Source organism: Silene latifolia, unplaced genomic scaffold (genome assembly GCF_048544455.1).
Source record: "Silene latifolia isolate original U9 population unplaced genomic scaffold, ASM4854445v1 scaffold_311, whole genome shotgun sequence".
In the NCBI taxonomy this organism is placed as follows: domain Eukaryota; kingdom Viridiplantae; phylum Streptophyta; class Magnoliopsida; order Caryophyllales; family Caryophyllaceae; genus Silene; species Silene latifolia.
In genome coordinates this window covers 9,452-81,540 of record NW_027413247.1, presented here as the reverse complement: position 1 = coordinate 81,540, position 72,089 = coordinate 9,452, and the positions used below count along the sequence as shown (strand labels likewise).

The window sequence follows — 72,089 nt, the reverse complement described above, 5'->3', positions numbered from 1 at the left end:
GGGAAAGTACATACCATGTGTAGGTGAAAGCAGCTCTTGCCAATATGTATGATTAGATCACTTGGAACTTTTGTTCTTACAAACCTGTACATGAAAGAAACACTTCAGAACTAGCATATTATCAAAGCATTAAATAAAAAACGAATGCAAAGATAACCTGAAATATACCAGTTGGTATCTTTTTTTTCTATAGCTTCGGCGATCATATCAACTTCAGAAGGAACTATCATACATCTGTTAGGCCGTTCCATAAGTACAGACCCTGAATTTGCGCTTCTTTTATCGTAACTTCGTCTCCCTGATATACCAGCTTTCTCATGTCCGAAGAAAGCCAACTTATTCATTGTAACTTGACTGAGTATGACCAAGGTAACCAGACTATAAGTTCTCGATAGCTAGCTAGTTCCAAACTAAGGTGCGAGATTTGATGACCAGAACTTATATGTATGTTGTTAGACAGGGGTGCGTGAAATTATATGCAAAACGGGTTTTGTACACACAGTTTCATGAGGTCAAAAGAAGTTTCACCCGAAAATCATTTGGCAAAGGGTTGAGTAACCGACTCTTATCTTTCCGTGTGGGACACCTAAAACACAAGTACAAGCGCAGAACACATAATAGGAGTTGTTTGAACCACAAGAATTCTTGAAACTTGAATATGAAGAATTTATGACAGACCTACTCAATAGGGGACCAAAAGAGTGTTACTTGAAATTAGCTAAGCATGAACATCAGCCTATCAATTTTAAAGCTCCCAGCTTTGATTCATTCTCAATTATTTTTCAAAGAATTCATCTTGATAGCTCTAAAGTTTTCAACATGGAAAGGCCGTGTACACTCGTCTACCTAACTTTTCCATACCTGAGACTAGCATTTGAGGCACTAGACTAGATGGAAGAAACAAAAGAATGAAAGAGATTCACAATTTTTAATCAGCTTCCTCAAGTAGTTGATGCATTAAGAAAAATTCAAGTAGTTGATGCATTAAGAATGGAGGAACTGGTACAAGTAGCATAGCTACATCATACAGTTAGCTAAAGCTTAACATATCATACAAAGGTTATTTTTTTTCCTCTGTAGCACCATAAAACAGTCGCACCAATAACTACTGACATTGATAAACCAAGGCAGTACACAAAACCAGAATGTAAACATAAACAAAACAAGGTTATATTATTAAGACAGGCCACTTCAATGAGTTTGATTCAATCAAATTTCTTGCTGTACTACACATCTTGCATATCAGTCCTCTCTACAAACTCTAACCTTCATCGACAATACTAATCCGATATAAATGCAAACTATGTTACTCAGACTCTAGTTAAGAAATATCTAAAACAAAAATTGCTTATTTTATGTTGTTGAATGAAGAAGCTCACTTGTCTTGACCACCAAACATGTTCATCAAGTTACGGGCACCACCAATCTGATTCAGCATTCCTGGTGGAATCATATTACCAATCAGTCGTGGATTCAGATTTCTTGGTAATCCACCCATCTGTCCATTTTTCGTAACCTTGAACTGCTTCATCATCTTAGGCCACTTGTTTGCAATAGTCTTGTACTGTCCCAAAAGACCAGTAACATCCTTGACCATCCGGCCTGATCCACGAGCAATCCTCATTATCCTCGACTCATTGAAAAGCTTTGGATTCGAGCTATCCAATTCTTCATTAGTCATTGAATCCATTATGGTCAACTGTCGCTTCAAAGTAACCTGGTTCGACTCAATCCCAGGAAACATAGGCAAGGCCTGACCTAATGGTCCCATCTTAATCATATACCTGTACAACTCGTACAAAGTTCTCAGAGTGAAATTTCCCTGTGACATCAGATTTTGCATAAACATGGGGTCATCCTGTGGGACTGCTTCTTGTATCTTGTCCACAAAACTAGACAAATCCCGCAACCCTAAAAGCCGACTGACAAATGGTTTGACCGCGAAAACCTCAAAGTCATCAATGTGTTCTCCTGTTCCCATAAAAATTACAGGACTCTTGGTTGCAGCGACCGCACTGAGAACACCACCACCCTTTGAATTACTACCGTCCATCTTGGTAATAATTACCGCTCCCAAATTGGAAACACATTGTTTAAACGCCTGCGCTTGAGCGAATGCTGGTTCACCAATGCTACTATCCATAACAAAAACAACAAGGTCTGGTTTCGTCACGTCTAACAGTTGTCTCATTTCCTCAAATAGGGCACTTTCTTGTTTATGTCTTCCACTAGTATCAATTATAATCAGGTCATAAATTCCAGCTTTCTTGAATCTTTCTAACCCTTCTAAAGCGACCTTTGTAGGGTCGGTTTCCATGTAATCTCCATAATACGCGACATTAGCTTTAGTGGCGTTTTGTTTAAGTTGATCGAAAGCCCCAGCCCTGAAAGTATCAGCACAAATAACAGCAGGCTTAAATCCCTTCTTCTGATAATAATGTGCATACTTTGTACAGGTTGTCGTCTTACCCGCCCCCTGTAAACCAACAAGCATAACCACACTTGTTTTACCCTTTACGGGTGTAAAAGATGGTTTTCCGGTATCTAGCAGTCTATAAAGCTCGTCATAAACGGCCTTCTCGATAATTTTACGCTTGTTGTGACCGGTTGGAAGGCTATCAAAATTAAGCGTCTTCTTGATCTTGGTTGATAGGGCATTCACAAGTTGGAAACTAACATCGGCATTTATAAGGGCACGGTTTATGTCGTTCAGGCATTCGTTTAACACTTTCTCGTCAACGACTGTCGCGTTCATCATCTGCTTCATAGCAGTAGAAATACTTCTCCCTAATTCGGATAACACCATTGTTGATTGTAGTTTCTAAATCAATCGAAATCAAAATTGAATGTGTTTTAATACCTACAGGCTATAGTGATGTGTGCTGGTATATATAGATTATTGTCTCGGGAAAATTGTGTGTACTGTATATAAGGAAATACTTTCCTAATCCTATTGTATGTCACAACAATATAATATCGTATAAGGAAGTTAATAGATTGGAATATTAATCAGAAAATTCTAGATTATTCTAGACCATTGTTTATGTAAAAATTATTTCAAAGTTCTAGATTATTCTATAATATTCTGGGATGTTAGTTTGGTGGACATAAAAAGTCTATCATTAGAGCATCTCCAACTAGCTTATCTTTGCCACGTCAATATTTTAAGCTACAATTTGCTTTAATGGTTAAGTTAATTTACTAGTAGTTTAATTGGACCCACTTAACACAACCACTATTTTTCTACGTCATTGCTCATTCATGGACGCATTTTACTCATTCACGGACTTTTTTTCATTTGTTTTCCATACCTTACCCTTTCCCCAAAAACAAAAAACAAACCCTCTCTCATTCTCCTTCTCACAAAATTAATCAAATCCGTCGGATTAATCAAACATTGTACGTTAGTTCTCATGTCGATCAAGTAATAATTCTAATTTATTTAATTTATTAATGAAATTAGGGTTTGTAAAAATAGTTGTCAATTGAATACCATTAAACTGCCTTTCCCCAATATTGTTTCTACAAAAGTCTAGAGAAATCTTCGATCTCCCATCAGCGGCAACACGGACTTGTGCATACTCTAATGGGTAATGACATAACATTATAGGTATCATATGGAAAGGTAAAATCCACAGAGGTGATTCCTTCATCTTGGTACCATGTAGTTCCAGTAAGGTAAATGGCTGCATTACTGCATATAAGCAAAATGATGCGTGACAACTTCATGTTAGATGCGTGAATTTATGGGTGGCTATATACCATTAATTACACATTTACACCACATTAATCGTGTTAGACAGTCTCGTTTAAGTAATTGGGTCAGTAGGAATGGTCTATTGGTCATTTCCCATTTCAGACAGTTAAATGCGTGACAATTTCATGAATCGCCGACTTGGTGGTGGCGGGGTGGTCCGGTGGTGTTCTGCATGTGTCGCTGTCAGCAAAACTGTCAGGAAACGTTTCTGACGAGGTTGTGGGAGGAGGATCAGCTGGTGGCGCAGGGGAGGCGGTGGTGAGTGTGGTGCATGGTGGCTAGATGGTGGGGATTGAAGGGTTACGGTGAGGGTTGTTCTAATTCAATTATTTACAAAAGAGTAATGAAACAATTAAAATGAAGGGTACAAATGAAGGGTACAATGGTCATTTACGTACATAAAAGAGTAAAACTCGTCCATGAATGAGCACAACCCTTTTTCTATTAGTTAGATTTATTCTTGTAGGACCATTTGAGCTATTAGCTTCATGGAGCTACTAGCTCAATTTAAGCTAGTTGATGTGGAGTGCTCTAATAGTTAAGCAAGTAGCTTGAAATCTTTTTTATTTGCAAACAAGTCCTTTTAGGTAATCATTGGAGATGCTCTTATCGTCTCCACGACTTGTCATGTAGTACTCGTATAGTCGTATCTTACACATTAAACATCCGAATAAATTCATCTATGTTAAGAATTCCATGCTCACTATATTTTGGCTGCCAAAATCCCAACGGAATACTTCCTCCGTTTTTATATAATATACCCATTTATTGAATATATGTGTAACACCCCCTCATACCAAGGTACCTTACCAGGACCACCCAAGTATGAAAGACTGTTACCATCTCGGTTGCCCGAGGTTAGTACATATCAAAAGCGTCTGAACTGAGCACATTTATTAAAGTAATGTAGAAGACAAAGCTTACAATATCCAAATCCAAATATTGTCTAAAGAATACAACTTCAAAGTCTTAATAATAAAAGGAAACTCGCTAAGACTCGATAAAGGATGCTATGACTCGTGGTGGCAATTCTCCCAATGAAATCCCCAAGCTCTCACTAGCAAAACTCGTCAAGCCCGCTCACCATCCCCGAATGGATCACCGCAGATTACACAAACAACAACGGGGTCGATTATGCAACAACAAGACAAACAAATGCAATACACGTCCGATCATCGTCAACTCCCAATCACCCCGTCTCACACAAGAATCGACTACACACTAAAGTGTGTAGCCCCGCCAGATTACCCATCGCAACAGTAATCATCGCCGCCGATGGGTGACCGCAGCCGATCCCACCTAGTCCAGCTCCTCAACGAGCGACAATAATCCCCGTCCCTTAATGTGCACATCCCCTCCCGTGGCGGGTTCCACGGAGGGCGAACTAGGGTGTGAAGCCACTCCCGCAAGTGACTCCACCACAATCCCAAACACATGACATTACCGTCATCTCAATCCCCTCACACCAACACTGTCACAACAATCTCCATATAACGATGATCAATAGACAACGATAAATACAACAACATGTCATGTAAAGCACAACAACCGAGTAGGAAACCCTACCTTAGCAATCACAAAGAAGATGCAAGCACGGACAATCAAAAAGGCTCCTCTACGAAGTCTTCTCCTATACAATGATCACACAATACAATTACACTTTGTACAGCTTCCCGACATTCCCTTCCCATATAAATGTACAAAGAACCCAAAAGATACAAGAATTACAAAGGTAGGACTTACCAACAAAGCAACAAGAACTTATACGGAAGAATCACCGCGAATTATCGACACAAGGATGCTACGAAATGCTCAAAGAGATGATTAGGGAATGATTTGGGTTAGGATTAGGGCACGTAGAATGTTAACGCAGAAAAGTGAAATTAGAAACCGACGCGGAATTATAAAATACCCTAATCATTCCTTAATCAAACCGTCGAAATATAACCTCGCCAAACCGGACACTCGGTCGAGTGTGACGACACTCGGCCGAGTGGCCTACACTCGGTCGAGTATTCACTATACTCGCCGAGTGTTCCTCTCAGCAAAACGAAATAACTCACACAAAGAGCACTACTCGGCCGAGTAGGCTCTACTCGGTCGAGTAGGCTCCAAAGGAAATCCGTAGTGTTACAATCTTTCCCCCTAAAAAGAACTTCGTCCCGAAGTTCACACTCAATTATACACAAACACAACACCACGACACAAGACTCTAACACACACAACACCACGACACAAGACTCTAACACATGAGGCGATTCCAAGGAACTACACAAGCATCACTACAAATTACCCCAAACACATCTCCCGACACGAAACAACCAAAGTAAGGAAGGCACAAAACACTATCGCGACCATCTCCTACCCCCTTAAAAGCCAACGGTTACGTCCCCGTAACCAAACGTATTCGATCAAAAGGTTAGGGAAGCGGTCTCGCATAGCTTCCTCGACTTCCCATGTGGCTTCCTCCACGTTATGGTTAGACCACAGAACTTTGAGTAAGACCGTCTCACCCGTCCGGGTTTTACGAACCTTGCGATCAAGAATCTCTTTTGGAATTTCGGCATATGACAAGGATTCATCAAGTTCGATGTTCTCCATCTCAAGAATGTGCGACGGATCACTCACATATTTCCGGAGTTGAGACACATGAAAAACATTGTGAACTCTATCCAAAGCTGGTGGTAAAGCTAACCTGTAGGCTACCTCGCCAACACGGTCCAGAATTTCATAAGGACCTATAAACTTTTGGCTTAGCTTACCCTTTTTCCCAAACCTCATAACACCTCGCATAGGTGACACTTTCAAAAGCACCTTGTCACCTACCGCGAACTCAATGTCCCTGCGGTGTAAGTCGGCGTAGCTCTTTTGACGATCTTGAGCTGCTCTCATCTTTTGGCGGATCAACTGGATTTGCTCAACCATATCCCGAACCAACCGTGGTCCTAGAACCACTGTCTCGGAACTATCATCCCAACAAACTGGACTTCGGCATTTCCAGCCATACAAAGCTTCAAAAGGTGCCATCCCAATGCTTGTATGATAACTATTATTGTATGAAAACTCGATCAAATCAAGTCTGTCTTCCCAATCGCCTCCAAAGTCCATAACACATGCCCTTAGCATGTCTTCTAAGGTCTTGATGGTCCGTTCTGTTTGACCATCGGTTCTTGGATGAAAAGTCAGACTCATCTTCACGTTGTGCCCATCAACTCTTGCAGTTCTTGCCAAAACTTTGATATGAACCTCGCATCACGATCGGAAACAATATCTTTCGAATTCCATGTAACCGAACCACATGTTTTCTCAGTAGCCCAAAGCCACCGCATCTTAGACCAAGTATCTTTCATTGGAACAAAATGGGCTGACTTGGTTAGCCGATCAACAATCACCCAAATCATGTTGTTACCTTGTTGTGACCTAGGTAACCCCACAATGAAGTCCATAGAGATCGACTCCCATTTCCACTCGGGCACTGTCAGGGACTGAATCTTACCTTGAGGTCTCCTTTGTTCACCTTTGACCCTTTGGCAAGTCAAACATCTAGCCACAAACTCAGCTACCTCCCTCTTCATGTTCGGCCACCAAAAAGTCTTCTTAAGGTCTCTGTAAAGCTTGTCACCACCCGGGTGAACCGAATAAGGAGTGCAATGAGCCTCAGACAAGATCATTCTCCTTAACTCTGCATCGTCAGGAACACACCATCTCCCATCAAAACGAACACTCCCATCTGGATGTATAGAGAACCTAGATGCTGCTCCGCTCTCTACCGCTGACTTCCACTCCTGGATTTTAGGATCAAGCTCTTGCTTCCCTTTGATGTTTTCATACAACTCTGGCTCGATCGTCAAATCCCCGATGGTATTCCCCTCTCGAATCATAAAGATTCCCAATTTAGACATCTCCTCTCTCAACTTCAGCAAGGACATAGCTGTGCATAGCGAATGAACGCTCTTCCTACTCAAGGCATCTGCAACAACATTAGCTTTACCCTCGTGATAGATGATCTCCATATCATAATCTCCAATCAGCTCCATCCACCGCCTCTGTCGCATGTTAAGCTCCTTCTGAGTGTAGATATACTTTAGACTCTTATGATCAGAGAACACCTTAAAAGTTGCGCCGTAAAGGTAGTGTCTCCAAATCTTAAGTGCGAACACAACTGCACCCAGCTCCAAATCATGAGTAGGGTAGTTTTCCTCATATTGCTTCAACTGCCTCGAAGCATAAGCTATTACTCTCCCTCCCTGCATCAAGACACAACCAAGACCGTTCTTTGAAGCGTCGGTATACACCTCAAAGTTCTCACAACCCTCCTCGGCAAGGCTAGGATAAGAGCCGTGGTCAAGCGTTCTTTTAGGGTCCAAACGCCTTTTCACAACTCTCATCCCAAACAAATCTGACTTCTTTCCTCATCAAGGATGTCATAGGCCGTGCTATAGTAGAGAAATCTTTCACAAATCTCCTGTAGTAGCCGGCAAGGCCTAAGAAACTCCGAATCTCAAGAACATTCTTCTACGCGATTCCCACTTGGTAACGGCCTCAATCTTACTAGGATCCACAGATACCCCTTTCTTGGATATTACATGGCCTAGAAAAGCCACTTCCTCTAACCAGAACTCACACTTGGATAACTTGGCATAGAGCTGATTTTCCCTCAAAGTTTGCAAAACTATCCTCAAGTGCTCTTCGTGCTCTTCTTTAGACTTGGAATATACTAGGATATCGTCGATGAAAACGACCACAAACTTATCCAAAAACGGTGTGAAGATCCGGTTCATCAAATCCATAAAAGCTGCTGGCGCATTGGTCAACCCAAAAGGCATCACTACATACTCGTAGTGACCATAGCGAGATCGAATGTTTGTTTTAGGAATATCTTCGTCTGCTATCCTCACCGATGATACCCCGACCTCGCATCAATCTTAGAGAACACACCCGGCTCCACTAAGCCGATCGAACAAATCATCAATTCTCGAACGGATATCGGTTCTTCACCGTAACCCGATTGAGCTCTCTGTAGTCAATGCACAATCTCATACTCCCATCTTTCTTCTTTACGAAAAGAACTGGAGCTCCCCACGGTGACACGCTAGGCCTGATGTAACCCTTGTCTAACAACTCATGTAACTGCTTCTTCAACTCAGCCAACTCCTTAGGTGCCATACGATAAGGTGCTTTAGATATAGGACTGTTCCGCTTAAGCTCCACGCTAAAATCGACATCCCTCTTGGGAGGCAAACTCGTATCTCCTCAGAAATACATCTTCAAATTCGTTCACCACGGAAATCTCGTGAAGTTGTCGGCGGCTCTACTCGATGATCTCTCACATGATGAGGATTAAGGGACACTTCTTCCTTAAACATGACTTTAAAGTCATAACCGCTATAAACCTACACTTAGGCTTTACCACAAACCCTCTATAGGACACTTTAACACCCTTGGGACTCTTTAAAGACACTCTCTTCTCGTCTACAATCTATCCCGGCATCATACCTACCCACCACCCATCCCGACAATCACCTCAAACCCATCCTTAGGAAACTCTAACAAAGGTTTCTTGGTAAATCTACCCCTCCAATCACCATAGATATACCCTTATATAACTTGAGACACGACACGGACTCCCCCGAAGGTATGAACACATCATCTTTTACAACCTCAAACTTGCCCAAACCCATAGACACCGCATGACTCTTAGACACAAAAGAATGTGTAGCCCCTGAATCAAACAAAACAAAAGACGGTACATTATTAACAAGAAAGGTACCGGTAACTACATGAGCATCATCCCGTGCTTCCTGCTTATCCATCATGAAGAGCTTTCCACTATTCTTCTGTCCTCCACCACCCGAATCAAGCATTGGAGGTACTAGGCTTAGCCGCCGAATCCGGGTGACACCGTTATTCAGCGCGCGATAAGATCCACCACTACCGCGGTTGTAACCGCCCGGTTACCCCGTCCACCTCTCAAGTTGCCCCATGCACTCCCGGTCGGCTACTAGCAAAACTCGAGTCGGCCCCCGAGAAAATTTCCCGATCGAGCTCCCGAACCATTGCTTACGGGCTTGTAGCTCGTGCATTCCCGCCTTTGTGGCCTATACCACCACAATTGAAACACGTAAGGTTGGTGTTGTCACTCACACCCGACCCCGTTCTTTCCCCAACCACGAGAACCTCCAGAGAAACCCACTCCACTAGAGAAAGCTTTAGCATGGTTGAAATTCCCTTTCTTGTTGGTTGGTGATTGTTATTCCCACTATCGGCCTTCCTCTTTTCTAGCAGATCCTCTCCTCAATCTCCCTTGAGAGATCCACCATTCTCTCGCTTGACCCGCTCTCGGATACACTTCCTTGAGGTCGAGTAGCAACCCCACTGCATACGACTCACGATCTTGGCGACAAGCCCTCTCAAATCGGAGGGCCAAACCTTTCTCGTCCGAGCCGCAAATCTTCCACATAACGAGATAGCTCCACAAATCGATGATAGTAATCGATGACTGTCATCTCCTCGGACATAGTGAAAGATTCAAAGTCGGATCTCATCTTGTGTGGATATGCTCGCACAAATCGCTCTCTCATAGCGCTCTTCAACCTGCACCACTTAATAGCCCCTTCCTCCCCGGTAGTAAGCTCTAGCATCATCCTTGACGTTCTGCCACCAAACCGCAGCTTCTCCTCTTAGGTAATAGACAACCTGTTCAACAATCATATCCTCGGGGCACTTAACCATTTCCATGAGAGCTTCTATCTCACGGTGCCACTTCTCGAGCAGCTTTGGTTCGCCTACCCCGTCATACGTGGGGAGGGTGGAAACGAGCGATGTTGATGCTAAGTCGGGGTTGCATCCACATTTCTCTCGTTTCCTTTTCCCACATTTTTGAGAGCCTCAAGGAGAGCCTCTTGTTGCTCAATCATGCGAGCAACCTCGTCAACGGACATCTCCGAAGCTTGGATCTCGTGCGGAGTTCTTTTGGGCGGCATTTTGAGCTGATAAGAAAGAAAGAAACGTAAACAAATGCTCAAAATTTAACCTCCCTCCGCCATAAGAACACTCGGCCGAGTATAAATAACACTCGGTCGAGTAAAGATCACTCGGTCGAGTATCCTCTCGTATACTCGGTCGAGTATCGACTCCAGAGACAAACATCAAAACACAAAAAGGAGCACTCGGTCGAGTATAGCGACACTCGGCCGAGTGGACCATACTCGGTCGAGTGGACCCCATACTCGGTCGAGTTACCATAAACAAGAGCGATTGCTACTTTCCTTCAAACAACACTCGGTCGAGTTCTCTTATGCTCGGCCGAGTACTCAATACTCGGTCGAGTTCCTAACATGCTCGGCCGAGTAACACTATTTACAAAGTTAACACTTTACGATCCCTCTATCATACTCGGATTCTCATAACAATTACGCAAGAACTCAAAAGCCATGTTATAACACCTCGGATGCGATACATATATTACAACTTTAACACCATATTGTAAACATATCAACATCCAATTTATTCATACGCTACATCCAAATAAATCACAAACGTCTCATCAATTACTTCTCCCATCACAACAGTTAAGAATTTCATCACACATATATACAATTATCGACTTTTACTAACATGCATCTTCACATACGGACACATACAAGGCCTAATCCTCATCACACTTTCCCCAAGTTACTGGCTCGAGTTAGTAAGGGCCATTATGCGACTCCGGGACGTCTCCCGAGTCTTTGCGGTAGCTCCAAACTACTCTCCCCAGGTTCATTTTAGTTAGACTCCCTAGGTTCATTAAATTCATTTGTTTAGGTGCCGGAATCTTCGGCTCTGATACCACTTTGTAACACCCCTCATACCAAGGTACCTTACCAGACCACCCAAGTATGAAAGATCATACCATCTCGGTTGCCCGAGGTTAGTACATATCAAAAGCGTCTGAACTGAGCACATTTATTAAAGTAATGTAGAAGACAAAGCTTACAATATCCAAATCCAAATATTGTCTAAAGAATACAACTTCAAAGTCTTAATAATAAAAGGAAACTCGCTAAGACTCGCATGACGGTGATGCTATGACTCGTGGTGGCAATTCTCCCAATGAAATCCCCAAGCTCTCACTAGCAAAACCTCGTCAAGCCCGCTCACCATCCCCGAATGGATCACCGCAGATTACACAAACAACAACGGGTCGATATGCAACAACAAGACAAACAAATGCAATACACGTCCGATCATCGTCAACTCCCAATCACCCCGTCTCACACAAGAATCGACTACACACTAAAGTGTGTAGCCCCGCCAGATTACCCATCGCAACAGGTAATCCTCGCCGCCGTGGGTGACCGCAGCCGATCCCACCTAGTCCACTCCTCCTCAACGAGCGACAATAATCCCCGTCCCTTAATGTGCACATCCCCTCCCGTGGCGGGTTCCACGGAGGGCGAACTAGGGTGTGAAGCCACTCCCGCAAGTGACTCCACCACAATCCCAAACACATGACATTACCGTCATCTCAATCCCCTCACACCAACACTGTCACAACAATCTCCATATAACGATGATCAATAGACAACGATAAATACAACAACATGTCATGTAAAGCACAACAACCGAGTAGGAAACCCTACCTTAGCAATCACAAAGAGATGCAAGCACGGACAATCAAAAAGGCTCCTCTACGAAGTCTTCTCCTATACAATGATCACACAATACAATTACACTTTGTACAGTTCCCGACATTCCCTTCCCATATAAATGTACAGTAACCCAAAAGATACAGTAATTACAAAGGTAGGACTTACCAACAAAGCAACAAGAACTTATACGGAAGAATCACCGCGAATTATCGACACAAGGATGCTACGAAATGCTCAAAGAGATGATTAGGGAATGATTTGGGTTAGGATTAGGGCACGTAGAATGTTAACGCTGTGAAAAGTGAAATTAGAAACCGACGCGGAATTATAAAATACCCTAATCATTCCTTAATCAAACCGTCGAAATATAACCTCGCCAAACCGGACACTCGGTCGAGTGTGACGACACTCGGCCGAGTGGCCTACACTCGGTCGAGTATTCACTATACTCGGCCGAGTGTTCCTCGGCAGAAACGAAATAACTCACACAAAGAGCACTACTCGGCCGAGTAGGCTCTACTCGGTCGAGTAGGCTCCAAAGGAAATCCGTAGTGTTACAATATGAGTGAAGTATTTTAATAAAATGGGTACATCATATGAAAATGGAGGAAATAATATCGAAGTCCTAATATATAGGTAGGACAATGAGTTGTGAGTTATACTAGTAGTAAGTAGGGGTGTTCATTCGCGGTTCGGTTCACCGAACCTCTAATTTAATTCGGTTCGCACACGGTTCGGTTCGGCAAAACTCCGAACCTAAATCGCACCGTTAGAAACGGTTATAAACGGTTCGGTTAACCACTTTAAACGGTTATTAGCGGTTCGGTTACCGGTTAACTGATAATCGTTCTATATTACTTTTTTTTTCAGTTTTCGTTAATTTTTTCTAATAGTTTAATTAAATTTTCATTATATTTTATACCCAACAATAAAGTTAATAAGCTAAACTTTAGCATTAATCAATTTAAGAAATTTTAAATCTGGATACACTAAGAAAATTAAATGAAAAAACAGTTTTTTATATAATATTTTAATTTTTTGCTTACTTTTTTTTGAAACGGTTCGGTTCGCGGTTAACCGGTTATCTAAAATTGCAAACCTTAACCGAACCTTTTCCATAATAAAGTTAACGGTTCGGTTCAAAGAACCGCTTTGTCGAAACGGTTCGGTTAATCGAACCTTAAAAATGGACGGTTTTTCGGTTTTGGGATTCGATTATTGCGGTTCGGTTTATTTTGAACACCCCTGATTTCAACCAAATTGGATTAACTTGATGCATCTGAAATCAAACCCCACAAACGAACCCCATGTTGGCCCCTAAATCCCTAATCCACAACTTGTATTGGACTTGATTGTGTAGACTAGTTTTATTTCGTGCAATTCCTCTGTTCTGCTGGATTCCCAAATGGGCCTTTTATTTAATTCTCCGTGACCCCAGTCGGACCGGGACGGACGAGCCGAGAGTACGGGCCTGACAATTTGGGCATACGCAACCTGTATAGCCGATGGGTTAATACTTATAATATACACCCATATAGCTAAATAACTCAACAATGTTTTTTTTTTCCGGAAAATTCACGTGATACCCTCGAGGCTCGAACTTTGTCATTTTGCACGTCGTATCCAACACTTTTTAAATTTGTGTACATGATACCCTTCATATTTGATTTTCATGCACAACATGACCTTTTTGTCGCAATAAAAAAAACTAAATTGCGCATCATTCATAGACCGAAATTCAGAATCGGCCAATTTTTTTTCCCAAAATGATTATCTTGTCATAATCTACGATTTGGGAAAAAATAAATTGTAGACTGACATTTTATAGGGTTTTTTTTAACGAAAATCTCAAATCAACCATATCTTCAATCTTAAATTTCCGAATGACCATTTTTGTTTTATCAATTTATAGATCTCGAAGAGGTAAACAATTTGAAAAGAAAAATTAGTCAATTCCGATTTCTGGTTTATGATTTATGCTCAATTAAAAATTTTAAGAACAATAAAAAGGGCACGTTGTGCTTGAAAATCAAATCTCAAGAATATCTTGTATGTGCACAAACTTAAAAAGTTAGATACCACGTGTAAAATGTCAAAGTTCGAGGGTACTACGTGAATTTTCCGTTTTTTTTTTACAGCCGTAAAGAAAGGAGTTTACATTCTCATGACCCGCTTAGCAAGGACGTGAGCCACCCTATTTTGGTCTCTAGGTACAAAACTAAAACATAAACCATGAAAAGCGGAAAATAAAAGTGAAATGTCGTCCATGATTCCTTTCACCATGTGGTGCACCGTCTCGCTCCCCGTAGCCGACACAACACTTTCGGACAATCCGTTGCGATGTCGAGATAAAGAAAACTCTGAACTTTTGCCCATTCCAAGACATGTCGGATCCCAAGCGCTTCAATTTGGAGAGCCGATTCCGCCCTAATCCTTCACACACACACACACACACACACACACACACACACACACACACACACACACACACACACACACACACACACACACACCTCTCAAAGATCACTAACCAATGAAAGCACCGTAAGTCCGTATCCATCCCGCGTCGATCGGGTATTTGATCCAAAGTGCTAGTTCGGATCGGATATCCAAATTAGAAATCCTGAAGTTAGATATCCAATATCCAAACCAAATGTCTCGGATATCCAATGTTCGGGTATCCAGAATAATTGGATCGGATGCGGATATCCATACTTTTGAATTTACTTTAAAATTAAGTTTGAAACACGATTATATTCATAGTTTTACATGATTATTTTCTTTCGTATTCTTATTCCAATGTTCTCGCTAAAAATTGAAGTACCACCTAGATATTTCACTAATATTTTAAACATTAATTAAGTTTTTGTATCAAATAAAATTTTATTGTCTCGAAATTATACTAGAAAACTATAGTTTCGGATCAGAACGGATATCCAAATGTTTTAATTCTAATATCCATATCCAAACCAAAACCAAAGATTTCGGATCAGATATCCAAACCAAACTTAACTTTCGGATCGGATATCCAAAAATTCGGATCGGATTCGGATCAGATACGGGATCAGTTTGGATAATCGAATTTTTTGCTCAGCCCTACCACCTTCACCCTTATGGCTCGACAATAATCTGGGCCCTCAATCACATAAAAAGGGTGCCCGTCCCAACACATTCTTTTTACAATAGTTCCATCCTCCATACCCCATTTCTTCACCCCCTCACCACCCAACACATTCTTTTTACAATCTAAGGCTTTTTGTGCCATGTCCATAGTATGTATCCACATGTTAAGGAACCATTGTGGGCAAAAAGTCTCGCCCTTAAAGCGTATATGGTTCCTTAACAACCATATACACCAAAGCGTTATAAATTACAATGAATCGTAACATCTTACTTTCAGCCTCCTCAAGTGTCCCAAAATAATTTATTCAATTAACTCAACAATGTTTTGAAGATCAAAATAATCGTATTTTTTTTTTACCGCCGGAATAATCACCAGATAAATACAACATACAACTATAATATTAAGACTAATTTGAACAGATGGGTTATTCGTAATATTTTTATATGTAGATAACTTAACGTTGACCACACCTAATAAATTTTGTGGCGGGTTAGGGTTATTCGGAATAACTCAAGAAACATAACGAATAACGAAAGGTGATATGCGACACCAAATACCATACATCCCCCTTAAACTAAAAGAATAAGAGATCTCTAAGTTTTCCCGCCTAAATGAATTAGGCTATAAATGGGCTTCATAACATCATATATACAACTGGGCCATCCTGATTAATTTTGACTTATGCTATAAATGGGTTTCATAATATCATATCTACAAGTGCACCATACTGATTAATTTCATACATAAATAATTCTATACCATTTAAAAAAGGGGATAATATTTTTTTTTAAATTTGTATAGATATATTAATATGATATTCTTATTTTATTACATACATGAAATTGCACTAATTATATGTACAATGTGGTAGAAATAATTTCGGTTTCGACAAACTTATACGGAGTAAAAGTGTTGAACAATTTTTTTTCTAGCTCTTAATACAAAATATTATTAATAGTAAATTTTATAATTAAATTTCAAATGCAGTTAAATACCAATAGTATAATTGTTAAATTCTCTACTAGTAGTGGTGAGTAATAGGAAAGTTGGCAGAAAATCACGTTGCTTAGAGAAAGTGGGAAGCAATGGCATGGCATATGCTACCTTGACATACATATTGTGATCTTGAATTGTGGTTTCATAATGATTAAAAAGCATATGCAAATATGCAATGCACCTTCCGTACTTGATTTATGTACAACTAAGATGCGATTCGCCCACGTCTCCCATTTCCTACATCTCATTACTTTTAACTCAATTATTATTATTATTATTATTATTATTATTATTATTATTATTATTATTTCTTTTTGCTTCACAAAAAGCCTTAAATCGATCATACGGAGTACTACCACCTAGTCTCCCACCAAATTGCGAATCACATTATTGCACCCACAATACCAACACCAAACAAGTCAAGCTATTTGCATTGCATACCATGTTACATGCTAATAAAACAAGTTAAATTACTTGCATAACATGTTGCTAAGAGCCAAGTTGAATTAATTTGGCATACTACGGGAGTACGGTACAATAGATTAAGGTCAAACTATTATATTTAGGCCTTATTAGCTTGTCCGTGACATCCATGGCGCTACGCTCTGATACCACTTGTCGGAATACCACATTCAGCACTCTGTCACATTCATTATAGTGATAGCCCACACGAATTTGTTTTTCTGCTCATACAAAAGACATCACACTAATGAAGTGTGGAGACTCTTATAAACAAGGCATAACTCATCTTCTTTTCTGACGTGGGACCTGGGTTGCTACCCCCAACAACGTAAACAATCATTTTGTTAAATTTATCTAAAATAAGTTCCCTTAACACATTTTATCTATCGATCCGCTCAACAGAAAATATACAGAATATCAGTTACTGTGTTGTTCATAATGACTTAATCTCAAAACATTTTGAAATAATACATGCGAATGCATGGCACTTTGAACTTTGAAGTACAAATATGTGCAAAACTTGTAATGTGAGATTACCCATACTCTAATTTTGTGGGTGATTAGGAAAACATTTCTTATGAAACTTCTGCTCATAATTATATTAGTCTAAATGAAAATGTGAGATGCATGACTACATTAGTGGTCCACTGAGTGAAGATCTGAATGACTGAATGTGATGTCTAACCACGATACTCTTATCCAATCATTCAATTTGTCCAAATTAAGGCAAATCTACATCCATTAACAGTGTGCTTAAGAGAAATCTCTCAAAAAATTGAACTGATGATGACAACCATGATTCGACCCACCTCAAATTTTCAAAATATAACCGCGTTTGAATTGACCACCTGATCTAATATAACCTGAACTGAAATGACTAATTTTAAGTGAGAATCTTGATAGTCATAATTTGAAGTGATCCGACCCATTAGGCCCTAACAACTAGTAATACATAAAAGACCCGAACACAAACTAGCAAGTACCAAATAATCCGATAAAGCGATGATAATACTCAAGACGCTTAAAACCAATAATATCCCGACCTGAATGACTGACTGAGTTGTTTATCAAGAATTCAAGACAATTTATCAGTGTGTCATTGACATGCTACCATAAAACAACAATAGTGGCATTACTTAAGGACAAACATTTGGTTCCAAGGCACATTTTGATCAAGTAACAAGACTAGCCAGCTGGTAGATTATAACTCATCACATATTCTTGTTGAAGACGAAAATATCCGTCTTTAATCTTGAGACGGGTCAAATAGATACCAAATTCATGACAAGTTGCCAAGTAATGTCAAAAAGTTTTGTTCATATTATCACCATGCGTTAGTATTAGATGTGTTTTACAAATAAAGCAATATTCTGTCTTAAGCAAGACCACGGTATTACTCGTATATAAGTATAACAATAACTGACAATACCAAAACTTTGGTAGGTCAATAATGTTCTGTACAAAATGGCACCAGTGTGTGGAGTAGTCCGTATTAAAAACACAAGGGGACCCTATGCATGTGCTTTAAATTTTTGAGAAGTTTTTTAAGGGTAGGTTTGATAGGACTCTGCTATACTACATAATAACATAATCTGCATAATCTTTAGTCAGAAAGTGTATTCATCTTTTACTATTCTTTCACCTGTATTATTTATTGCTGCGTTAAAGTTAGCTTGGCATTAAATTAGAATAGCCTAGAGAGTGACTTGATGAGTAAAAGAGACTACCATGATGTCAATTTGCTAACTACCATCCCAATATCATTTTCCCAAATTGTTAACGACCGTCTTAGTCAGCCGACCCCAAATCATTTTGGGATTAAGGCTCTGATGTTGTTGTTGTTGTTGTTAAAGACCGTCTTACTTTAAACTTCAAGCTTAATTTGTTATCTCAGCTTCTCAAGTAAAATGCAACACAGCATACAAACAGGCATATATATAATCAGATTTGGTTCATATATTGCTCATAGACCAAAACCTTCATTTCTAGTTCTTACAGAAGCAACTGAACTTCATCAATTGTCTACTTGCTTATCTAAAGAGCCAAACATTACTACGAAGCACAGCATAACCAAGTAATACGAGTCATACGACTACTAAACTACAAGTAGAACACTAATAAGCTAAACACCCAAACTTAGCATTGCTTACCTAATTGAACATTACCCAAATTGAAATAAATAACACAAGAAAACGAGGCTAAATTTACATAATACTACAACTATTAGTATTTTCGTCACTGAAGTAGGAGGTGTAGGGGTCATGATACCCAGGAGGAGGAACCATGGAAGGTGCGTATCCTACGCCCATTGGTGGCCTTCCATACATCATGTTCATCGGCTGTTGATGCATTCCATACCCGTCTCCACCATTCATGTTCATTCTCTGCTGGTTCATCATCATTGCCATGTACTGCTGCTGTTGCTGCTGATTCACAAACGGGCCTGCTGGTCCTGGCCCCATGCCGGGGCCTGGACCCATCCCTGGGTAATACCCGCCTGGGCCACCACCACCTCCGTTCATCATGTGAGGTGCTGGAAGGCCAGCGGCCGGACCCATTTGAGGAATGTTGATGTGCCCACCATTCTTACCATGGTTAAGGCTGTCCATTATGTTGTGCAATCCTCCACCACCGCCACCACCACCTCCTTTCTTACCTCCATTATTTTGGCCCTTGGCATTACCACCACCACCACCATTCTTTCCATTTTTACCCTCCCCTCCATTTTTACCACCACCATTACCACCTTTGTCTTTACCATCCCCTCCTTGTTTACCACCACCGCCTCCTCCCTTGTTTTTACCACCATCTTTACCATCCTTTTTAACATCACCGCCCTTCTTACTTTCACCACCACCACCACCACCACCACCACCTAACATACCCTTGAATATACTAGCCATCCCACCACCACCTCCTTTCACTTTCTTATCACCGCCTCCTTTCCCTTTCTTATCACCACCTCCACCACCTCCTTTCCCTTTTTTATCCCCACCTCCACCACCATCACCACCACTCTTGGCCTTTTTATCCCCACCACCACCACCTCCCCCGCCGCCGCCGCCTTTCCCTCCATTACCAGCTATAATGGGTATGTTCTTAACTTGACCATGATGACCTCCAAACACATCATCATCCAACTCATCATCAAACTCCTCATCATAATCATCCTCCTCGTCATCATAATCATCACCAGATTCATCATCATCATCATCAAACCCATCATCATCATCAAATCCCTCGGGCAAATTAAACTTGACATTCTTCTGATCCTTGGCAGGCATTTTAGCTCCTTTCATTTGTTGCTGAGCTAGTTGCATCTGTTGTTGCTTCAACTGTTGAAAATGCTGAAGTTGTAGCATGTGTTGCTGCATTTGCTGTTGATGTAACTGTTGTTGTTGTTGTTGTTGTTGCTGCTGCTGCTGCTGTTGACCGCCGCCGCCACCACCTCCTCCTCCTTTGTGTTGGTCCTTGCCACCCTTTTGACCTTTGTTGTTATTGTTGTTGTGGTTGTGGCTGTCTTTTCCCATTTTACCCCCGTCAAGTTGCAAGTTCTTGAGATTCATGAACTGTTGATTGTTGTTTTGATTAGCAGGCTTAGAAGAAGGAGGCCCCCATAACTCAGCATGTTTCCCATTCTTCTCTAGCTTTTTAACCAGAGTTTGTGGGTCTACACTACCAGTTACAGTCACCTTCCCCTGCTCTGCATCTATATTTATAGTATATACCCCTGAAAATCAACAACAATATTTCCATAACAAAACAACATTGTCCTCCTACTGTCTTAAACACTCCCGCCTATACCCACTTAATAATGTCGCATGAGGGTGGTACTCGTAACCTTAGTTCTACTTCTATTAGCATAGAGTTTCATGAGTAACTGAGTAATGCTTAAAAAAATCAGCAAGTATATACAGCAGCTAAACAGTTAAAAAAAACCAAGTAAAAAGGTGCAATCTTTAATAAAAGCAAGCCATAATAAAGCGAACAAAGAAGTAATTTTAGATCTATTAAGTAAAAAGGATGAAAGTTTATTTACCATCAATCTTCTGAAGTATTTTCTTGACTTTACTTCTGCATCCATCACAGTGTATATTTACTCTAAGAACACAGCTCTGTCAAAACAAAAGATAAGTAAATAAACAGCTAAAAATCAAAGGTGAAATGAGTAAAATCTCCCTATAAACCCAAGTTAAAAAGGGAATAAGAAGGTTCAAAAACACACATTTTCAAGACTAGTAGTAATAATTACTAGAAAGAAAGAGAGAATGATTATTATAAAGAAAGAAAACCTGAGTTTTTAAAAAATCTTGTTTATTACTCATGTTGTTGTTGCTTGATGTGTTGAAGTGAAATGAAAGGGATCTAAAAACATAAAACAAAAACAAAGCAAGTCTTTAAAAGAACAAGTACAGTAGTATTATGAGTTCAAGTATCTCTCATTTCAAAGGGGGTTTATATAAAAGAAAATGTAAGTAATAAAAGAGGAGATATTTTGTGTTTATGGAAAGAGAAAGAAAGGGGGGCGGTTTAAGTGAGAAAGAGGAGTGAAGCAGAGTGGTGTGTGTTTGTGTGGGAGTTTCAGTCTTTCAGGGTTTGTAGATGATGTCCCTAAAAGAAATAGATGTGGACAGTTTCCCCAAGGTAAATGTACTTCACACCTTCACATACAAGAAAAATACAATTTTTTTTTAATTAAAAAAATAATCATTTTTACTCGTATCTTGGAAGCCAAATTTATATCAATCTATTCTTTCCGTCTCTATCATTTATTTACCTCTTTTATTTATTTACTAGTATAGATTCCGCGCAAATGCGCGGTTTTTTAGATAAGAATATCAGAGAATTTAATAATTATACTATTGATATTTAACTCCATTTGAAATTTAATTATAAAATTTACTATTAGTAATTTTGTATTAAGAGTTAGAAAAGAGATTGTTCAACACTTTTTACTCCGTATAAGATTGTCGGTTTTACTAAAATTATTTTATTAACTTTGTTTTAGTAAAACGTTGTTTTTAATTATATCACTATATCCACTGGATGTGTTATATAAACAATTTAAAAAAAGTAACCAAAATTTAATTTTTCATATAGTATGGAGCAAAGATGGATATTAAGTTAAAGTGTAGAAAAAAATATATTATAAGTAAGTTTTTCTTTTTAGAAGTAATAACAATTTATGAATACTCTCAAGTCGTAGTACGTTTGTATCAAAAGATAGAATAATAGAATTAATTAGAAAATGTTTCCTAAAAAATGTTCTTAGTCATAATGTTTAGTTTTAAAAACAATAATAGTAAAATATTTATATCACATTGTACATATAATTAGTGCAATTTCATCTGTGTAACAAAATAAGAATATCCGTTAATATGTCTATGTAAGTTAAAAGAATATTTTCCCTTTTTTAAATGGTATATAGAAGTATTTATTGTATGAAATTAATCGGTATGATCCATATCTAGATATGAAATTATGAAACCCATTTATAACTTAAGTCGAAATTAATCAAGATGGCCCAGTTGTAGATGTGATGTTATGAAACCCATTTATAGCGTAATTCATTTAGGCGGGAAAACTTTAGAGATTTCTTATTCTTTTAATTTTAGGGGGATGGATATCTCAGTTATTTATTTACCTTTCTATATCGGGAGTATTTTCTAAAGATAATTTGATCATCTGCATACCTTATTTATCCATTTATCATTCAGTAACAACACCCCAAACTCCCAAATGGTCACATATTCACACGATTTTTGTCTCAAAATTAAAGATAAACAGATGAGCGAGACGAAAAAAGTAATATAAAGTGGCCATGTTCTTAAACTAGAGCGGACCCTCAAACCGGACAAGTTGGTTTCGTCCACTTTGGACAAAAATAATCACCAAGTACATTCTGGCCCGGTCTACAAGTCCACAAATCATGGTAATCGGTTTTCGGTTCAGTCAAAGCCAGAAAAAAAACCTCAAAGTAAAGTGTAACGGTTCGGCCCGTTCCTCTCCTAACCGGTCCGATCTCCGACTTTGGAATAAGTGATCGCTCGGTCTACGTGTCGTTTCAGTCCGGTCTGGTTGTGGACCTATGAATACCCCTAGTAGGAAGTACTATAAAACTGATCTCATCAACAAGAAATAACTCATAAATGTTAAGAGGTGGGGAGTGGAAATTCATGTGAAATAGAAAATCATCGGAAATAAACTCTATTTTCTAATTCAAAAGAATTTCTGAAAATTGTTTGATTACCTATGTAGGAACTTATTTCATGGGAAATTCAAGTTACCGAGGGGTAGACCTGACAAAATTGACCCGAACCCTACCCGACATCTGACTCAAGACCCGGGCTTGACCCGTGGACCCGGCCCAAATGTTTATTGTTGTAAACTGATTATTATACATAAATAACTTAATACTCTCTCCATACCACACCAATGGTAACATTGACTTTTTCACACTTGTCGAGACACTTTTGTAACGTGAATATCTTTAGATACACATTATTAAAAATTATAAAAATTTGATATTCTTATAGCATTCATGACGATAAATCAAACAAGATCTCACATGACTATATTTTGTCTTATAGATTAAGAATAATATCAAAGGTTCCCTACGATCATGAATAGTGCCAAGATTCCCAATGTTACCATTGGTGTGGTATGGAGGGAGTAATAGTTTACCCTAAAATGACCTGAACGCAAACTAACTCGACCCGAAGTCTACAGACCCGAAATGACTCGACTAAAACCCGGCCCAATTGACATGTTTACCAGATCTACCACTTTTATCGCACCACTTTATGTTAAATCATGCAAATGAGCCTGGGCCTTACCCGAACGGAGGAGAGATGGACCACTCAACAACACAAGGGAAGTTCCATCCTAAAACCAATTGGTAATAGGAGGAGTAGCCCCCTTGGTTATAAAGTGGTACAATCTCTCTTTCTCCTTAAATGTGGGACACTAATATGGGATTCTTCACATCCCCCCCCCCCCCACCCCCCACCCACCCACACACACATGTGAGACCCACTTTTAAATCGGACCGGAACCATCAACTGATGGAATTTTCTCCGACTGCAAGCAAGCTCAGACTGGGCCAAATAAGAGGTACACAAAGCTTCGGCTCCAGCTGGCACACAATGGCCCAGTTAATCATCATACCCAGTTCTTTAGCCATGAGCTCTGATACCATGTAAATCATGCAAATGGAGTCGAGAGCTGCACTAAGGGAGAGCCTCCAAAAATAAACGTATGTCACTTAAAAGTAGCAAGCACACGGTATTCTTTAGTAAAAGGCGAAAGAATAGTTTGCCTTGTGCTTACTACATGGTTGCGTACCTCTTATTTGGCCCAGTCTAAGCTTGTTTGCAGTCGGAGAAAATTCCATCCGTTGATGGCTCCGGTCTGATTTAAAAGTGGGCCTCACAGGTGTGGGAAAAGTGTGAAGAATCACATATTAACCAACATGTGGGTGTCTCACATTGAAGGAGAAAGAGAGATTGTACCACTTTATAACCAATGGGGCTACTCCTCTTATTGCTAATTGGTTTTAGAGTGAAACCCTTTTGGACTTATGAAGCGGACTTTCTCTCCCCATTTGGGTGCGGCCCATGGTATCAGAGCCCACGGTTATTATCGTGGGTATGATGAATTAACTGGGCTTATTATTCGCAACCGTTGGAAAATAACACGATTTGCTTGACGGCTGGAAGAGAGGCCTAATTGCCCCAGACCGATTTATATGGGCCACACATGTGAGGGGGAGTGTGAAGAAAACCACTCATATATTCCCACATGTGAGTGTCCCATATTGATAGAAGAGGAGAGGAGTTATCACTTTATAAGGCAATGAGCTACTCTCTATATTGCCAATTGGTTTTAGAGTGGAACCCTCTTGGACTTATAAAGCGGATTCTCTCTCCTCTATTTGGGTGCGGCCCAGGACCGTTGCATGAAAGCTTACTCTTTCATTTAATATTTTTAGAGTATTTAAGGGCACGTGTTAATAAGTTAATTAGAGAAAGTTTGTTGAGAATAAATCATGAATAATAAATGTACAAACTCACATTTACCATTTATTATAATTAGTGAAATATTTTCAACAAACTTTCTCTAATTAATTAGTGAAAATCCGGTTTATTTAATATATGTTTTCATAATGAGTGCACTCATATCTTCAGCAGTTTATTTCATAGATTTTGATATGTACACTACTACAAATCCAGGCAACTACAACGCCCCTTTAACAACGTTTATGCACGAAAATCACAATAGACGTTGTAGAATGTATGGCGCGATTTTTACTAAACTTAATTACAACAGGTATGGTTATATAACCGTTGTTATACGTTTTAACAACGGGTTAAATTTGCACAACCGTTGTTAATAATTTGGCGCAAAATTGGCGCAAAGTTAGTGAAAAGTAATCACAACGGGTATTTTTAAACCCATTGTTAATACTTATTTGACAACGGTTTTTGATTTACAACCGTTGTTAAAACTTATTTAACAACGGTTGTTGTTGAACAACCGTTGTCAATACTTTCAATACTATAAACCACACAAACACAGATCAGCTACAGCCACAAAACACATACATAACCTAACACAAACACAAACACAGATAAACACAAACACAAACACAAACACAGCAAACACACTTTCTCATCGTCTCTTTCTCTCTTTCTCATCGCCGCTTTATCATCTCGCCGTCACTGTTGGTTTCATCGTCTCTTACTTTCTCTAATTATCAGGTAAATCTCGTCGTCACTGTTGGTTTCATCGTCTTTCATCGTCATTGTTTTCGTTTTTTAATTATTTCATTTGCATGTATATATGATGGGTTTTTATCGATCATTATTATGTTATTATTCGCTTAATTAGCTCGTAAAACAAATTAAATAAAATAAAACAAAGAAGAAGCAAGATGATAGAGAGGAATGCATGATAAACTTAATTAATAATTCATTAATATATATATATATATATATATATATATATATATATATATAAATACATAAATTAAAAAAGAATTACATTTCTAAAAATGCAATTCTTATATTTTCATAGAGAGTCTGATTCTCTTCTATGATATCCCTCCTCTCCTCCTTAGCTATTTGGAGGTTTCGTTCAAAGAATTGCTATATCGTCATATAGCCGCAACAATCAACTTTCGTCAATCAAGCCATTTCTTTTGGCGTCCTTGAGTGCGGCTTGAGCATCCACAAGATAGCTCCTAAAACCGTCCTCGATGTGGAGCAACCGGCGGATGAAGTCATTGTTGTTCTCGGTCATAGTAAGAGTTTTAAGGATGTAATCGTTCATTTTGCTGATGAACTTTGGAGTTGTTAGTTTGAAAGATTAATTAGGGGTTGGAGATTGTTTTAGCAGTTAGGGTTTGAAGATAGTGAGATAATGGAATGGTGGTTGAGATAATGTATGTATTTATACTAAGTAATGTGTCCTTTGAGTTGTTTTTTAATTAATATAATATATGCATGTTTAGGAAGTTGTGCCATAATCATCATATCTCCCTGCTTCAAATCTAATGTAAACCTTTCTCATTTCATATATTGTCCATTCATATGCACAGTACATGGATGGCAGTAATAATACATGCATCAGAATTATAACGGGCCCCGTAATTATGCATGCATCTAGTAATATTTAATTTAATTTTTTTTTTATTTTGTAAAAACAAACAACAACGGTTATGTAGATACAACCCGTTGTCTTTAGTTATAACGACGGTTTCTTGTAAATTAACCGTTGTTATAACTTTCCCACCAAAATTGAGTCACACTTTCCACAACGGGTTTTGATACTTAAAACCGTTGTTAATAGTTTTAACAACGGGTTGCTTAAGAAAACCAACCGTTGTTAAAACCTTTTACAACGGACGCTTTAACAACGTCCGCTATTTTATATAACAACGGTTTTTAGCCGTTGTTATAGCCTGTATCTGTAGTAGTGGTAGATATCACTGTATAAATCGCTTATTTACAAGAGTAATCAATTAGTCTTGATACATTTACCCAAATTAGGAAGTACAATTATGTCAAATATCTAATATCTTAATCCTAGTAACAATATTTTCTTTATAACTCCATATCTTATTTATGTAAATACTAGTGTAGATTCAGCGCAAATGCGCGGTATATATAGACCTTTTAATTTTTACTGTAATACATATAAATTTTCAATTTATATGTCATGAATTTTTGTAAAAAAAATTAATCGTAAAATTAATCAAGAGAATTGAATAATTCTATGAAATGTGTTTTTTATGAAAATATTTTAACTACCTCAAATTATTTTAATAAATTCGTTTTTCGTCATGAAGTTAATAATAGTAGTATAGTTTTATACCAATTTTGTTTTATTTTTGTTAAAAGATTATATTTTTATGTTTAATGATGATAAGATTGTTCTAAATGAGAAATTAGTTTAATAAATGAAAATTTAATTTATTTCCATATATAAGCTTGAACATTTTGGAGGGAAAACTTTAGAAAAGTTTTTTTTTCGTGTAAGGTAAGTATATATTAGCTCAAAAAAATTCAGTACAATTTACATCATATGGATTTTCCAGTTACGTTCACTACTCTTCTAAAGTCACTATCAACAATAAACAACAAAAAAATACTATATCTGACTCTTAACCATCTCTAGCCAAAGTAATTCCCTGTCACTCAGCCGAGTTTCATTCATACTCCAGAGCCTTTGCATCACCATACGTATGACATTCTTTACTTGTACTCTAGGCATCATGACACTGTCATTATGCCTAGCATGATTCTTTGCTTCCCAAATTGCACACTACACCATCATGGCAGGCTCCTATCAATTGTCGTTGTAATTTGCTCCTACCCCTACTGGTTTTAGTCCAGTGATGCAGCATCTCTGGTCTGAACTCCACTCCTAGGATCTGTGCAAAATCACTATGCATCTTCTACTATAATGACACTCATAAAATAGATATGTGTGAGTTTCATCATCTACTCCACATAAGTAGCACACCTCATCATGAATAATTCTCATCCTCTTAAGTCTGTCTTTGGTCAAAAGCCTATTATGACTCCTCAACCAGAAAATGAAGGAATGTATGGGCACATTACTTCTATTCTAGGCTACATGAAACCATGGAACAACATGTTTTGCATCAGAAAGCCACTGCAGTCCTCCACTAACAGTGTATCCTTGCCCTTGTCCAGTCCAACTATCATTGATGTACCCACTTTTGAAAGTATGCATTATAGTGACAATTTTTTGTCAGGACCAACTACAATCAGGAGGTGCTTGATAATCAGTCCAATGTTGATCTTTCATATACACATGGTTCACCCACTTTACCCATAAGTGGTCCTTCTTTGTGGCCAGTCGCCATACATACTTCCCCAACAGAGCTTTGTTCCATTTTTTTTTGCAGTTTATCAATCCCAGTCCCCCTTATTTTTTGGTAGCACACACTCTATCCCAGCTGACATGAGGAACTTTATCATAATTCTTATGACCACCCCACAGATAGTTCCTACAGACAGCCTCTATTTTGTTCATAATTCCTTTAGAGAAGTTTTATTCTCTTAGTATATAAGGCATTATCGATTGTTTTTTTTTACTATAATTAAACTCTTAGGATTTAAGAGAAATAATTATTTGAATAAAATACTTTAGGAATTTTTTTTATGTTTCCTTATTTCTCAATTTTTGCTTCATACTTATTTAAAATAAGTTAAGGTTGTCATGATCTCAAATATTATTTAGTTTTTTTTTGTTTTTTTTTAATTACAAAACCTTTAAGTATATCACATAGAATAATTTAATTTTTATTCGTTTCCTTATTAAAATAGAGAAATTTGTAACAGCCATATATATTCATTTGTATCCTTTTTTAAGTATTAGTAGATTTGGAGGGAAAACTTTTGAATAGACTTATTCTTTTAGTATAAGGGGAATGATTGATGCCGTAACCAATCAACTAAATCTTCTAGCTTTACATGTTTATTATTCAAGTTAATTTTGGCAATGATTGAGAAAATCCTTGTTAATATATTATGAATTAATGAGATAATTTAATTATAACAATGATTGAGGAAATCCTTGTTAATACATTATGTTATATTTTTTACCTTATATTTTTGAGCTTGCAAAATTGGCCCAAGTGCGTTTAATTAGTAGAATGCAAAATAAAGGCCCAATTAGAAGTTAATATAGTTTAGGCGGAAAAAAACGTAGAATCACCTATTCATTTAGTAAATAGGGGATTATACAAGTACCCAGGGCAGTAAGTAAATTATTCATCCGATGTACTATCACCAACTTTGTAATTTTTGAGCATTATAATAAAATTTTCGAGTTTTGTTTTAAAGTTTTTGAGTTCATTCATTTAAACATTAAGTTTAAAAAATGACAATATAACTCAAAAACATTACATATAAGCTCAGTTAAATTTGAGTTTTGACGGCAAAATATTTAAATGTAATAAACTTTAAAAAACTCAGAAAAAATACACATAAGCTCAATAACAAATGAGGTTTGAGGTACTACATCCGATGTATGATCCTATTTCTCGTACCCAGAGCTGTTCATTGATGATCTGGACCCAAGACCAAACCGGGTCATAATTTATTTGGTTTGGGCCATGGTCCAGTAAATTATGTTAATTCGGTCTTTGGTCCGGCTACAGACCGAACCGTGGAGCGGACTACTTTCCAAAATATATTATGTACTCCACACCTAATTTGAAATATATATACTTTTTAGAAAAAATTAAATTTTATTTAATTAGTTTGTATTTATAATTTAGACGGATTATAAGTTATTGTCTATTTAACACATTTGCATAAGAAAACTAAATATAGTTTATTTGGTCCGGTTTAATCTGGTCCACTCATATAATTAGTCTAGTTCAGACCAAGCCAACGTAATAATGTTGCGGTCTTCGGTCCACGTTTTTTTCAAAGTTTGATATTTTGTCCGCCTAGATTGGTCTAATCCGGTTAAGGATCTAATGAACACCCCTACGAGTACAATATTATTTAGAGGTGTTTGTTCAATGGTCTACGCTCTAAAATGAAGATCGGACCAGACTGCATAATTTGGATAGGACCGGACGTCTAGTCCTTGATTAACAAAATGGATCATTGCCTAGACCATGAACCAAACTTATATAACGAAGATCTTTAAAATTATATGGCTAACAAATATTTCTCCTAATCTAATCATATTTCTTTGGTATATTTTTTTTTCATATATTTTACTACCCAAAGGAGTAAGGATCCTCTTCTGGAGGTCCACTACTCCTCAACGGTCCGAATTAAATATGAACTCAATCTGATGGTTGTATTTAGAAATACAAAGGTAAATAAATGGGATAGAAATATATAATATAGTAATATTTTGTGAGAGGAAATGAGGAGAAAAGAAATGGAAATGATCCATTTTGCTAAAAAAACTATCCATAGGCCATAACATTGTTTTGCCCTATAATACCCCCTTGAATTTCACAATGATTTTGGTGTTTTATTTTGTCTGGTCAAAGTTACAAGGTTTTGACCATATATGAACTCTTACGATATATTATGATTTTCTTTTTACTTCTTCCATTTTAATCAATTCTATATTTTTAATTAAAAAATAAGTCACATATATTACACAAATATATAGAATTGATTGAGATGGAGAAAACAATGATTTTTATAGATTTGTTTACATAAATTACCCTTTTTATAAACAAAATTATACATAGATACAAAACTTCCTAGTCGAAGTGTGATGTGACCATTATTTGAGCATATTTAATCCCCTAATTGAGCCTATTTTGCATACTATTATGTCATTCCACGACCATTTTATTCGTCAAATGCTTTCTATTTTGCTTTCCTAGTGCATTTCGTATGTTTTGTAGGAAAGAAGATAATAAGGCGGAAATTCCCGTCTTTCGTGCGTATTCGGAAGCTATTTGACGATATTTGATGGACTAGTATGAAGAGGAAGCGAGAACTAAAGACCAATACTACAAGAATAAAAAGAAAGTGAAGAAAAAGGACTCTGTCACAGAAGACGAGCGGCTCACACGCGAGACGCCCGTCCAAGAGTGACAACCCGTGCGTCCAAGCAACAAAGACGCCCGGATTCCTCCAAAGAATCCGAGCGGATTCCCATGAAGACGCCCGTGCACCACCTCATGAATCCGAGCGTCTTCCCTCTCTGGACGGACGGACCGCGACATCTTCCGCCGAGATGCTCATCCTTCCAAAAAGACTAGCGTTTCCCTGCTCTAAACTCAAAGATGTAATTAATAATTTAGCCTTAGTTAACCTAATAAAGCTCTACTATAAATACCCCACTTGTAAATAATCAAAAGGGAGCTTTTATGAAGTTTTAAATTAGGTTAAGCCTCCATATTAAGAATCCTTCTTAGATTAGATTAGGAGTAGATTAGAATAGACTACTCTTTAATCTTTCACAAATCTCACATTAATCTCTCCTTAATTATTGTTCAAGTTTGTTACTTTTGGGTAATTGAAGATTATTGGGTTATTATTGGAGGATTGACAACCCTTCATCAATCAATCATGTTTCTTCTATTATTCTTTGCTTTATTATTTGGTTCATCTCAAGTTTGGTATAATTCCCTTACTCTTTAATCTTTATTGTTCATTTCTTCATTCTATTATCATGATTATACTTGTTGTGATGACTGACACCATTAATGACATGTTTCTCATGATGATGAGTGAGTAGTCTTTTAGCTAGGATTAGTGGGTAATTAGGGGAAACCAACATGGGATTGATTCATGCTTAAACCAATATGTTCACATGATTAAATTGCTTGCTTTTTGTGATGTCAACTTTGTGCACATGTTATGTTTGATGAAATGCTAAGCCTATGAATCCTTGCATTTACAACCATCTCTTATCTATTCAACTTGACTTGTAAGATATAAACCAACTCGAATCTTTTTAGACCATGCATAGAAGTTGATTAGGAGGAAAGTAAGTCGACTTGTAGGTGTTGTACAATCTAATCGATTCGGCTCCGGGACCCAACTCTTCCTAAGAACCGTAAGATATAAACCAACTCGGTTCCTCCACAACACTAATTGCTTGCTTATAATTGTAAACATGTTTGTATGATCAACACCATGAATCCCGTATAACCCCATGATATCCTAGCATTTTTAATCATTTGTCTACATCCTTCTTTTATTGCTTGGTTTACTATATTGCTTGCATTAGTCTAGACACAACTACAAACCCAAACAAATTGTGACACTAGCATAAATTGAGATAGATAGACTTAGAACCCAAAGCACACCGTCCCATGGATCGACCTTGAATTACCACTAACTAGTTGTTTGTTGAGTATTATAAATGTGTTTGATTGGATGTGTGACGACCAACTCTTATCCTATCAAAGTGTTGCAAAGTGTTGCATTGAAGACTCAAAAAAAGTAAGTAAAAACAGATGAAATTTTAATGGCAAATGAGAGGAAAAAATTAACAGTTTATTATTGTGTCATGTCTCAGTACCTTGTAGACACCTCTGTTTTTACCTTCCGCAAGTCACCCACTGATAATCAGATGACATGTTTAACTTATGTCGCGTTATTATAACATTTCATAAGTCGTCATCTAAGTGCCGATACAGTCGTTTTGGCAGTAGTTAGATTGAATTCCGAGTCCTGGTAAAAAATCGTCTCCATTTTTGGAATCCCGTCTCATTCCGAGACAAAATATTCTGGAAACCATCAAGATTGTATTTGTTAGTTTTGGAGTTTGAGACGTATACTTAAACTCTATCTAATAAGATAGATCTTAATATGTTCTCTTAGGAATCCGCATCTACGTGCTTTCTTGTAGTAGGAGGAAACCTCAAACGAAGAAACACATAACCTTATGTCCCTCTTCTAAGGAACGCACACAGAGACGAAGAGGTGCATATCAGCTGTTGCGTATTTTTGCCCACTTCTTCCACTATTTTGCTATAAATAGAGACTTTGGGTCTTCATTATTTCATATATTTGAAATTTTAGGTGGTGTGATCCAAATACCTCACACGGTCACACTTCTTCCACCTTACATAGAAATTTCTGCTTATGTAAATGATTATGAATTAAAACGGCTCAACATTTCGTATCTATATTTTCTCCCATCTTTGCGATGACGAAAAATTGGTAATGATGCAGTTATTATACTCCGTAGTTGATGAGACGGTTTGATGCGTATGGGATTGACTCAAGTTGGTCTCGATTCAAGTATTCGAAACATGCAAAGAAACTCCTTAGGACTCGTGGGAACCTGCGAGTGTCGCCCAAAAAGTCCAAGGATGAATCTATTTTTCATCACCTAGTTTTTAGCATAGTCAAGCATGTTTTTCTAATCTAGTCAAGCATGTTGATTTCCATGGTCAAGGACTTTGACTCTTCACCTAGGAAATTGCACTAGCATTTAAACTTGGCCTTGAAGCCCAAGGATTTTCGGCTATATAAGGAGGCTGAAATCTTCATTTGGAAAACTCAAGAATGATGTAGAATCCTCACATTTGTGATGAACTTCGTTGTTGCGAAAAAAAGCTTTTGTTTTAATTCGACGCGTTTCGATTAAAACTTAATTATTCTCAATAGGTCTTGAGAATTATTCACCATTGGTCAAGCTATAGGTCTAGCTTGAGCAAATATCCCATTGTTTTCGAGATTATTATTGATCTTGAAGCAAATATCCCATTGGTTCGATCTCTTCACAAGATGTCGAAACAAATATCCTTTTCATTATTTTTCGCTTCCGCTCAAAAACGCATCATGGTTTTAGTATGTATTAAGAGGGTTGAATTGGTGAAGTTCAAGTGTAAAAAGCGGTACTTTGTGAGTTATATCATGTAACTACCGATTACACTTGTTCTTTAGTTATTTGAAAGAGTTTGTAATTAGATTTGAGAAATCGGTGCCGAGTTGAAGTAATAATGGCGGAAATTGGATCCCAAATTGAAGATGAAGCTAGAAAACGATAAAGAAGATCTTGTGGGTCGGTTTTGTATGTCAAAGACGGAATCTAAGCGTGAGGATAGGTGGGCTCAAAGACATATTAACATACCTTGGGAGGCGTGCACGAGCATATGTCGCACTATTCATGTGCGCATACGAAAGAGAAGACTAGCTTGGCAGCAACGAAATTCGCGACTGACATTCGACTGGGGCACGACTGACACGCGACCGAAGCGCGACACTAGCGCGACCTACATTTGACACTTGTTTGTGCTTTGGTCGCTTAATTTAGCATCGTTTGACTCGTGCATGTTTCTTTATTTTACTCGGTTTGTTCTGATTATTATTATTAGCACTTTATTTCCTAATCTAGTTAGTTTACCTAATTGTTATATAACTTAGTATTTCAGTTTTAGAAAAGACCTACGCAGCTTTGAGAGAAACAAAACCCTATTATTATTTTCAGACGATGCGCAACTAATCTTTCATCTTAGATTCAAGCGATTGAAGCACTCTAAATCCGGTTGTGAGTTTGAATGTTTTAATTTCTTTTCTTGATTATTGTGAATTGCTTAGCTCTTAAATATATGAATATTGATTTATAATTGCTAGGTGCGCAACTAGTAACCAATTTCTTCATTCTATTGTTAGTATTGTTAATTGAATATAATTCATTGATTAACTTTACATTAGTAACAACTAAGAATTAGTATTGAACGGGATACGTTGATATTATATTTACTTAGGCCATGTTATTTTGAACTTAATTTCACTTCTTATAAGTCCAGTTAAGCTCCATTAAGTTCAGTTCAGTTCAGCTCCATTAAGTTCAATTCGATTCGATTCGATTCGATCGGATCGATTCGATTCGGATCATTCGATTGATTAGTTTAATTCAACATTAATATTATTACTCTTATTTTATATTATTATTTTTATCATTATTATATTAATTTATTTACTATTAATTTTATTATTATTATTATATTTTTTATATTTATTATATTATTATAATATTTATTATTATTGTTGTTTATATTATTATATTTATATTTAATGTATTTGTTTATTATTATATTATTATGATTAATGATAATATTAGCAGTATTAATATTTATTATTATTGTTGTTGTTTTAATTATTTTATTATTATTATTAACATATTTATTATTGTTATTATATTTAATATTATTATATTAAGAGGTTATTATATTAGACCTACAATAATAATAATAATAATAGTAATAATAATAATATTTATTGTTACTATTATTTATATTTATATTATTATTATATTGTACTTATCATATTTATTTATTTTGTTATTATTATTAATATATTATATTATTACTAATAATGTTATCATTTGTACTACTACTACTACTACTACTACTACTACTACTACTACTACTACTACTACTATATTATTATTATTATTATTATTATTATTATTGGATATTATTATTACAATATTTATTATTATTATTATTGGTATTATTGTTATTATTATTGTAATATTTTTATTATTATTTCAGTTTAGTTTAGTTCAGTTCAGTTCAGATCAATTCAGTTCAGTTCAGCCCAGTTACATTAAGTTCAGTTCAGCTCCATTAAGTTCAGTCCAGTTCAGACAACTTCAGTCCAAAAGAACAAGGCCTTAGAAGCGATTCACATAAATATCTAAAGTGCAACTGGATTGTATGCGCTATTTATTCTCTATCAAATTCTCTAAATTATATTGCTGCTGTCGAATTAAACCTAGAACTGGATTGTTAGGGTTGTTTAATAGTTAGGGTTGATTAAGAACGATATTCGTTTTAATTGCTTATTCGTAAGGAGAATTGGAATTTTACATTCACGATAGAATAATCAAGATTAGTAATTGAAATCGTCTTACAATGATCAATTGTTATTGAGTGTGGATATATGCTTGGGTCTAAGGCCCTGTTCTTTTTGACGTAATTTCAGTTCTAATAAGTTCGGTTCATTTGATTCGACTCTATTAAGTTGATTCACTTTAGCTCCATTCGATTCGATTCATTCGATTGATTCGATTCGATTCGGTCCAGTTCAACATTATAAATTATTACTCTTATTTTTATTTTTATTTTTATTATTATAACGATTATTATAACGATTATTATTATTATTATTATTATATATTTATTATATTATTATACTCATTATTGTTACTATTATATTTATATTTAATATATTTCTTTATTATTATATAATTATGATTAATAGTAATATTAGTAGTATTAATATTTATTATTCTTATATTATTATCTTATAATTATTATTTTATTCATATTATTAATAATATATTTATTCTTATTCTTATTCTTCTTCCTCTTCCTCTTCGTATTATTATTATATTTAATTTTATATTAATATATTTATTATACTTATTATTATTAATGTTATTACTATTATATTATTATTATTATTAATTATAATATTTAAATTATTATAATATACTATCATATTTATTTTTTAATTGTTGTTATTGTTGTTATTATTATTGTTGTTGTTATTATTATTATTATTATTATTATTATTATTATTATTATTATTATTATGATATTATTTTATTAATTATATATCTAATTAGATTATTATTAAATTATTATTAATTAATATATTATTATAATATTTATTATTATTATTGTTATTATTATTATTATTATTATTATTATTATTATTATTATTATTATTATTATTAAAGTTCATTTCAGTTCAGGTCCATCAAGTTCAGTTCAATTCAGTTCAGCTTCATTAAATTCAGTTCAATTCAGTTCAGACAAATTTACTCCAAAAGAACAGGGCCTAAGACATTTTAAACCATTTGAATTCATCTATTTCGTTATTTGCTTAGCTTTAGTTCTTTAGTTAATCAAACAAATCAAATCCCCCCTAAACTGGTTACTTTACTCTCTACTCTTAGACACGTTAATTAATTTAGTCATTCCTTGTGGGTTCGACCCTTACTTTCGCTATATTATTTTTTTAGTAGTTTAGTAAGTAAGTGATTATAAATTTACATTTGATAGGCATATACGACTTTCAGCCCGTAGTAGTATATAACAAAAAAAAAAAAAACACAAAAGCACTTTTTTTTTTTTTTTTTTTTTGTATACACCATTCAGCCGAGTCCGAATTCAAGCCAGATAGGACTATAAGGGCTGTAAAACTCTTCCTTATGACTTTGAACACTGTTACATTTTTCCAACTCGAATTTGAAACTTTTAGTTAATTTAGAACAACCTCTTTTCAATTAAGTTAAGTGTTTATATATAGCACTTTTGATTTTTGTAAAATACAAAAATTATAGAGCAATAAATATATGTAAATGATTAGTGATTAATCAATTACTCATTGGAGAAATTAAGTATGGTGTGGTATGAAAGCACCCTACCTAGTGAAAGGGGAAAATGCTTAAATTTACTTGTTATGAGAAATGGTTAACTAGATATTATTCGTCACTGATTTAACACAAATTCTCATTGAAGACATGACATATCCGTCACAAGCTGAAGACGGATACCATTTTACCTCACAATGTACCCACTTTTTCTCTCTCTGCAACACTATTCATGTGGTCCCCTTTCTCCACTAACCCATTTTGTTACCATTTTATCTCACAAAATATCCGTCACAAATGGTAACCCGTCACAAGGGAGACCAATTGCTGATTTAAAAGGTTACTTTTTATTTTACAAATAGTTGTCGTGTATAACAAAGAAGGTAGGAAAGGTAGTTGGAAGCAAGAAAGGCAATAAATTTGCAACGTAGTCGATTAAATTCGATATGCAATGTGCATGAGAGACATTGTGTAGTGGGGTTTGCTTCATTTTGCTAAATTCTGCAATAAGAGGACGGTTTCTGTTTGGCAGTAATGTGTGTAGAGTAGTACACTATATTGCATTCTTTACTTTTTCAATAGGTCTTGGTATAAACGGGTGGAGCGAACAGACGGGTAAAGACATCTAATAAAATGGGTAGGGGAGACAAGGTGGGACACTCCTCATGTGCTTCCCACTTTATAGCAAATGGGTATTTTATGAGGGAAAATGATATCCGTCTATACGTCTAGACGAACAGTGTTCGTCTATTATGAGAATTTGTGTTACTTTTTAGTTTGTACTTCTCATTTTCTATTGGCTCTCTGGCTTGTCAAGTCAAGCTAACACACATGATCACTTCCCTGCCTACTCTCTTTAAAATTATTGGGGATGATTATATCCGTTTTAAGTGTAAAATGAGTAATAGTTGGGATAAGAATTTGTTAAAGTTTAAGCATTGTATTTTTGCAATTTTCATTTAAGATGAACACTATCCGTTTTAAATTTAAGATGAATTAAATAGTTAGCACTTTTATAGATAAAGAAAAACACAATGCTTAGATATTAGCATAAAAATTGTATTTATCTATTGCAAGTAGCATGTATTCGACTCATTTTGATTTTAAGACTGATATATCCGTCTTAAAAGACATATATTATACTCCCTCCATACTACATCAATGGTAACATTGAGAATTTTGACACTATACAACAAGTTGTATTATAATCAGTGGCATGAATTCGACTTATTGTTTTATTTTTTGCCATAAAATGGTTAATCCGTTTTATTATTTAAGACAAATATATGCCTTTTAAATAAGAAATTTGTGCTTTAAAATAATAGGTTACATACTCTAAAAGCTAAATTAAATAAAATATGTACTGCCATCAACAATTCAAATGTAACTTATGTAAGTAGGTAAAATACTACTCGGTAGTTGTTTATTCGAAGAGAGGAGAAGTTAAAAAAAAAGTCTTAAGCACTATTCTTTTGGACTGAAATGGATTTGATCTGAACTGAACTAAACTTATAGGATTTGAACTGAACTGAACTGAATTTATAGGATCTGAACTGAACTGAATTTATAGGATCTGAACTAAACTGAACTTATAGGATCTGACCTGAACTGGACTTATAGAATCTGATCTGAACTGAACTGAACTTATAGGATTTGAAGTGAACTTAAATTATGTGACTTTAAGTCCAAAAGAACGGCCTTTTCTTTTGGACTTAAAGTCACTTAATTTAAGTTCACTCCAGATCCTATAAGTTAAGTTCAGTTCAGATTAGATTCTATAAGTCCAGTTCAGGTCAGATCCTATAAGTTCAGTTCAGTTCAGTTCAGATTCTATAAGTTCGGTTCAGATCTTATAAGTTCAGATCCTATAAATCCAGTTTAGAAAAATTATATACAGAGGATTATTTTTAAAAACGTACGCAAAAATATTTGACATTATTAATTATTCGATACATATATACATTATTATTTTTAAAACAAAATTACCACTCTTCTTATTATTTTTTATCGTAATGTAACCGTAGTATAATGTATGAACAAACCAATGTATATAAAGCGGAAAAAAATTATTATCTTACCTTGTGTTTTAAACTATATTTACTTATCAGTGTTCTTTCTTGGTTGCCCACTAATTTCATGTAAATTTTTTGTTTAATCTCAATAAAAGTTTGCTATAATAATAATAATAATAATAATAATAATAATAATAATAATAATAATAATAATAATAATAATAATAAAATTTGCGGTGTTATAAAAAAATAAAAATAAAAAATAAAATAAAAATAACAACAACAACAACAACAACAACAATAATAATAATAATAATAATAATATTTAAGTTAAAGTAATTTAAGTTTTTAAATTCGGATCATGTAAGTTCAGTTCAGATCCTATAAATTCAGTTCAGTTCATATCCTATAAGTTCAGTTCAGATCCAATAAGTTCAGTTCAGTTTAGTTCAGATCCTATAAGTTCAGTTCAATTCAAATCAGATCCGTTTCAGTCCAAAAGAACAGGGCTTAAGCACTTAGCACTCCTATACTCCCCTTATATTAAATTTTATGGTGCTTTTTATGTAAATAAAAAATTCAAATTCAAATGAAAATAAAATAATTAAATTTACCTAATTTCCTAAAAGCAATTATCTGATTGTCAAATTTACCTAGGAATCGATCTATAAAATAAGTTGTAAAATATGGGGGTTGCGAAACGTCGTCGACGTTTTGTAAAGAATCGTCGACGTTTTATAAAAAAAAAGACCATCACTACCCTTGCTCTCTCTCTCTACTATATTCTCTACCAAATTCTCCCAAACAACAAACTTTAAAAAAAATTTATGACTTTGTTAATCAAATTCAATGTCAAAAAACGAATCATCGAACGACAAATCATCCGTCATCTACATTAACGATATTAAAACATTAGATAAATAAAAATAAACAACTTTTAGAACAACAAAAATATATAAATTATTCATTAAAATAGAAAATTAATGGAAAAAATGAAATGAAATTGCCCGAGCCATGGACGGACGTTGAAACCGATCGTCCCAGCCCATGCCCGACGTGAACAGTCATCGTCCCCTTCCCCACCGGACGTTGAGACTCATTGTCTCACCCCTGTTCAGACAATGAATGGCCACGTCCCAACCCACCCCGGACGATGACTTTCAACGTCACCTGGCCTTCAACCCCGACGTGAACATTCAACGTCACCTTCGAACCCCGACGTGAACATTCAACGTCACCTTCCAACCCGGACGCGAACAATCTACATCAGCCTCCAAGCCCGACGTTGCTATTTAACGTCCCTCACCATCCATGACATTGAAGATCAATGTTCATGCCAACTTCAAACGTTGATCGAAGATCAACGTTCCAACTACCCCACAACAAATTACAATAGCAATGGCTAACAACAACGACACCGTCATCGACAATTAAACCCGATACTTTTATGCTCCGACAGTCCAGCAATTGCAGCGAACACGAGCCCAACTCGGAACCGAATTTCGAGTCCAGAACTCACCTCCATTCTCGCACCTCATCAGTTCACACCAGCACCATTTAAGTCGCCAAGGCTGTGCCGAAATCGATTCCGACCCATTAACTTTTTAATGGCTACTATTTTAATTGAATTGTTCGTTGTGAATATGAACTGCCCAAATGGAATTCTCACTGTATAAAACTCATTAGTTGAATTGCTGGGTGATTATTTTGATCAATTGGTTTTTTTTTTTTTGAAGAGATTAATTGGATTTGGGTTTAAAGGGAGGTGGTGATACTGGGTTTCAAGGGGAAGAGTGATAGAGAGATTACAGGGAGAGAGGGGTTAAGGGTAAGTTCGTCTTTTTATTTAAAAACGTCGACGATTCGTTATAAAACGTTGACGACGTTTTACAATTAGCTAAAATATCTGTGAGGAAAGATGAGACGATAAAGCTTGATTGTACGGAGTAATAGCTATATTTGTACTGATGACTTTTACAAATAAAAACAACCCCACCCCTATAATTAAAAAACACAAATTCTCATTTATCACGGCATTATTATTATTATTATTATTATTATTATTATTATTATTATTATTATTATTATTATTATTATTATTATTATTATTATTATTATTATTATTATTATTATTATTATTATTATTATTAGTATTGATGGGGCATATTTTGCACCCGCTGACCGAGTCAACATATTGACCTTGGTCAAAGCCAAAAGACAACAATTCAAAGGAAAAATAGCCTAACCGACATGGAGTCAACCAGACCTGTCGGCCTGTCACTTGGGTCTCGGCTCGGCAACTAGCCGGTCGAGAAGCATATCCGCGTACTCACATCCAAATTTCCTCGGATGGAGTCAACCAGTCTCACCGCCATGGGTCCCTCGGCCGAGGGTAAGATAGTCTTTCCACCTGCTACGACCACTTGGCCACTTGGCCACTACGTGACAAAAGGTGAAAGTCTATAAATACTCATCATCTCTCATTGAGAAAACGATCCCAAACTAACTGGAAAATCTGGTATAAACTCCCTTATCTCTCTACAATATACTTTGCCAAGTTAACATACAACTTATCCCTCTAAGTTTACTGACTTGAGCGTCGGAGTGAGTACGCTTGGTACCGAGCCGAGCCCTCAGTTTGTTCATCTTTACAGGAGAGAGTGAAAGGAAGAGACGAGCAACAACATCATTCAACAAGCTTAAGTGGTCACAATCCTGCTCCGAAATTACACCCGGAACAATTATTATTATTATTATTATTATTATTATTATTATTATTATTATTATTATTATTATTATTATTATTATTATTATTATTATTACTATTATTACTATTATTACTATTATTATTATTATTATTATTATTATTATTATTATTATTATGACATTTTAACCATAAATATATTTTACTTATTCTATTAAAGAATTTTCTCTATCACAATCATCCTCGATCTCTTATTTGAAAAATATATTGCCGAAATACTAATTAGTGTAATTTTATAAAATACGAAAATCTTCCTAAAATACAACACCAATTATACAATATTTATTAAAATTAGTAAATATAGATATTTTGATTTTTCGTATGTAAAATTGTCCTCAAGTTTTCCCTTTTCTATCTTAATAATTAATAGAACACAACACTATTGTAGACTTTAATAGTAAATTTAAAGTGTAATTATTAAAAATGCTATTTTCTCTATATATTACAATCTAAAATACCGTGCATTTACACGGGATCTAAACTAGTTTGTTATTAAACAATTAATTTTATTGTAGACGGGTATATCCATCTAAAGATGTAGACGAGTCAAATAATCTCATATTTGTCTTAGTATATAAATAATCATATATTTGACTCGTCTGCAATTTTAGACGGATAATGTTCGTCTAGACTCTATAGTGAGATTTTGTGGTTATTAAATCCACTACTAATTGGCACGAACGTTGGTTTTCTTTAATTTAAGTATGCAATGGCAGTAATGCTTCTTTTTTAATAGGATTATGGCCTTGTTTTTTTGGACTGAAACTGTTTTGATCTGAATGAATGAATTTATAGGATTTGAAGTGCACTGAACTGAACTTATAGGATCGGAATTGCACACTGAATTTATAGGATCTGAACTGAACATATAGGATCTGAAGTGAACTTAATTTAAGTGACGTATAGGATTTGAACTGAACTTATTGGATATGAACTGAACTTATAAGGTCTGAACTGAACTGAACTTATAAGATCTAAACTAAAGTGAAATTATAGAATCTAAACTTAAATTTATAAAGTTTGAACTAAACTGAACTAAATTTATAAAATCTAAAGTAAATTTAAATTAAATGACTTAAATCCAAAAGAACGGGGCTTATGTGTTTATGTTACAAGATGAAAGTCAAACAATAGTAAACATGATTCTTGGTCAGAGCATCTTAAGTCACACTTTAAAGCATAGTGTCAGATAACACGTACGTACTACTACAATTTTACGATTAATTTGACATTTCCAATTTCTACGCATTGACTTGTTCGGTATGTCTTGCGAATTGTGAGCATGCGTTAGTTCATGGGTTATTTAATTTGACTTGTTAAATTCCGCACACAATTTTACTTATTTTTGTATAAAATTTTGTTTTACTTATTTTATTATAAAGTTCTGTTTTTTCTGACTTAATTTCAGCTTATTTCAGTTCAACTCACCTCTATTTCGTTCAGTTTAATTTAACTTTAGTCAGTTCAGTTCAGCCCATCTCTTCACAAAATTAAGTCTTACTTTAGCTTCATTCACTCTAGCTCAGTTTCATTCAATTTAGTTCAATTAAGTTCAACTCTACTTAATTCAGTTCAGTTCGTTTCAGCCGAAAAAAATAGGGACTAATTATTCCTCGTGTAATTGTACATCGAGTGTGTCCTCTCATTTCTCACCCCTACTATGAGAGAAACAAGAGAGAGAAAAATAGAAAGAAACGAACAACTACCCAAATCCCAACCCCCGACAACCCCTTTCCCACCACCTTCCCAGCGTCGCCGACCACCCCTCCATAGCCCCATTTTTGCGACGACCACCACTCTGTAGACACCAGCATATGCACCTTCCAAAATACACCTAAAAATAATTAGACGTCATGTTTAGCATACATCGATATTTTATGACAATTCGTAAATCATTTAATAAATGGTAACTTATACACTTGTGTCTACCCCTTAGTTGTCATCTAGGTGTCATTACGGTCGTTTTGGCAGTAATTAAAGTAAATTAAACGTTCGGGGGAAAAACTGTCCCTTATAGTCCAAAAACCGTAAATCCCAAGTCAGAAGACAATGTGATTGTCCAAAAAGTTAGGATGTCGTAATATGTTGATATTCTCTCTCATAATGAGTTCCTTGTCACTTCCCTAGGCTAAACCTATGTTTAGACTATAAAATATGCATTTTAGTTCAGCTAAATACACCAACTCCGATGTTTAGGCCCAATATCACATTAATCTGAGTCTTATAGAAAAAGTGATGCCCAAAATACGACAGACTGTCAAACGCGCTCTCTTGCTAAGGAGAGAACCTTCCAGGAGAGGACGCAACAGCTGCTGCGCCTCTTCTAGGCCCTATTTTCCTGTGTGAGTAACGTGTTCTCCAACCTATCTCTCTCCCTAGCTCACTATAAATAGAGGCCTTCGCCTTGATTATTCTTCACACGAGTGTTCGCGCCTTCTCTTCTCCCTTTGCATTCTAAGACTACCCTATTGCTTTTTGACAACTACGTGCTTGATCAATCGACCACGTAAACCCGATTCATATCATGGTTCCCGTCTCGTTTTGCATGACCGACCAATTTGATCAACTACACACTACATAATCATTTAAAATGAATCTTGTAACATCCCCTTCTTACCCGACCAAGATAATCGAGAGATGTTGATGTGACTCATATTTGTGCACATTTAGTCCCCGAACTAGCCTCGTTCCTATGCTTTTTAGTGCTTATTAGAGTAGTTTCTTATCTTTAGTTTCCTACTTTGCATATTCTTTGAGGTTTTGTGTCCTTGGTAGGAGAGAATTGCTAACCTTGCACTTATGGAGCAAAGTAGAGCTAAATGGAGTGCATCTAATGACCAAGCATCAAAGAGGAGACCATTACTAAAGGCCTAAGTGAATAAATGAAGTAGAAATGAGTAATGATGAAGAGCCCCACGACCTACCAACGATCCCCACGGATCCTTAGGCAGTCAAAGAAGAAGAAGAAGAGCTGAGCAAAGATCCGGGCGTCTCGAGCCCAGGTCGAGCGACTCCACCCTTAATCCAGGCGTCTCAAGCAATGATCCGAGCGTCTCACATCCAGGTCGAGCGGATCCTTGGGCAGCACGAGTTTGCTTCAATGACAATCCGGACGGCTCTCTCTAGGACTTGCAAAGCACTAATCGTCTTCTTAGGGACTTAATCGTCATTTAAGCCCTTAGTTACCCTAATACTTGTACTTAGTATAAATACCCCATTGTGTTAGGGAATTAACAACCAAGTTTACCAAGTTATAATTTAGCATTAATTAAGTTTATATATTATTAATCAAGTTGTAATCTCTTAATCCAATATTAATCAAATCTTATGTAATACTACGGTTTTCTATGTCTATGAGTACTCTATCGAGTGGTACTTACTCGTGAGTAAGTATGTTTTTATACGAAACAGTAGTCTGCCTGATGGGTACTCGATCGAGTACGTGTGGCACTCGATCAAGTAAGGGGCACTCGATCAAGTAAGGGGCACTCGATCGAGTAAGCCACTTACTCGATCGAGTAAGTGAGTCTTACGGGTTATTTTAGCCAGGTTTTATTAATAACGCGTGATTAGTATAAAAGGATTCCGTCACCTTTCTTAATCAGTTTTCACTTTTCTAAAACATGTCAATAGAGAAAAAGAGTTACGTTGTTCTCCTTCTTCGCGTTGTTAACAAATCGCCAAGGCTAGGAGTGTCGGATCATCTTGTTCTTTACGCCCTTGTGATCCTTGTGTCGAGAGTAAGCTTTTTATATAATTTTTATAATGTTTTGTTAAAGTTGGTTGAAACCCTAATTGGGTAATTTGGGGGTTTTGGGGAGTTTTGTGATGTTAGATTGTGATTGTATGATTGTGTGTTTATAGGAGATGATTTCGTTGAAGAACGATTGGGATTAGCTAATTGTGACGATCTGGTGATTGCTTTCCAGGTAGGGTTTCCCTACTCAGTATTAGCTACATAATGTGTGGTGTTTGTGATTGAGATTGTTGGTTAATTATATTATTGGTTTGATCTTGGTGGTTGTTGGTTGTATGTTGTTGATTGGTTTTTATCTGTCTGTGATCTTCGGGACGCGTCCCTGGCTGAATGGAGTCACTTGCGGGAGTGGCTTCACGCCCTTGGTTCGCCCTCTGTGGAACCCGCCACAGGAGGGGATGTGCACATTTAAGAAACTTGGGTTTATCGCTCGATGGAGATGAGCGGGGATTTGGTGGGTACGACTACGGTCCCCCACTGGCGGCGTGGAGTACTTGTTGCGATGGGTAATCTGACAGGGCTACACACTTTAGTGTGTAGTCAATTGTGTGGAGATTGGAGATGGAGACTGGATATTTGTTTGAGCTGTTTGTGATATTGTTCCTTTGTGGATATTGTTTTTATGTAATCAGTACTGACCCCGTTTAAATGTTTTAAAAACTGTGGTGATCCATTCGAGGGTGGTGAGTAGTTATTGAGCAGGTATGAGACGATGCGCATGGGATAGTTGGGATGAGTCACCACGTAGTAGTTTTAGAAGTCTTCCGTTGTGTCGAACATTTTGTAGTTGTTTAGTAGTTGACAGTTTTGAGAACCTTGTATTTCCTTTTAACAGTTTTTGGAGTTTGGCTTGTATCACTTAAACTTTATTATCATTTAAATACGTTTCGTTATTGTCTATTTGAGTATCATTGCCTCGGGTAACCGAGATGGTGATGTTCTCATACCTTAAGTGCTCCTGGTAAGGCACTTGGGGTATGGGGGTGTCACAAAGTGGTATCAGAGCGACGATCCTGAAACCTATAACTAATGAACCTAATAAATATAGGGAGTCAAACTAAAATGAACCCGGGTAGAAATTGTAGGAGCTAATGCAAAGACTTGGGAGACGTCCTAAAGTCGTGAACTCGCCCTACAATCTTGAACCGGTCACTATGGGGTGTCATGGAATCGCTATGTGTTTGCTAATGTTCTATTGCATATGTTTAATGATGTGTTGTATAGAAATGTTGCAAAATGATTGTGGTGGAATGAGGAATGTGGTAAATAATAAAGTGTCGTGAATAGGCATGTTGCATGATAGTTGGTTTACAATGTTGTTTGAAATTGCTGGAAAAGTATATGAGAATGACGATGATGTGGAGGAAAAAAAAAGTAGTTCATATATGATAATATGTGATGAATAATGATGTTGCATGATGAATGATTTATAATGTGTCTATACTAGTAACATGTGATTAGGGGATGTGATATGATTTTATATAATTTTGTTTGCGTAAACTTAAATAATAAGTTCATATACTTGTCTATTGTTGTGTCATATGCACTTGTTAGATGAAGAATGTGGTTGAATTGGAAAGAATTGATTGGAAAAGATGGGGTGTCAATTGCATGAGAATATGAATTTTGTGATTATGAATATGTTTAGGTGATGAAGTGGATTTGTAATATTGTTGCATTAGTAACATGGAAATAGGATTTGTAATGTATGAGTATGTTTTGTGTTACGAAAAGATATAAAATTAAAGCATGCGGGTAGTACATGATTAATAAGTTGAATGTTATATGAGAATGATAGATGTTATTGTTTAGTTTTGGTAGGTAGTAACATGTGGTTAGGGATGGTAGTTTTACAAGTATCGAGTCGCTTTTGTTCACCTTGTTGATGTTTAAGTTGTTTGAAAGAGAAAATCAAATAGTTATGTTGTCTGTTTATAGAGAGGTTGTATTAAAACTATTATAACATGAGATGTATATATGATTTTAAAGTGATTCCAATTGGAGGTGATAGCTTGTTCTTTTAATATTCTAACGATAGGTCACACGCCCAAAACGACCAAGAAACGAGTGAGTTATGACCGTTTTACGAAAATTGGACAGTGTTGAGAAATGCGTAGGGTACTCGATCGAGTGGCCATCACTCGATCGAGTGCACCTCTTGTTACTCGATCGAGTAACCCTTACTCGATCGAGTAGTCCTGGTAATTTGTTTTACTTGTCTCTGACCTTCACCTACTCGATCGAGTAAGTCACTCATTCAATCGAGTGACATGTACTCGATCTAGTGACCCCTGTTTTGGGTCATATGCTTATCTTTTTACTTCGTTTCCTATTATGTTTAATTCAAAGGTGTTCTTTTGCTTCCTTATGCATTGTTTTACGTATGTGTTGGTCCTGATGCTTAAGTTACCCAATCTTATGATGTAAAGAGTGGCACTTATGGTGAGTATGAGTTCAGAGGGGAGGACATGAGTTATATGTGGTTGTGATAGATAGTGGAAAAATAAAAGGAACATCGGTATGGCTTATTGAGGCATGGAGCATGTTTTGAGAGATGGGATGAGTGATATGATTGTATGTTGAGTAATGTAAAAGTAAGTGAATGTGGGCAAGGGATGATGTGAGTCTAAGGAACGTGAGAATGAAAAGATTGAAAGGAAGGATGTGGATAGTGGCAACTTGATATGTGTAAAGAATTATGGAGGGAGATGGTTCGGAATCGTGTGGGTTAATAATATATGTAGTGAAAGGTCGTTTTAGAGGGATTGAGAAGAGTGGTATATAGTGAACTTTATGGAGACCTGTCGCGACGTGGATTTGCAGATAGTGAGTGAGTTTGAAAATTTGTAGTATCAAGAGGTGAAACTAATGTGTGATTTTCTTGGGCAAGTAACGGTATGAAATGAGTTTTTGAAGAAAAAAAAAGTGATTGGAAATGAGTGTGAGTGATAGCATGAGACGGTCCGGACTTAATGGTGATGAGTGTGAGTGATAACATGATAAGAGAAGATCCATGATAAGAAAGAGTGAGATGATACTGGTATGAAATAATGGGATTTGAGTTTTGGAGCAATGAGAAGATAACCGGAGCACTAAAGAGTTAGGTAGAAGGAATAAGGAGTTAAATTATTAATTGGTATTGTTGAGTGTAAAGAGAAAAGAAGGATAAAAGTAAGCTGAGAAAAATGTTGACCGGAGTTATGTGATATAAATGTAAGGAATCATCGAGATGTATGATACTATCATGAGGATGTTAGTTAATGGTTATATAGGGGTTTCAGGACAACATGATTAGTCATGAGTTTCGAGGAGTTAAGGAAAGTAAGAAGCCAGGTAAAGAATTTGCACGATATGAGATCTTGGTGGTGAGTTGAGTGACGATACAATTAAGGATGGAATTGAAAATAGTGTTGAGGTAACTTTGTTGATGGATTTGATGTTCGTTATTTGGGATGTTAACCAAAGATAGGAAAGAAACTGTGATGTTTAGAGATGAGTGTAAGAGGTTTGTTATACGAGCAGTAGTGGTATTGTGGTGTTGTCACTAGTGGTTAAGGGTGATGATAGATAAGAAAGATAACAATTCTAAAGAGGTTGATTTTGTAAAGGCCGGGTGATATGCATGGTTGTGAAGAAGTATAAGATGTGGGCTCAGTAAGTAGTTGCTAGTAGTTGAGTATTAGCTGTATGGTTATATTTGGCAGGAGGCGATGGTTATGCAAATGGGAGAATGTGTTATGAGAGGCATACGAGTTAAGCTCGGGCGAGAAGTAACCTTTATCAGGTGGTAACTTACGTGATCAGGATTGACTTGTTGGATGTGATTACGGGTCTATGATGTGTATAAATATTTGTGTGAGGTTCTGACCTCACAAGAAGTGGTATGGTATGATAGTTATAAAGTTGTTATTTGAATGTTCTGTAATGCATGTTGGGTACGGTAATCTAATGGAATGATGTTCAAAAGTGATAGTTTGGGTGATCTGGCATGGCTGGTTATACTGGTATGTGTATTCATGATATATGTTTATTCGGTGAAAAGGTATGGATGATATTCATGAGACTCTTGTCTGTTTATTCCGTATAATATGTTGTGTTATGATCGATCTAGTAAAGCAGTTTTGAGTAAGTTTTCTTGTCCGGAAAGTTATACTGAGTCAGTGTTTATGGGAATTGTATATATTGTGATGTTTATCGATGTGGTTGTTGTGCCTCGGGTGGTGATCCGGGCACGGTACTTCGTGTTATGACGCGGGTATTTTCGCGCTGCAGTGCGTCTGTTGGTGGCGGTGTTGCGATGCCGTCACCGGTTGTGGTGGAGTAGGCGGGATGATTACAATTCGAGTTTTGAAAGTACATACCAGTTATACATAGATTGTTGTTTTGTTTGATGTTGCTTCCTGTGAGTTTCGGGTTGTACATATAGACGGTTGTTTTGTTTATTGATGTTTCTTACCAATTTTAGTTTTGGAGTAAAGATAGAGTATGATATGGAAGAGAGTTTTGTATGCTTCTGTTGCCGGCATGGTGTAGCGATATTCTGTTGACGGGACACAGTTGTGAGAGGTTGTTACAGTAATTTTGATCTTGTTTAAGATGAGGCATTGGTAGACATAGTAATGGCAAGAGAGTTGTGGAACATGTGTTGTACTGATATGAAAGCTGCAAGTGGTTCAAAATCTTTTATTGGGACAGTGAGTATAGGGCGTTGGTAATTAGTATCATGTTAAGTTATGGATGAGTTTTGCGGTAATGAAAGAAAAGAACCTGAGGACCTAGTATGAGTGTGTGTAATAATTGTGGATCATGAGTTCTGAGTATGGAGATAGGTGAATGTATAGAGGACTATGTCGCTTTGGCGGTAATAGGGAATAGTTGAAGTTTGGTTAAGCTAATGATTTTCTGGTATAGGTTAGGTGGTGTGCCGAGTGAATTGAGGTATGAGAACTGTTTATGTAAGAGAGCCTTGGATATATGAATGGTGAGTGTTTAGGTTATAGGCGGTTATTTTTGACAAGTGCTGGTGATGAGGATAATGAGAAGATATAGCTAAGGATTTAGTATTAGTGAGTTACGAGGACATAACATTTGTATTAAGAGGAGTAGGTTGCGATAAAAAAGACTTTCATGGTTGTGCATGTTGTAGTATAATTGGAAGTAGAGTGTTGGTGTAGCATAAATGATGGATCTTTGTTATGGTTGATTTTGTTAAAAGGTCATGGCCGTGCTTGTAGTAGTTCGATGTTTAGGAATGGGAGAATTCTTCGATAGTGTTGACAGTTAGATGATGATGGTTAGGAGTTCGAGAGTGTCGACAGTGGGATGATGATGTTTATGAGTGTGAGTAAATTTCGAGGACGAAGTTCCTTTTAAGGGTGGTAGAATGTAACATTCCGTTTGATGTTTATGAGTGTCTTGATATTGGATTTTCTAGTGGATAATATTTTAGTGAAACAGAGCTAACAACGTTTGTGGATGGTAGTTGGTAGTGTATGGAGTTAGTGTCGAGAGAGACTATGATGTAGTGGATACGATATCGTGAGCCATGTTGTGGAGGTAGGAATAGTTGGTGGAGTTGGTGTTAAGAGTTCATGTTTTATAGGTTGGGGTTTTGTTTTTGAGTTCTTAGTTGCGTTGTTGTGTCTTGATCGAGTTAGTATGTTTGTTTTTATTTATGGGTTGAACTTCGGGGACGAAGTTCCTTTTAAGGAGGGAATACTGTAAAACTACGGTTTTCTATATCTATGGGTGCTCTATCGAGTGGTACTTACTCTGTCGAGTAAGTATGTTTTTATACGAAACAGTAGTCTGCCTGATGGGTACTCGATCGAGTACGTGTGGCACTCGATCGAGTAAGGGGCACTCGATCGAGTAAGTGAGTCTTACGGGTTATTTTAGCCAGGTTTTGTTAATAACGCGTGATTAGTATAAAAGGATTCCGTCACCTTTCTTAATCAGTTTTCACTTTTCTAAAACATGTCAATAGAGAAAAAGAGTTACGTTGTTCTCCTTCTTCGCGTTGTTAACAAATCCCCAAGGCTAGGAGTGTCAGATCATCTTGTTCTTTACGCGGTTGTGATCCTTGTGTCGAGGGTAAGCTTTTTATATAATTTTTATAATGTTTTGTTAAAGTTGGTTGAAACCCTAATTGGGTAATTTGGGGGTTTTGGGAAGTTTTGTGATGTTAGATTGTGATTGTATGATTGTGTGTTTATAGGAGATGATTTCGTTGAACAACGATTGGGATTAGCTAATTGTGACGATCTTGGTGATTGCTTTCCAGTTAAGGTTTCCCTACTCAGTATTGGCTACATAATGTGTGGTGTTTGTGATTGAGATTGTTGGTTAGTTATATTGTTGGTTTGATCTTGGTGGTTGTTGGTTGTATGTTGTTGATTGGTTTGTATCTATCTGTGATCTTCGGGGTGCGTCCCTGGCTGAGTGGAGTCAATTGCGGGAGTGGCTTTACGCCCTTGGTTCGCCCTCTGTGAAACCCGCCACAGGAGGGGATGTGCACATTAAGGAAACTTGGGTTTATCGCTCGATGGAGATGAGCAGGGATTTGGTGGGTACGGCTGCGGTCCCCCACTGGCGCCGTGGAGTATTTGTTGCGATGGGTACTCTGGCAGGGCTACACACTTTAGTGTGTAGTCAGTTGTGTGGAGATTGGAGATGGAGACTGGAGATTTGTTTGAGTTGTTTGAGCTGTTTGTGATATTGTTCCTTTGTGTAATCAGTACTGACCCCGTTTAAATATTTTAAAAACTGTGGTGATCCATTCGGGGGTGGTGAGCCGTTACTGAGTAGGTATGAGACGATGCGCATGGGATAGCTGGGATGAGTCACCACGTAGCAGTTTTAGAAGTCTTCCGCTGTGTCGAACATTTTGTAGTTGTTTAGTAGTTGACAGTTTTGAGAACCTTGTATTTCCTTTTAACAGTTTTTGGAGTTTGGCTTGTATCACTTAAACTTTATTATCATTTAAATACGTTTTGTTATTGTCTATTTGAGTATCATTGTCTCGGGTAATCGAGATGGTGACGTTCTCATACCTTAACTGGTCCTGGTAAGGCACTTGGAGTATGGGGGTGTCGCACTTAATTCCTCTCTATTCTTTCAAGTGTTCTTAGTTTTATTTGGGTAATTTGAAAACTATTTAGGTTTATTGAAGACTTGACAACTTTTCATCATTCATCAAGTGTTCTTCTATTATTCTTTGCATATTATTTGGATCATCCTCAAGTTGGTACAATCCTTTTTACCCTTGCTTAATTATTACTTTACTCATTTACCATGTTTAACTTTGCTAATATGATTGACACCTTCATTAGCATGTTTACCATAGTCATGAGTGTGTAATCTCCTAACTAGGGTTAATGGGGGATTAGAAGAACTATAACACGGGGATAGATCCATACTTAATCTAATATGTTGTCATAAGATTGCTTGCTTGTTGTAGTGTTAACCTATGCACATGTTATGCTTGATAAAATGCTAGACTATGAAACCTTGCATTTGTTCATCTCTTATCTATTCAACAAGACTTGTAAGATATAAACTAACTCGAGTCTTGTTAGACCATGCATAGAAGTGAATAAGAAGAAAGTAAGTCGACTTGTAGGTGTTGTATAGTCTAGACGACTCGGCTGCGGGACCCAAATCTTCCTATGAATCGTAAGACATAAACTAACCCGATTCCACTACAACAATAATTTGCTTGCAACTATGTAAACATATTTGTATGATCTCCACCATGAATCCCCTAAAAACCCATGACACCCTAGTGCCTTTAATCGATTGTTTAAAAACTCCCACTTTACTTGCTTATTTTACTTTCATTTCTTTACATTTCATTGTTATAGTAGTGTAGCTTGTTACCTCAAATCTCAACCCAATTTGTGACACCCGAAGACATAGCTCTCTACAACCGATAACTTAATTCAATACCCGTCCTTTGGGATCCGACCTGTACTTACCACTCTACTAAGAGTAGTTTGTTTAGTTATAAATATTGTTTTGGTTAGTTAACTTAGACGACAAAGTTTCGAACCGCACCAAAAATGGCGCCATTGCCAGGGACGATGTTTAATTGAATTGTTGTCTTTTGTTGTTTTTAGTTGTGTCTTTCTTAACCTTGGGGAAGTCAAACTCCTCAAGGTAGTTTTAATTGTTTTCTAGTTGTTTGATTTTTGCATGTTTAGGAGATCACAAGGTAGACCTTTACCTATTGATCCCGAAATTGAAAGAACCTTGACCAATCTTAGAAGAACCGTTAGAGGGGCTTCAACAAGTTTGGGTATTGGATAACTTGTGGACGTCGGTGTTATCCAATCGGATAGTGTTGTGTTTACCAACCCTTTTGCAAGAGAAGAAGAGGAGAACCCAATTCAAAACCAACCACAAAATCAATCCACAATGCTTAAATTTTCATCTCATTCCGTACCAACCGAGGAGAACCTACCAAATGGTACTCCAACACCACCTCACTTAACCGGTAATTTCATTGCCAAATCCGCATTCATACAACTAGTTGAGAGAAGCCAATTTGGAGGGATGCCTAGTAAAGATCCTCATCTACACATGGAGACTTTTTGTAACTATTGTGATGCTATCTCTCAAATCGGAGTAACCCAAGACCAAATTCGATGAGTGTTGTTTCCCTTTTCCTTGATCGGAGCCGCAAAGCAATGGTTAAAGAGCCTAGATAAGTCTACCCTTGGTATTGATTCATGGAATAAGTTAGCACTTACCTTCTAAAAGAAGTCCTATCCTCCGGAGAAGACCAACATGTTGAGAGCCCAAATCACCGGGTTCAAGTAAAGGGATGAAGAATCATTATATGAAACATGTGAGAGATTCAAGGATACTTGTCACTCTTATCCACACCATGGACTTAATGAGTGGTTCCTTGTTCAACAATTTTGGAACGACTTATATGAAGACTCACAAAATGTTCTTAATATGGGGTCCAATGGGAGGTTCACCGAGGTTGATGACAGCCAAACATGGGCCAAAATCGAACAGATGGCGGTTCATAATTCCCAATATAGTAGGCCACGAAAGGCCACTAGGGTAGGAAAGCATGAGGTGGATTCCATCACACAATTGGGTGCTCAACTAAGTGCTCACATCGACACCATCAACTTGAAGTTTGAGAAGGCCATGGCTAAGCTTGATGAAGCTTCCAAATCAACCAAACAACATGTTAATGCTATGATGGCATCATCCTCAATCCCAAATGGAGTATGTTAAAGTTGTGGAACCTTGGGGCATGATTAAAACGAATGTAGGGGAGAAAATGAACAAGTGAATTCTTTCCAAGCATACAAGAATGACACCCCCTATTCTAACTACTATAATGAGAATACCAAATTCCATCCAAACCTTTTCATACAAAAGCCAAAATGTCTAAAACCAGCAACCCACATACACACCATCTCTAATGACAAATCCTACTCAAAGACCATACTACAATCAATCTAATGACCAAGCTTTTGATGATAAAAAAGCGGTCCTCCAAATGCAAAAGAGCCAATAAGATTTCTTTGCTCAAATGCAAAGGGATAGCCAAACCAAAGAAACCACCATCAACAATATCCTTGCTCACACCAAAATGTTGAAGACTCAATTGTCTCAATTGGCCTCTTCTAGCTCCCAAAGACAAAAGGGACAATTACCTCCTCAAGGTAATCCTCCCACAAGATATGAGACCATCAATGCTATCCACTTGAGGAGCGGTACTAGATATGAGGGACCAAAGATGCAAATTGAAGAAGGAATTGTTGAGGAGAATGACAAGCAAAGTGATGTGATTGAACCACTAAGAAGAAATCCTAAGGTGGTAGAGACAACAACCAATGACTCATCAAAGAAGAGAAATGAAGAGAAGGCTAAGGAAATTGAGAAAGAGCTTATTGTGATTAGACTTCCATTCCCAAGTCGCCAAGCTAAACCCAACTTTGATGAGCAACTTGGAAAGTTCATGGAGATTGTGAAGAACTTAGAAGTTTCTATACCATTCACGGAGCTAATTAATCCATCATGTTTCGACCTATGCAAAGTACATGAAAGACATCCTTACCAAGAAGAAGTCCATCCGAAAATTGGAGACCATTGCCTTTACAAAGGTGAGTAGTACAATTCTACAAGGGAATTCCCCTCCAAAGCTCAAATATCCGGAGAGTTTCTCCATTCCATGTACCATTGGTGATACCACAATCAACAAGGCACTATGTGATCTAGGTGCAAGTGTGAGTGTCATGCCATACTCGGTATGTGAAAGACTAGGAGTGGGAGAGCTCAAGTGCACCAACATGACTTTACAAATGGCGGATCATTCAACAAAGAAACCACTAGGAGTATGGGAAGATGTACCCGTGAGAGTTGGAAAGCTTTTTATACCGGTGGACTTTGTCATTGTTGATATGGAGGAGGATTCTAACATTCCAATCATTTTAGGAAGACCATTCCTACACACCGCCGGAGCGGTGATCGATGTGAAACATGGAGAGCTCACACTTGAAGTAGGTGATGAAACAATCACCTTCAACCTTGATAAGACTATGAGAGCTCCCAATTTGTTTGAGCCATGTTTTATGGTTAATCACTACACTCAGAAGGGTGACAAGGAGAAGATGGAATCTCCATTCAAAGAACAAGGAAAAGATGGAAATCTCAAATATAAGGGCAAAGACACACCGCCCAATTGGAAGAAAGATGTTGATGATGTTGAAATGGCTCTATTCGAAGAGCATGGAATTTTTTATAACAAGAATGAGAGCTTGCAAAGCTCACCCATGACAAGTTTTGATGAAGGTCTCATTGGCCATGATAACAAGGAATGAGAGTTTCTCTCGTCAACTCATGATCCACCCTACATAGGGGAGAAAGCAAATGAAGTTTATGGTCTATGGGACGATGAATTTGAAGGGTTGGTTAATCCCTACATTGGGAATGCTATGACTCTAGCCTATGGCTCGATGGATCCTTATCAACACTTTGACTCGAACTACCACAATGAAGACAACAATGTGAAAGGGTCTATGCAAGACCTTTACCATGAGAATGAACAAGCCTTTGACTACTTCTACAAGGTGTTGAGCAACATCAACAACACCTTGGATTTGCCCCCTTGATACCTCTCAAGAGAAGGAGAGTTTGGTGGAGTCCTCCCTAAACCACCATTTATAAATATTCTAACCTCTTAACTTGCATTTCATTTAACTTGTACTTTACTCATTTCTGCATTGCATTTTACATGCTCTGTTTGACGGATTTGTGTAACATGAGAGCAAGTGAGGGAGGGATTTTAATGTGCTTCAAATGTGTAGTGTTTGATGATCAAGTGTGGGGAAGCACATGCCTAGGCTAACCAAGCCTTTCTAATGCTACCCAAGAAGAATTGAAGAAGAAGAAAAAGAAGAAGAATAGACACGGGGTGAAGACCCACACGAGAAGACCTGAGCTCGTGGGGACTGGGAAAGGGCTGCAAAATGAAACATTGCTCTGTAAGGAAATCTGCCCGAGCCGACTTCAGGACGAGCGAGCCAATGCTCAAGACGCCCGACCTCAGCTTAAGTCGTGGGGACTGGAGGGGTTCTCTATTGTAAAATTTGCACTGGAAGACAATCTACCCATCTCTAGCTCAAGTCGAGCGAGCAAGACCCGACTTGGTCTTGAGATGCCCGTCTCCAAAGCCCTCCAGAAAATTGATTTTCCACTGTGCAAAAATCCGCTCGACTTGCCCTTAAGTCGCATGTCCCGACCTATTATATCACCAAACACGGCAAAAAAACCTCCTTCTTCATTTCATTTCACTTCATTCAAACACAAACACCATTATTTCCCTCCTTCAACCTTCAAACCCTCATCCAAAAAACAACAATCCCTCATCCAAATTCACCCAAATCAAGTCCAAACTTGCTTAAAACAAAAAAAATCACTCCTTCATCAACATAAGACCATTCAAACAACAATTTCTTCAAAAAATCAATCAATTTATCTAGGGTTGGTGAAAATTTGAAGAACCCCAAATTGATTGGGCATTCAATTGAAACTTGAAGAAAGAAGCATTCAAGCATTTACTTGGTGTGTTGATACAAGAAGGAAAGCAATGGCAAGGACCAAGGGAGGAATCAAGGCAACAAAAACACCAACATTGTCTAAAAGACAACAAGCTCTAGCATCCAAAGCAATGGTCTTGGTACAAAGGGAGCAAGCTACTACTTTAACCGTCAATTCTATTGAGGAAGCTACTAATTCTATCCCGGAAGTGGAACAATTGAAGAACTATCCAGAGACAACTTTCTTATCCGATAAGCATAGGCTTGCATTCGAATCCCTTGCTAAGAAAAAGATTCTAACTACAAAATGTGTATGTCAAGATGCTTTGAGAAAATTGGGTGTCCTTGAACAAACAAAGGCATTTTTCGAGTCCATGGAGTTAACAACCCTCTTTGAAATGAATGAATTGACATACCCCTCCTTGACTTTGGAGTTCATTAGCTCCTTGAGGGAGTATAATATTGAGACTCGAAATTATGTAGAATTCCGTCTCAAAAACAAGACTAGAACGATGCTCAAAGGTGAATTTGGTGAAGTATTTGGGCTTACGTACCATGACCGGTTCACAAAGAAACCATTGGAATTTGATGCCGAACCAATTTGGCTAGCTATCTCTGGTCATAAGTTCACTACTTTCAAAGAGTGTCATGCCTTGTACATTCATTATCCGGGTATAAGGTATTGGCACAATTTTTTGGCAAACACTTTGATTAGTAGGAAAGAAGCCAATCACTTGACGGAATTAGACTTTGTTTACCTTGAGTCTTTCTTGAATGTTGGAGGGAAACCCAAGAGTGATTATAATGTTCTTCAACTATTGATAAAAAGATGGTTGGATATTGAGAATGGGAAGGATGGTGCGGCGTTTATTGTTAATGGAGGCTTGGTGATGAGGTTGACAAGACATTTTAACCCGGATTTCAACAAGGATAACACCTATAAATCGGTTAAAGGAAGCCACCTTCTTGACATGAGCAACATGATTCAAAAGTTTCAATGGGTCAAGCATGATAACTTGGACTATAACTATGAGTGGCGCATCAAGGATGCCAAGTCCATTTTCTTACCAAGTAATATTTGTCGCATCTCCACCCACCAGACCAACTACCTCATCCCCGTTTCTGAGCAAGCCGAGACCATCATCAAACAACAATAACAACCAAGAGAAGAACCCTCTGTGGACGTAGCCACCTACGCGCCGGGCCAATCCGGGACACATAGCGGTTTTTTTGAAAGCCACGCTCGGTTGCGTAAAAATGCTTTCGCCGGATCATTTTAGATCGGTCGGTTTCATCTGGCAAGGGTCTCGAAATGATGCAAGAGATGTTCGGAGTCACCACCAAGCATTTGTGGGATGCTTGGAACCCGTTCGAATCCACTTTATACCTCGGTCAAACGAAGCACAAAGCAGGGTTTGACATAGGTATTAAAGATAAAGAATCGTCCCTCTTTAGCATCCTATCTCTAGAATGACTCTCGTACGCCCTGGATAAGGTCGTCCAATATCAAATGTTTCTGAGTAAGAGGTGAAGGTATGTATTGGGAAGCTCTTTAATCAGACACCCAATCCCGCCCGCGGTAGCGGCCTCTACTGATCGATCTTGGTTGGTTAACAAAAGTTGATAAAACGGGTAAATGCATGAATGCGCATCCACTAGTTTGAACCTAACATATGAGCTTTCTATGTCGGTTTGTTTAATTCATATATCAAGTATAAGATGTCAAGTTGGATTTAATGTTGATTTTCATGCAAGACGGAAATTAAACATCCATTTACCAAATTAGGTTTATGGTGCATAACGTGATTCATTTGTCTTAGTAAGGCATTTTGCAAATATGATGTTGAATGGGCAGATTCGTCATCTGATCCGTCCTGTATTCGGGTTAACCGAAGTCGGGATCGTCCTGGACAAATGATGGAAGGGGAACAGACCCTGCATCAGATAGCCAGAAGAGGCGCGAGCCTGCTGGCGATGCAAGGGGGTCTCCTCTGGTTGAAAATAGAAAAATAAGAGGCCTGTTTAGGCGCGGGTTTGAAAAGACCTCTTGGTTTGAAAAGACCGTTTAGCCGCTTTTGTGTTGATTTGAAGAACGAGATTTGAAGAATCGTCATTTTTTTGATAATATTCGATGTCGGGTTCAATTTTGCAAGCTTGACATGAATAGTTTTGAAAATAATTATGAACTAATTGTTTTAAGTTCATTTTTTTGTAATTAATCAATATTCATCATCGTACCCGGGTTAAAATCCGACATGGTTTATGGAACCAAGGATGACTTTGTGTTGATGATTAATGCATTTATTTTGAAAATGTAAAGAAATAATGAAAGGCTTTAAAATACCCTTCAAAATGTAAATAAATGAAATAAAAGGTTTTAAAATACCTTTTGAAATGTAATTAACCAAATATTATCACCGAAACACGGATTAAACCGTCATGGTATTAAGAACCAAGGGTGAAAAATGTTTTATGGTTAAAAAATTGTCATAAAGATGATTTGAAAATACTTGAGATGGTAAAAAACTGATTGCAAATATGAAATAAAAATTAAGCAGATGAAGAGACCAAACACGGTTTGGATTTAAGATTGAGCAGGCTGCTTTAAGCGCGAGCCTGTTTGCTATGTAAGTAGCCTCTGCCTCAAGCAAAAATCCGGTTTTGGCTCATTCTTCCCATGTTTTGGACCATGTTATGCATGATTTAGCATGTTATAGTCATGAAACATATGAAAACATGATAAAAGAAGATTTTTACACCCTCATACTTACATGCTAGGTTTGTGGCGAGAAATCGACGTAAGTGTATCAACTTGTTTGGTCGAAAAACTGTTTAAAACCATTTTAGTAAGTAAAAGAGTGTTTTGTTAAGTTTAGTGATGGTGTAGTGGTCGAGATGGTCGGTCAAGTGATTTAATGCACGATGACGGTACCAAACAATGTGTAAGGCTTATGTTTACGATCGGTAGGTCGTAAAAACGTGTCGGATTGTGACTTGAGAAGTCGAGTTTAGAATTTTAAGGGAGAAATGAGGGGGGGAACACTCGCGTAACTCTCAAATGGCGGCATTTGAGGGGGTTTTTGTAGGAAAATGGGTGGTTGTGTGTGTTTTGAGCGACGTGGCCGCATGGGCTGCTCAAAGAGGCGCGAGCCACGTCGCAAGTCTTCGAGATGTCTTGTCACTATCACACGAGGAAGTCATGATTTGTTCTATCCTAGGATTTGGAAGAACTTGATTTGTACTTGACCATGTATGATTCCGGGAAATCTTAACATGGAAGCATTTGAAAGGTTTGTTTTTTGTGTTTGACTCGGTTTGACTCGTTGTTGAAGTCGGGATTTGAATTTTGAGTCGGTTTTTGGTCCGGTGTCGGTTTTGACTCTAGTTAGTGTCATTGCGACCCCGTCGTCATGCATTAAACACTCCAAGTACTTTTGAAAAGTTTTGAAATGTTTTATTTTCGAAATCGTTTTATGTTTTCCGACGTATAGTTGTACACAAACTGTCGATCAAACGCTGCGATTCCTAAACATGTTGTAGTCCGATAATCATCGGGTGTTTGTTGGAGACTCGACAGATACTGGGTATCTAAAGAGCCCCCACTTTGACTGAGGCTTGGACAGGGCAAAAGTCAAAGTAGAGCCCCCAGGTCAATCGAAGATTACAACCTGGAGACCCAAGCAATGTCAAGGCGGCTCGAAAGGATTCGGGCCAAGGACCTGCCATCGGGAAGGGCGACGTCAAGGCGACTCGAGGGTATGAGTCAAGGACCTGTCGTCGGGAACAGTTTAGAGTCTGTCGACTGTCTTTGCGGGTCGTTTAAAGTCCGTTAGACTACGTGCAAAGGCTCGCCAGCCATAAGAAGGAGTCATACCTGAGGCATCTTCGGGATATGTCCTTGAATCGTATCTTGTTTGCGGACAAAGGCTTGCCAGCTGCGTCGCGGATATGAAGAGGCTCGCCAGCTGCGGTGTGTATTGAAGGGGCTCGCCAACTTTACGGCGACATAAAGCGTATATGAAGGGGATTGCCCTACAACAATTTGAATGTGCGTATATGAGAGGGCTCGCCGAACGCGGTGCGTATATGAAAGGGGCTCGCCAACCGCGGTGCGTATATGAGAGGGGCTCGCGTCTAATCAACACAAAAATCAACCGCGGTGCGTATATGAAGGGGCTCGCCAAACCGCGGTGCGTATATAAAGGAGGAATGGCTCGCCAACCGCGGTGCGTTGTAAACAACTCGCCCGGCCACCACGGTGCGTTTGTAAGGCCCGCCAGCCATGATGCGTTGTAAGGCCCTCGCAAGCCATGTGCGTTTGAAAGGCCCGCATTGAGCCATATGCGTTTGTAAGGCCCGCAAACCATATGCGTTTGTTAGCATCCACCAAAAGAGGCGCTCTGATTAAACCATATGCGTTTGTAAGGCCCGCCACCATGTGCGTTTGTTAGGCCCGCCACCCATATGCGTTTGTATTGAGGTCCTTTCCTGATGAAAAAAGGAAACAACATATGCATTTGTTTCTCCAGCTTATTTCAGGCCCAAATTGGTTAAAAATGCCAAGTTTATTACTACCATTGGATATACACCCCAGACTTGCCATGTTGAAGGGTCGATTGATCGGCAATGGGAAATAGCCATGTTGGATGGGCTTGTTTCGGGAAGTTTGTTCGGATTAGGGGCTTTGTGAGGAAGGCTCCGATATCCGGTTGGGGGAATCTCGGTGTTTGTTTGTGGTGCCGGAAAGAGATAGGTTCGTGAGCCTAGTCCCCAGGGCGGCAGTGGTTTTTTGAATCTCGAGGAGAGATTGCCGTTGTTTGAAATTTGAGGAAACACCTAAGACAGAATTTTGAATTTCACTATTATTGTTTTGAAATGACGGTTTTAATTAGACTTTGTTTGTTGAAATTTGAAGAAATAGTGAATTTTGAATTTCACTATTATTTTTTGAAATGACGGTTTTAGTTGCCGTCGTTTTGAAATTTGAAGAAATAGTGAATTTCGAATTTCACTATTATTTTTTGAAATGACGGTTTTAATTGCTGTCGTTTGAAATTTGAAAAAATAGTGAATTTTGAATTTTACTATTATTTTTTGAAATGGCGGTTTTAATTGTCGTCGTTTGAAATTTGAAGAAATAGTGAATTTTGAATTTCACTATTATTTTTTAAAATGACGGTTTTAATTGCCGTCGTTGAAATTTGAAGAAATAGTGAATTTTGAATTTCACTATTATTGCTTTTGAGATGACGGTTTTAATTGCCGTCGTTGAAATTTGATGATTTGTGTGGGAAATTGGGCCAAAGCCCAAAATTTCGCCGAATAAGTCATGGGGCGCTTCACTGAGGCGCGAGCATAGCTGCGAAGGAAGGGAGCTTCCCTTTTTTCTGTAAAAAAACGCGAGAATGGGAAACTCCCCATTTATCACTTCGTCTTCCTCGACACAAACATAAAAAACCCGAGAAAATGTGCCATTTTCGACCTCGCTTCTGGCTTGTTTTCATGCCATTATCATCATGCCATCTCAAGGTATGTAAATCCTCTTGAATCCATTTGTTTTTGTTTGTCTTTTTGTTGATTGAATTAGGGCGGAGCCTTAAACCCTCAAAAATTGAATTGGGCGTTTTTGATTAAGCAATGTTTGAGTGAAATTGATAATTGCATTAGGTTAGAAACTTGTTTAGGAGTATAGGGGTGCTTTTAGTTTGTATTTTGGTCCCCGTTCCCGCTCCCTATGCTTGAAAAACGTGAATGAGGCGAGGAAACTGTCTCATTTAGCAATGTCAAGTTTATTTGCTTGAGTTGTGTGCCCCACTAGGTTGTATTGTAGTCGGGGTAGACCGTGTTTGCCACTTTGAACCTTTGTCGGGGTATTGTGGGCAAAATTGGAATTTTTACCTTTTGCGACGGTCTTATGTCTAAGAAAATAAGTATCTGTTTGAGCTCAAATTGAGTTAGTTTGCTTTGAAATGGACCTTGTTGGTAGTTTAAGTCGCTTTGAGACGTGAGAAAATCACGTTGCTTTGTTGTGGTCGCGTTTTGAAATTTTGACCAAGAGGAAAAACAAGCTTTGCCTTAAATGTGCTCGAATTAGGGCAAAATGCGCCTTTTTTGAGTCACTATGGAGATGAGAAAAGGTACCCCATTGTGTTGGGAACACTTTTTGGTTGTTGGCGGACCTTGTGTGGGTCTCGAGGTTTCGTTGTTATTGTTGTTGTTGTTGTTGTTGTTTTTAACTCGTCTTTTGCTTGAAAAGAAGGGTCGTTTTTGTTGTTTAATTGTTGTTGTTTTTTTTACCCTTGTTTTGTTTTGTTTCCCCAAAAGTTGTCAAATGGTTAAAAGAAAACCCTGTTGTTTTCTGTTAATAAGTTGTTGGATTGCCCTTGTTTTGTTTCCGAAATTTTGTCTGACGTTCTTTGATTGCAGGGTTGTTCGGAACTTTGTCATGGGTCCATTCTTGAGACTTGAGATTGTTATTACAAACCATGATTTTTCAAATTGTTGTTGTAAATGGACGAGGATGACCCTGGAGGAGGAGGAGATGGCGTTTTTTTGATTACATGCTTGGTTGTGTTTCTCCCTCGGCGTTTTGCTAACCAAACAAGACCGACCAATGATCGGCATCGATCAAACTAACCTGAAAGGGATCAAAGGATTGGATGACTCACTGAAAGGCCAAACGATTGAAGAGGCGTTTTTTGTCCTTTGTCTAATGTCATTCATTAGTTGTCAATTGATTGGAGTTTGAATGTTTGCTCTTTTCGCGATTTGTCGTGGGGTTCAAGACGGCTCAAAAAGGGGTCGTTATCCCACGTTGTCAGTCTTTGATCATTATTGAATTCTGACGATTGGGGTTCAACATCGGGGTAGTGTCCAATGTGACATATGTTAACAATCAGTTCCTTTTTGTCGCCGAACAAACAAAGGGTCGATGATTGGAGGTCAACGTCGGGATCGGGATAAATTTCTTTTTCCCACGAAATAGTTTCAAAACGAAATTCCCAATTGTCATGTCATCCAAAATCGCCAGGCATCATTTTCCTTTTTGTCATGGAGTAGGAACAATGTATTACCGTCATAGTAACCACCTCTGCTTCCGCTGTTACTCTTCTGTTTCCCGTGTTGCTCCTTTTCTTTTCCGATTGGAAGGATAGGGAGTGCATAGTTCGGTAGGTGGCAAATAGCCCCCAGTTTGCTATTTTAGGCCAATGTCTGTATGATAAATGTCTGTACTAGATCCTGTTTGTATGGCCAGTCGTTTTTATCGAACGTATGTCGATGTATTTTGCGTGAGGCGGTTTGTACATATGTGTTTTTGGATTGTGGTTTATTTATGATTTTTGGCTTTTTTGTGTTGTGTTTCGGAGAAGCGCTGTCGGCTGTTAGTTCCCCTCTCCTTCGCACTAGTTCCTGTATCGTTAGTGTAGAAAACAGCATTAAAATAAATGATTTTTCAAACCAAATATACTAGCATATATTTATTTTATTTTCAATATAAACGTAAACACGTAAAAAGCATTTGATTGAAAACAAAATTAACCACGATGACCCGAAGTTAAAATTACAAATTGAAATGATATTTTGAAAATTCCGCGACAAGTCGTCACATTTGGATTTTTCAAAAAGAATTGATTTGAAAATTGAGCAATTAACTCGTGTCTTGAATTAAATTGCATCGAAATTTGTTGAAATTGATTTGTAACTCGAAAAATTCAAACTCAAACCGCCAGGGGTGAATTTAAAAATAGATTTTTTAGCGAGTGTATTTGATTTGATTTTTGTGAGATCAAGACTCGGCTTTGTGAGAGCTTGAAATTTTGAAGAAAACTGACGCTGTATTTATCAATTTTCGATTTTTGTGGAAAATGCGAAAAAGCGAAAAATTTTCGAATTTGACCTCGACATAGAAACGATCCATCGCGGATCGGGCGACTAGCCCTTCCCCCATAAAAACAAGAAAAACCCGTATGTTTAAAGCTGCGTCATGGAAACCATGTCGGATTTCGTAAAACGCGAAACCAAGGAAATGTGAGTGTGAGAAAACACAAAACATCCTGGATAGGCCCGAAGAGGCGCGAGTCTTGCGGCGGGAGGTTTGAGGTGTCAGGAAGAAACACAACTTGAAAGGGACAATTCAAGGTGGGAATCCCGAGGAATGAGGAACATCGTTGGCGAAAGAGTGTCATGAAAGAGTTGCGAGTACACCGATAGAAGCCGCCTTCCCTTTCTTCGGAAAAAGGCGCTGATTGTTTTGTTATAAATAGGGACGTTTGTGCTTCATTGTTTCATCATCCGAAACACGAAACACATCTCTACAAAAACCTTTCTTTTTCTTCCACAAAATTATTCATGGATGCTTTTGAGAATAGGTTGCGGCATTGGTGCGGGATTTGTCATCTCCCGAAAAGTATCAACTCGTTGTCATGGGAGTTGGTAAATTGTTCGTGCTTCGTCAAGTCAAGGTGTAATCCTCATTTCTTGAAGCATGCTCTCGGTTTTGGGATTCGAAACACCATGTTTTCGTTTTCCCTAAAGGCGAAATTTGTCCTCTTGCCGAAGAAGTAGGAGCCATTGGTGGGTGGCCGGGTTGTGTTCCGGTGCTTCCTCTAACTCGGTTGTGTTATAAGGAGAAGTTTCGTTCGATGTTGGGCTTGTCAACAAGTCAAGTCAACTTTCTCCTTGCTCCTCATGGTGTAGATATGTTGGCTCTTATCAACATTTTCTCAAACCGGTTGGATGTCAATGTTTCGGAGATGGCTAGGAGAAGGGCTCTTGCCTTTTTCCTTGTCCACGAATACCTCTTTGTTGATGCTTTGAAGAAGGAGGGGCCAAAATGCTACAGTAGCATGACTCTTGTACATGTGGTTGAGCAAATAGAGCATGGTAGAGATCCATCATGGTTGGTGCTTGGGGTTATCGTCCAAGCCTTGGACAAGAAGGGCTCTTGTGGAGAAGCTCCCTCACCTGGATCTCCAAGGATTCTCCAAGTATGGCTATTCGAGAGGCTAAGGTATGTAGAGCCTCCGGTCGATTCTTCTTCTTATTCCTTCCGTCACCTTACCATGAGGAAGAAGTTTTATTCGGATAGCTTTGCATCCACCGAGGCCTGTTGTACCGCGAGATTGGTGGAGGAGGGTGGTCCTCACATCCGGTGGGTGGTGCCATGGTGGCACTTGAGGTCCTTCACGGGGTTGCCTGCCCATTCCGATTGCTTGCTAGTTCTTGCTCTTTGATGGTGGTGGGTTTGAAGGTTTCTTCCTTCATTAATCCCGAGAGGCTCATGAGGCAAATGGGGCGTCAACAAAAGGTGCCCGCTCAAGATACCCTTGTCCAAGAGAGTGTTATTCGAAACTCCGAGCTTGTGGAGGTCTTCGAAAGATGGTGGGCCACTCGGCCACTTTGGGAGGTACCAAACCCCTTTGCCACGACATTGGTGACTCCCGCTTATGTCAAGTAGTTAAGAGCTCAGACCTTGGAGGAGAGGTCCAAGTCTCGTAAGGATGAGGTGGTTGACTTGAAGTATAGAGAGGTTGGCAAGGCCAACCGTGCCTTCTTTGAGGACTTCGTTGATGGAGCTAGCCCGGATGTGATGAGGCCACCAAAGAGGAGAAGCTCGAGTCCCAAAGATGTAGTGGGCCGTGTATGGGCTCGCTTGTTAGGTTCATATACCTATTATTAGACTCCTTTAATAGTGAACTAATTAACTTCTTAATTATTTTTTTTTAAGATCTAGCGCATGCATAACAAAATAAGAGATTTATAAGAAAAACAATGTCCCTTACATTGTAGGTTGGTTCGAAAATATGGGCACAAGTAAGGTCACCTTCCTTCACTTGTTCTTGAGCTTAATATGATGGATGATCCTTCTAAGACTCCAAGTATAGAAGACACTCCAATAAGTTGCACCCAAGATTTAACCCAAAAATTCCTACTAATATTAACTAGATATGTAGTAGAAATGCTACCTTAATATTACTAATATTTCTAGTATTACTACCTCTAGTAATAGTTGGAGAGTATTAGTATTTGAGAGTGTTTGTAGGATTTTGCATTTGAGGAAATATGAGTGAAAAACAAGCTAAAAACCAAGAGGGAAAAATGAGCAACAAGTGCTCTTATTTAAGAGCAAAAACCAGTTGCTCTCATGCATGGGGGGAATATTTTTCCTCTTGTTTTTACTTATTTGTTTAGTATAGGTAGGGTGTTGTAAGTAGTAGGATGATTAAAGCTTATGTGATATGTCACTATCACACTCTAACCAAAATAAACAAAAAACAAAAGAAGCATCTTTTGCTCTCCTTTGGCCGGCAATATGGACCCTTTTTGGTCCATTTTTGCCTTTTGTCATTTGTCCCACAAATGCTTATAAGTCATATGTTTAACTATCTTACATAATTAATTATTAATGTAATCATTTAACAATTAAATATTACAATTAATAATATAATGTACACTCCACTTTTGAGTAGTATACTACCATTATATCAATATATAATGGGTCCTATAATTGCTAGTTAGTTAAAATTACAACTCCTTGTAACTTTAAATAATCAATTACCTCTACCTCAAAACTTATATAAAATCTCAACTAATTTAGTAATTTAACACTTAATTACTAAATTAAATCTTATTTAATCACATTACAATAAGACGTAAAATCGCACTCCCATAATTAAGAAATTAATCAATCTGTATCGTATACAATTAATTAAATATCTATTTGGGCCTCATCCTATGGGTGTGACCTAAAGGGATCAACTGACCACCACCGTCATACGACAGTAATGTCAAACTCTAGTTAGCCAATCATTACCGATTAATGACGATCAGTTGACTATATAAAAAATCATCCCTTTCGTATTCTTAATATGAGATTTAATTATGATATTAAATCACGTGATCGCACTATTGTTGAGGACACATTTTCCAACAATCTCCCACTTGTCCGAGACAAGTGTGCGTCACCAATTCTCTTGTCCTATTATAATCTCCCACTCAATGCAAGGTGTCTTGCAGGTCGTACTTGCCCTTGATCATATCTTGAGTGGTTTCCTCGATCTGGAGTGTAACTGTTTGACCGGAATTATCTACCATAGATACCTTCCGAGCGTGGCCACGCATTTTCAGTTAACTACTCCTCGAGTGGCCTTGAGATTTCAAATAACCCTGACAAGGGGTGGACAATTTCTATCGCACTATTCCCTTTATTCAGCCACAGTTCATCATGACCCAAAATATACCCATTTGACCTCATTTACGACAGTCGTAGAGTATAAATCAAAGCTAATCAGAAATTTGTGCCAACTTGGGCGAATAGTCTCTAGTCAAAAGAATTGACTCATAAGAAAACTATAGTAGCTCTTGCCACGACCAGGCTTTATGAATTACCAGAACTCTATAAGCGGTCATCGCCGACAGTGTCCCATACAGTCTGCCTATGTGATCGACTAGTCATCCCGTATGACTCTATGACACTTGAACTTGCCATCAATCGCATAACACTCTAGTCACTTCGAGACGTCACCTCATATAAGTAACTAGGGGCAAATACCATGTCAATCCAGTTCACTTTAATGGGGTTCAACTTGTCTCTACAACCCATTTGGATTCAACAAAGTAATTAATAAACGAGTTTGTACAAATAAACTCAAACAACAAATGCGATAATCATATATGAACCAAAACAAAGGTTTTTCTTTTCATATCTTATAATCTAATACAAATTTGGCATACGCCTTAGACACATGGATACAACATGATGGTCATGTTTTGCCTGCGATAAAGGTTTGGTCAAAGGATCAGCTATGTTGTCATCCGTTCCAACCTTACAAATCGCTACTTCCTTTCTTTCAACGAAATCCCTAATTACATGAAATTTTCTAAGTACGTGTCTAGACTTGTTGCTAGACTTGGGCTCTTTAGCTTGAAACATTGCCCACTATTGCCACAGAAGATCGTGATAGGATCTTTGGCGGTGGGCACTACCCTTAGCCCCTCTAATAATTGCCTAATCCACACGGCTTCCTTGGCAGCTTCTGATGCTGCAACGTACTCAGCCGCCGTAGTAGAATCCGCAATCACAGCTTCCTTGAAGTTTCTCCAGCTTACGACACCACCATCGAGCATGTATATAAATCCAGCCTGGGATTTCATATCATCTCTATCTGTTTGAAAACTCGATTCTGTGTAACCCTTAACACATAGCTCGGAGTCACCTCCAAACACTAAGATAGAATCCTTAGTCCTTCGCAAGTACTTAAATATATTCTTAATTGCTATCCAGTGACTCTCACCTGGATTTTCTTGATATCTACTAGTCATGCTTAAAGCATATGAGACATCCGGAGGAGTGCATATCATGGCATACATGATTGATCCATTAGCGGAAGCGTAAGGAATCAAATTCATGCGTTCAACATCTTCGGGTTCGGAGGGGGATTGAGACTTGCTCAAAATGATTCCATTACCCATAGGAATTAAGCCTCTCTTAGACTTATCCATGCTGAAGCGTCGAAGAATATTCTCAATATAAGATTCTTGACTCAATGCCAATATCCTTTTGGGTCTATCTCTATAGATCCGGATACCTAGTATGCGTTGTGCTTCTCCTAAATCCTTCATTTGGAAATAATTTCCCAAATACTCCTTGACGGAGGATAACATTGGAATGTCATTTCCAATAAGTAGTATGTCATCCACATACAATATTAGGAACACAACATTGCTCCCACCGAACTTCATGTATAAACATGGTTCCTCAACACTTCCGAGTAAAACCATTTTCTCTTATAACATGATTGAATCGATGATTCCAGCTTCTACATGCTTGCTTAAGACCATAAATGGATCTCTTAAGCTTGCACACTTTGTTAGGATTTATAGGATCTACAAAACCTTCAGGTTGTATCATGTACACCTCTTCTTCTAAATGCCCATTTAGAAAAGCGGTCTTTACATCCATTTGCCATATTTCATAGTCATGAAATGAGGCAATCGCTAACAATATCCGAATGGATCTTAGCATGGCTACAGGAGCAAAGGTTTTATCATAGTGAAGACCCTGAACTTGGGTAAAACCATTTGCTACTAGCCTATCCTTGTAGACATTCTTTACTTTGAATATCTATTTACATTGAAGAGGTCTCACCCCTTTAGGCAAATCCATCAAGTTCCAAACTTGATTTTCATGTATAGAACTAATTTCGGATTCCATGGCTTCAAGCCATAAAGCTGAATTAGGACTAGAGATTGCAGCTTTGTAGGTGGCAGGTTCATCGCTTTCTAGAAGCAACACATCAAGACTCCCATCCTCTTCGATAAGTCCCACGTATCTATCAGGATGGAGAATTTCTCGACCCGACCTCCTCAATTGAGGAATAACTTCCGAATTAGACGACGAAGGAACGTCTTCACGTGCTTCTTTATGTGTCTCTATTTCGGTTTGTATCTCTTGAACTTCATTAAGCTCAAAATTTCTCCCACTCTGTCTCTTACAAATAAAATCACTTTCTAAGAAGACAGACTCATTAGACACAAACACTTTGTTTTCATGAGATTTGTAGAAGTAGTAGCCTCGGGAGGTAGTAGGGTAACCTACAAAGAAGCATTTTTCGGATCGCGGGGCTAGCTTCTTGTCGGTCTTTACCTTGACGTAAGCATCACATACCCAAATCTTTATGTAGGATATATTAGGAACTCTTCCTTTCCACATCTCATATGGTGTCTTTTCGGTTGCCTTTGATGGACTATTGTTCAATGATTTGATTGCGGTTTGGATTGAAAAACCCCAAAATGAGTCGGGTAACTCGGTTAGACTCATCATATATCAAACCATATCTAGTAGGGTTCGATTTCTCCTCTCAGCAATACCATTAAGTTGTGGTGTACCAGGTGGAGTGAGTTGTGACACAATGCCACAATCTTTCAAGTGTGAATCAAATTCATTACTAAGATACTCTCCACCACGATCCGATCGTAGTGTCTTTATCCTTTTGTTCAATTGGTTTTCTACTTCATTTTGAAATTATTTAAATTTCTCAAAAGCTTCACTCTTATACTTCGTTAAGTAGATATACCCATATCTACTTAAATTATCGGTGAAGGTAATGAAGTAGTCATAATTACCCCTAGCGGTGACACTCATTGGTCCACATACATCGATATGTAT

General features: G+C 37.6%; 2 protein-coding genes, 2 non-coding genes and 1 pseudogene across 7 annotated transcripts in view; all 5 read right to left on the bottom strand.

Moving 5' to 3' along the window:
• The window catches only part of LOC141639241 (root phototropism protein 3-like), a 4,175-nt gene extending 3,565 nt beyond the window's left edge, over positions 1-610 (bottom strand). For 3 of the 4 annotated variants that reach the window (XM_074448408.1, XM_074448407.1, XM_074448409.1), the window contains exons 1-2: positions 169-610; positions 15-84 (exon numbers count right to left, since the gene is read on the bottom strand). In XM_074448408.1, coding sequence (XP_074304509.1) covers positions 15-84; positions 169-344 — 246 coding nt within the window. In that variant the 5' untranslated portion in view covers positions 345-610. Of the gene's footprint in view, positions 1-14; positions 85-157 lie in introns of all 4 variants that reach the window. The other variant, XM_074448410.1, reaches the window with a different exon arrangement.
• Positions 611-1,148: 538 nt separating this feature from the next.
• LOC141639243 (signal recognition particle subunit SRP54 2 pseudogene) lies at positions 1,149-3,169 on the bottom strand (annotated as a pseudogene).
• A 15,735-nt stretch (positions 3,170-18,904) lies between these two features.
• LOC141639240 (uncharacterized) lies at positions 18,905-21,594 on the bottom strand. Its single transcript, XM_074448406.1, has 3 exons — positions 21,265-21,594; positions 21,012-21,087; positions 18,905-20,702 (listed from the first exon to the last, which is right to left on the bottom strand). Exons 1-3 carry the CDS (start codon positions 21,295-21,297, stop codon positions 19,177-19,179), a joined length of 1,635 nt encoding a protein of 544 aa, XP_074304507.1. The 5' UTR covers positions 21,298-21,594; the 3' UTR covers positions 18,905-19,176.
• A 2,600-nt stretch (positions 21,595-24,194) lies between these two features.
• Positions 24,195-24,310, bottom strand: LOC141639245 (U5 spliceosomal RNA). Its single transcript, XR_012542437.1, has one exon. It is a non-coding gene; the product is annotated as a U5 spliceosomal RNA (small nuclear RNA).
• Positions 24,311-54,647: 30,337 nt separating this feature from the next.
• LOC141639247 (small nucleolar RNA R71) lies at positions 54,648-54,754 on the bottom strand. Its single transcript, XR_012542439.1, has one exon. It is a non-coding gene; the product is annotated as a small nucleolar RNA R71 (small nucleolar RNA).
• Between the last annotated feature and the right edge of the window lie 17,335 nt (positions 54,755-72,089).

Coding starts and splice junctions, on each gene's coding strand:
- LOC141639240 (XM_074448406.1), bottom strand. CDS start 21,297: ATGAGTAATAAACAAGATTTTTTAAAAACTCAG. Junction 21,088..21,264: donor AAGATTTTTTAAAAACTCAG/GTTTTCTTTCTT, acceptor TTGTTTTGACAG/AGCTGTGTTCTTAGAGTAAA. Junction 20,703..21,011: donor AATACTTCAGAAGATTGATG/GTAAATAAACTT, acceptor GTTGATTTTCAG/GGGTATATACTATAAATATA.